The following is a 72,089-nucleotide window of genomic DNA, read 5'->3' as shown; positions in this document are numbered from 1 at the left end:
TGTGCTAAAGAATATAAACTCTTTTTTTTTTCACAAATAGTGATTAGGTTGGCCAATTTATATAGATGTGATAACAAACAAACATCATTGTTGGGCCCACTATGGTTTCAATGATGGAAATCATTATGCCCACTGTTTCCCGTGATATGATCCACTTGATCATTTGATATACTTCAATTTGGGGCTAAATCGCTAAAAGTAGATGGAAGAATGGATGGACGGCGTGGATATACTGCATACATGATGTTTTATTTGTAATACATTTGAGTTTACGTAGTACACTGGGAGCGTACTGACTAACTCAATACGCAATCTGATTACGCTTGCTACGCCCCATAATGATGTTTTATTTATAATACATCATGTTCATCGGATTATGCATACATCAAAACCCCATATGTGGGAGGGAACCTAAACATTGAGGGAGTGAACATAGATATTGAATGGGGTAAACATGAAATTCAGCGGGGGAAATAGAAAATTCAACAGGAAAAACTAAAAAATGAGCGGGGCAAACATGAAATTCAGCGGGGCAAACTATGAATTCAGCGGGGCAAACTAAAAAATCAGCGGGGTAACCTAGAAAATCAGCAGGGGAACACATGAAATTGAGTGGGGCAAACTAGAAATTCTACAGGGGAAACATTAAATTGAGCGGGGCAAACTAGAAATTCAACGTGACAAACTAGAAATTAAGCGGGGCAAACATGAAATTGAGCAGGGCAAACATTTCGATTGAGCGGGGAAAACTACAAATTGAGCGGGGCAAACTGGAAATTGAGCATGGTAAACATGAAATTCAGCGGGGCAAGCATGAAATTGAGTGGGGCAAACATGAAATTCAACGGGGCAAACATGAAATTGAGCGGGGGAAACATGAAATTGAGTGGGGCAAACACGGAAATGAGCAGGGCAAGCATGAAATTGAGCAGGGCAAGCATGAAATTAAGCGGGACAACTGGAAAATCTGCGAGGCAAACATGAAATTGAGCGAGGAAAACATGAAATCAGCGGGGCAAACTAGAAAAATCATTATGCCCACTGTTTCCCGTGGTATATTTCACTTGATATTTTGATATGCTTCAATTTGGGGCTCAACCGCTAAAATTAGATGGACGGCGTGGATATACTACATACATTCAATATGGGCCCATCTAAGTGTAGGTTATAGGTTTAGGTTATAAGTGCAGGTTATAGGTTTAGGTTTAAGTTTGGTTTAAGTTAGGTTATAGGTTAAGGTTTAGGGAACTGAGAATAGGTTAAGGTTTAGGTTTGGGAAATCGGGTTCGGGATTGGGTTTAGGTTTGGATTTTCATGTTTAGGTTTATGTTAAGGAGTTGAGATTAGGATTAGGTGTAGGTTTGGGTTTAAGGATTTGAAAATACATTTAAGTTATAGGTTTAGGTTTAGGTTATAAGTGTCGGTTATATGTTTAGGTTTAAGTTAGGTTATAGGTTAAGGTTTAAGGAACTGAGAATAGGTTAAGGTTTAGGTTTAGGAAATCGGGTTCGGGACCGGGTTTATGTTTGGATTTTCAAGTTTAGGTTTATGTTAAGGAGTCGAGATTAGGATTAGGTGTAGGTTTAGGTTTAGGGATTTGAGAATACATTTAGGTTATAGGTTTAGGTTTAGGTTATAAGTGTCAATTATAGGTTTAGGTTTAAGTTAGGTTATAGGTTAAGGTTTAGAGAACTGAGAATAGGTTAAGGTTTAGGTTTAGAAAATCGGGTTCGGGACCGGGTTTAGGTTTGGGTTTTCAAGTTTAGGTTTAGGTTAAAAAGTTGAGATTAAGATTAGGTGTAGGTTTAAGTTTAGGGATTTGAGAATACATTTAGGTTATAGGTTATAAGTGTCGATTATAGGTTTAGGTTTAAGTTAGGTTATAGGTTCAGGTTTAGGGAATTGAGAATAGGTTAAGGTTTACGTTTAGGAAATCGGGTTCAGGACTGGGTGTAGGTTTGGGTTTTCAAGTTTAGGTTTAGGTTAAGAAGTTGAGATTAGGATTAGGTATAGGTTTAGGTTTAGGGATTTGAGAATACATTTAGGTTATAGGTTTAGGTTTAGGTTATAAGTGTCGGTTATAGGTTTAGGATTAAGTTAGGTTATGGGTTAAGGTTTAGGGAACTGAGAATAGGTTAAGGTTTAGGTTTAGGAAATCGGTTCCGAGACCGGGTTTAGGTTTGGGTTTCCAAGTTTAGGTTTAGGTTAAGGAGTTGAGATTAGGATTAGGTGTAGGCTTAGGTTTAGGGATTTGAGAATACATTTAGGTTATAGGTTTAGGTTATAAGTGCCGGTTATAGGTTTAGGTTTAAGTTAGGTTATAGGTTAAGGTTTAGGGAACTGAGAATAGGTTAAGGTCTAGGTTTAGGAAATCGGGTTCGAGACTGGGTTTAGGTTTGAGTTTTCAAGTTTAGGTTTAGGTTAAGGAGTTGAGATTAGGATTAGGTGTAGGTTTAGGTTTAGGGATTTGAGAATACATTTAGGTTATAGGTTTAGGTTTAGGTTATAAGTGTCGGTTATAGGTTTAGGTTTAAGTTAGGTTATAGGTTAAGGTTTAGGGAACTGAGAATAGGTTAAGGTTTAGGTTTAGGAAATCGAGTTTGAGATCGGGTTTAGGTTTGGGTTTTCAAGTTTAGGTTTAGGTTAAGGAGTTGAGATTAGGATTAGGTGTAGGTTTAGGTTTAGGAATTTGAGAATACATTTAGGTTTTAGGTTTAGGTTACAGGTTTAGGTTTAGGCTATAAGTGCCGGTTATAGGTTTAGGTTTAAGTTAGGTTATAGGTTAAGGTTTAGGTTTAGGAAATTGGGTTTGGGACCAGGTTTAGGTTTGGATTTTCATGTTTAGGTTTAAGTTAAAGAGTTGAGATTAGGATTAGATGTAGGTTTACGTTTAGGGATTTGAGAATATATTTAGGTTATATGTTTAGGTTTAGGTTATAATTGTCGGTTATAGGTTTAGGTTTAAGTTAGGTTATAGGTTAAGGTTTAGGGAACTGAGAATAGGTTTAGGTTTAGGAAATCGGGTTCAGGACCGGGTTTAGGTTTGGATTTTCAAGTTTAGGTTTAAGTTAAGGAGTTGATATTAGGATTAGGTGTAGGTTTAAGTTTAGGGATTTCAGAATACATTTAGGTTTTAGGTTATAAGTGTAGGTTATAGGTTTAGGTTTAAATTATGTTATAAGTTAAGGTTTAGGAAATTGAGAATAGGTTAAGGTTTAGGTTTAGGGATTTGAGAATGCATTTAGGTTTTAGGTTACAAGTGTACGATATAGGTTTTGGTTTAAGTTAGATTATAGGTTAAGGTTTAGGGAATTGAGAATAAGTTAAGGTTTAGGTTTAGAGATTTGAGAATACATTTAGGTTTTAGGTTTAGTTTTTGAGCAGGGGCAAACTAGAAAATCAGTGGGGCAAACATGAAATTGAGCGGGGCAAACTAGGAAATGAGCGGGGCAAGCATGAAATTGAGCGGGGCAAACTAGGAAATGAGCAGGGCAAGCATGAAATTGAGTGGGGCAAACTAGAAAATGAGCGGGGCAAGCATGAAATTGAGCGGGGCAAACTAGGAAATGAGTGGGGCGGGCATGAAATTGAGCAGGGCAAATATGAAATTGAGGGGGGCAAACTAGGAATTGAGTGGTGCAAGCATGAAATTGAGCGGGGGAAACATGAAATTGAGCGGGGGCAAACACGGAAATGAGTAGGGCGAGCATGTAATTGAGTGGGGCAAACATGAAATTGAGCAGGACAAACTGAAAAATCAGTGGGGCAAACATGAAATTGAGCGGGGGAAACATGAAATCAGCGGGGGAAACTATAAAATCAGCAAGGCAAACATGAAATTGAGCAGGAAAAACATGAAATCAGAGGGGCAAACTAGAAAATCATTATGCCCACTGTTTCCCGTGGTATGATTCACTTGATATTGATATGCTTCAATTTGGGGCTCAACCCCTTAAATTAGATGGAAAAACGGATGGACTACGTGGATATACTATAGGAAATGGATTGACTACTCCCCCTACCACCAGCCAATGGCTGGTGTTCGGTGCTCTGTGGGCCCCATCATGATGTATGTGTTTCATCCATGTCGTCCATCTATTTTTATAGATCATTTTATCATATTATACAAAAATTGAGGTATATCCTGATCTCAATTGGACCACATTACAGGAAACAGTGTTTAATGAACATCGACCATTCAAAACTTTTTGGGGGCCATAAAAGTATTGGGTCAGGATGATCTTTGTTTTTAGCCTTCATCTGGGTCTTTATCACCTCTAAAACAGATTAGATTTTAGACAAACAGTATAGTGGACCTCAGGAGGATTTAAATGATGGATATCCAATCACCATTATTTTCCTCTAGTGAGCCACCAGCCAAATTTCCACCTAATTTGGGGCTCAACCCCTTAAATTAGATGGAAATTGAGCGGACAAAATGGATGAACGGAATGGATGAAACACATACACTATGGTGGGGCCAATGGAGCACCGACCACCAGCCACGTACACCATGGTGGGACCCACAGAGCAACGACCACCAGTCACGTACACCATGGTGGGGCCAAAGAGCACCGACCACCAGCCACGTACACCATGGTGGGGCCCACAGAGCACCGACCACCAGCCACGTAGATCATGGTGGGGCCCACAGAGCACCGGAGGAGTAGCCAATCTGTTTCCTATACCTATACATTCAATGTGGGCCCAACTGAGTTTAAAATATACCTGTGCTGCGTGCTTTCTTTGCTGGATCGACCATTTTCAAAAGAAGACAAATGTTGATAAGGGGGGCCCACAAAAAGGGTTTTTTTTGTCTTTCTAACCGGGCAAAGAAAAGGGGTGAAAGCAATGGCAGTGAAGTAACAGTGGAAAGGGAAAGGAAAAGGAAACAGTTGAAAGGGAGAAGAAAAGCAGCAGTGAAAAGGAGGTGTATTTTCGTCCTGAAATTCGTAATCTGCACATGCAGGTCTAAGTTGCAAAACAAAGTTTGTATTCCTCCATAAAAACAGCTGGATAAAAGGTGGGGTCCACAGTCCTAAATTTCTCTTAAATTAAATAGTAGGGGCACCGATTGGCTACTGAACCAGACGGTAACTATTCTTGCTACGGATGTCATGTCACCACGTTCTTTGGGCCCACTATGATGTATGTGTTGTATCCACACCATCCATCCATTTGAAGAGATCATTTTTGGGGAGTGAGCAAAAGAATTAGGCAGTTCCAAAGTTCAAGTGGACCCCACCATAGGAAATAGTAGGAGGTGACTGCTACCGTTGAAACCTTCTTGGGGCTGACCATGATGTTTATTTGAGATCCAACCTTTTTATAAGCTAGAAAAGACGTGGAATAAGGTAAAGCATAAACATTAGCTTGATCGAAAGCTTTTGTGGCCCAAAGCGGTTTTAATGGTAGGCATTCAATTTCTATTGTTTTCTATGGTGGGGTGCACTTGAAATTTGGATCTTTCTCACTCTTTGCATTATGCCTTAAAATGATATCAAGAAATGGATGGATGGCATGGATACAATACATACATCATGGTGGCACCCATGGAAAGTGGTGATGCCATTTCATCAGGGGAGCGAAGAAAAGAAATGAGTTGAAAATAACGTTTACCCCTTATTTGGTCGCGTACGCCGGCAAACGGAGAGAGCCGTCTAATGGAACTCCAAAGAAAAGAGCATTCATTGTGAGAGAACACGCTCATGGCATTCAACCAACTGAATTTCACCACGCTGCTTCAGTAGCGTTTTGGCTACTGAAGTCGTTCAGTATCCAATCCGCTCCTGGAAGTGAGGTCACCACGTTATGTGGGCCCACCATGGATATACTGTCCATATATCAAATATCATTTTAGGGCATGAACCAAAGAACATTCACAATTGAAACTTTCCTGGACCTGCCATAATATTTCAGACGCGGATTAGCTATGACAGGTTGAGTAGCCAAACTCCCTACTGAAGTGATGTCACCAAGTTATGTGGGACCCACCATGATGTATGTGTTCTATCCACACTGTCCATCCATTTGAAGATATCAATTTAGTATATGAGCCAAAGAATAAGTTAGATCCAAAGCTCGAGTGGACCCCACCACAGAAAACACTGGAGAGAATGATGCCCACCATTAAAAATCTTTAAGGGCTACAAAAGTTTTCAATCAAGCTAAAATTTGTGTTTTCCCTTCTTTCATGTCTGTCTTAACCTATGAACACGTTGGATCACATATAAACATCATAGTGAACGTTAGGAAGGTTTCAATGGTGGGTGTCACTCTTCCCACTGTTTTCTGTGGTGGGGTCCACTCCAGATTTGGATCTGACTCATTCTTTGTCTTATGCTCTAAAATGATCTCTCCAAATGGATGGATGGTGTGGATACAACACATACATCATGATGAGTCCCACATAACTTGGTGACATCACTTCGGCAGCCTGTCTCCCTACTAAACCTGTCAGTATCTAATCGGCGTCCTTTGAGATCCAACCTATTTATAAATTAACACGGACACGGGACAAGGGAAAACATAAATATCAGCTTGATCGAAAAAACACTCATGTGGCCCTTAGATGTTTTTAAGGGTAGTCATTCAATCACTTAATCTTTGGATGTGCCTTATTCTTTATCTTATTCCCTAAAATGATCTCTCTCAATGAATGAATGGTGTAGATGTAACAATTTATTATAGTGGCCTACAAAACGTGGTGATGCCACTTCAGTAGCCAGTATCGCCACTGTCAGGTTCAGTAGCTGATCCACATCCCAAGCAGTGGTATGGTGATGTGTTGAGCGCCATGGGACCTACTTTAATGTGTGCTTTTATATTCACTCTGTCCATTCTTCCTTCTTAAACTCATTTAGGGCATGATTTAAAAAACAAAACACACACGATGCTCAAGTGTACTACGCCAATGGAAACAATGGTGATAATAATACCCACCATTGAAACCTTCCTAAGGTGAGGAAACAGTGGGGATAATAATACCCACTATCGAAACCTTACTAAAGCTCACCACAATGTTTATTTGCAATCTAAAAGGTTGATAAGGTCACACAGACTTGAATGAAGGGAAAAGACGAACATCAGCTTAATTCAAAACTTTTGTGGTGCCTATTAAGTGTATTCAAGCTTCCTGTGGTGTGGTCCACTTAAGCTTTGGATTTACTTTATTATTATTATTATTATTTTGTGTATACCCTATAACACATACATTGTGGTGGGCCCTGCATCACCACACCATCACTGGGGTGGTATCGGCAGGATGCCAATTGGGCACGATGACCCAATACCACCTATGTGGTATCAGCACTTGTGACACCCTTTGTGACGTGTGTTCTACATTGTTCTTCCATTTTGTGGATTTAGGGCAAGAGCTCAAAATAAAAGTATATCCAAAGCTCAAGTGGACCACACAATAAGAAATAGCTCAAGTGGATCACTAAGAATGGTAGAGATCAAACACTAACCATTGAGAACTTCTTGGGAGCATGCATGGAAATTTGGATCAAGCTGATATTTGTGTTTTCCCTTCATCCCGATGTGCAATCTAATGAAAAAGTTGGATGGCAAATAAACATCACAATGACCCTATGATCCAAAAAAAAAAACATATGAATTGTATGGATAAAACGCATACATCGGGGTGGGCTCTATAGAACCCATACAAGACCGATTCCATCTATGCGAGGGTAGGATGCAATCCACCTCCTGGATATATGTTCAAGCTTTGTGGAGCCCATCATGACAATGTGATATTATCTAAACTGTACATAAGATGGCCCCTCAACGCTAGGCTTATAACCCAAAATCCATCCCAATTTGTACCCCAGGTGAGCCAAAGGGACCAAATAAGAAGGGAAAGGGACACCCATTGTAGAAATTACAGGTGGACTGTAAGGCCCACAATGTTATGTATATGTTATCAAAACCAATCTTATGTGTGAAACACCAAAATCAAAAGACAAACCGAAAATCAAGCCATTCAAAAATTTGGGTGGCCACAACAAATGAATTTATCAATAGTTACAAATGTGTCCGTATAATGTCCTACTCAAGCTTTTATTAGACCTGATTCTTAGAAGATATATATATATATATATATATATATATACAGTGATAATGAGGGCGTAGACCGTATACATGGTTTCACGTGCACATCACAAGTGGTCCCCACACAACTTGAATGAACAATACCCTATATTTGAGTGCATGTGATCACTGGCCTTTAATTTCTCAACGATTGCTAATACCACATGTTTGTAGATCTATGTACATCTACAGGCAAGAACATGTACATATATTAAACATGCGCATAATCAACGAAATTTGAAACGAAGCTTAGATCTAGCACTACCAAATTACCTACCTAGAAATTAAAATAAATTATGTTACAAACTATCTAAACTGGGACCCCACAAAATTTTGATAGGTAAGTTACTAATAAGTCCACTTAAATCAAAGTCTGCTACTAATTAAGCCCACTTAGAAATTCAAATCAAAATAATCTTGTGTTACAAACTATCTAAACTGGGACCCACAAAAATTTCCACAAGTTACATGTAAGCCACTTGTGCAAATGGACCATGCACATTAACCATCGTACTCTCTTCTTGATATAAGAGAGCATATCCCAAGATATTAACTGTTAGGTCATGTTTGGTAGATATATTAAAAAAATGAGTTCATCCCATTTTAGCCTGTAGTAATCACATAGATCTCAATAAATAATTATTGTTAACTAAAATGAGATGAATTTATTGTATTTTATTGATCAAGATCTCTGATATATGATTACTATGCATAAAACGAAATGAAATTATTTTAGGCATCTACCAAGCAGGGCTTTAGTCATTATAGATATCTTGACAAGAAATGGTAAGGTATTTTTGTCTATTCTCGAGAAAGGCTTCACCAATACTCAAAAGCGACTTTAAGGGCATGTTTATATTGCAGTGGAAATGGAAAGAAAAAGGAAATTTAATTATTGTCTTTAAAGTACCATTTTCCTTCGAATTGCAACATTAGGGCTTGTTAGACTTTCAAATCTTCTGTAAATATATCATAGATAAAAATTATTATTATTCTTTCACCTTGTTTGAAAATATACTAGTGTTTTTGCTTTGAAAATTGGTCCAAAAGGACTAGATAAAATTTGTGGTCCCATCATGATGTATATAATGTATCCACGCAGTTCATCCATTTTACCAGAACATTTTGAGGCATGAGTCAAAAAATGAGGCAGATCCAACGCTCAAATTGGTGTGGTCCACTCGAGCTTTAGATCTGCCTCATTTTTTAGATCATGCCCTAAATTCAACTGGCATAACTGATGGGCAATGTGGATAAGGGCGTGTTTGGACATGCGAGGAGCAATGGAGTAGGGTAGAGTAGGTGGGATAGGGTTTCAAAATCCCATGCCCGGCCGTATGAGTCTCTGTTTGGGCGGCGCGGGATTGAAAATATGCTGCAGATCACGCTGGATTCGAACGGCTTTCTCTGGGATTGCGAAATCCCGCGCTGGATAGATCGGTGGATTACAATCCCTTCTCGATCCCATCCCAATCCCGTCGACAGTACATCGTACCGGCTGAAGATGGGATTTCTCGGGGTATGCATTTGTGGCGGGAGATGTGGTAGATGGAGGGATTTTTTACCGCGAAATCGCCTTATAAAGGCTGCCTTCAGGTCACAATGGCTGTTTTCAGATGGTCGGGTCTGCCATCGCGAGCTGAAAGGAGTGGTCGAGCTAAGGTAGGTTGTTTTCCTCGCCCCTGAGCATGAAACGCCCTTGTGTCATGTGCATATGTCTTGCATGTTCCAGGAATTGTTGATTTCTCTAACATCTGAGAGGGGCATGAATGATTTTCATTTTTTGTGATGTATCCCTCTCATCAACCTGTGAAATAGGCCCAAATGTCATGTATTTGAGCCTGTCAAGTGGCTGTCATGGCATCGTTTGAAGTTCAGATATATATGTGCTATTGGATTTATTCTTCATAGGTCTTAGAATGATGTTTTGTTATTCCTAATGCTTTAATCTGATGTATACACATGTGATGTGTTTCTTGTTAGACAACTCACATACATTGTATAATTAGTATACACTGTATAGTTTATTTCCATAGGTAAAGGATTCTGAGTTTATTGTTTTCCTTGTATAGATGGTTGTAATCTCTATATATTCAACCCCATTGGGTTGTCTCAAATACAAAAAAGCTTTCAGCTCCTCTTGGTTTTCATGGTATTAGAACTTCACTGATCCAAAACCGACACCACTTGTCAGATCTGACCGCCTCTGCTCGTCCGACCCCTCTATCCCTCTGCTCCCCTGCGTCTTCCAGCCCCTGCTCATCCAGATCCAGTGCTCCTGACCCTCTGCTCATCCAGAACCGGCGCACCTGAGCTCGTCCGGCCCCTCTATTCGTCCGATCCAATGCACCGGCCCCTCTGGTCGTCCGATCCGGCGCACATGCGCTCGTCCGGCCCCTCTGCTCGTCTGATCCAGTGCTCCTGCCCTTCTGCTCTTCTGCTCGTCCAGATCAGTGCCCCTCTGTTCCAGATCTAGATTCAGCACTCTCTGTTCCACATCCAATGCCCCTCTGTTCCGATCTATCTTTTCCCGATCCAAAGCCCCTGTTGCTGTTGCTATTCCACCAAATTCAGAAACTGCAATCCCTTGGGTATCTCCTACTGTACGGTACATTTAAGACATTCTTCTGTGCTTTCCATTACTTCAGATCAATGGAAAAATCTCATACAAAGGCCCCACGTTGTAATTTTAATAGACCAACTATTCTTTGTGGGTCATCCATTTTAAGAATTTCCTCAAGGGTCGTGGTTTGTGGGGACTACTAAATGGATCTGTTACTATCCCCACTTCCACAGAGGCCAACAAATTAGCTGATTGGGAAATGAACAATAGATGGATTATTACTTGGATTCTCAATTTGGTCGATCGCTCCATTGTTGTTGACCTTACACCTCATCGCACTGTTAAGGCGATGTGGGAACATCTCCAGACGATTTATCAACAGAGTAATGCGGCCCGGTTATACTGCCTGGAATAGGATCTCGTTAACCTTACTCAGGGTGACGATAGTATTCAATCATTCTACTCCAAAATTGTCACAATTTAGATAGAGATGGCTATGATGGATCCAACATTTCCTCATGACTTTAAAATATTCCAAACTATGCGTGAGAATGCGCAAGTTCATCAATTCCTTATGAAGCTATGTCCGGAATTTGAGCATTGTCGGGCTACTCTCTTGAATCGTAGCCCTACTCCTTCATTGAATTCGGTTATTAATGATTTATTGGCTGAGGAACAATGACTAAAAGTTCTCTCTCTTCATTTATCAACTCCGGGCTCATCTGATATGGTGCTTGCTGTGTCCACCACTCCACCAACACGTGGTTCTGGTTCCTTTCCTTTGACTTATCACGGGTGTAACAAGGTGAGTCATGTTGTCACTCAATGCAAGGAATGGTGCGCTTATTATCGATGGACTGGTCATGGTATTCAGGGCTGCAGTACATGTACCTATGCATCTTCTTTCGGCCGTGGACGTGGTGGTCGTGGTCGTGGTCATGGTCGTGGTAGTGCTCTTTCTGCTACTGCTGCCACTATTTCTTTCGAGCCGTCTGTTAGTGATTCTGCATCTACTGTTTCTACTGAAGGTCTTGCATCTCCGTTGACTCCTGCGATGCTCCATCAAATCATATAGGCCCTTTTTGCGGCCGATATGTCAAGTATATCCCCATATTCTGCATGGTTCATCGATTCGGGTGCTTGCAATCATATGACCGGTGATGTATCCCATCTTCGCGACATTTGTCTCTACACCAGTAATCAGGCTATTTCTACCGCGGATGACACTAGACTACCTATTTGGTCCGTTGAATCATTGACTTTCTCTCCTTTTACTCATCGCCAGTTCACCCTTCGTGATGTGTGTCATGTCTCTAACCTCTCCTTTAATATAATTTCAGTTGGTCAACTCACATCCAATAACTTCTTAGTCATATTTCTTCCACACTATTGTTTTGTGTAGGATCTGGCAATGGGGAAGGTACTTGGGACGGGTAGGCGGCATGGTCATCGGTACATGTTGAACTTTGATTCATCTGTCACTCCGGCTCGTTGTTTCTTTTCTCCATCTTTATTAGATATTTGTTCGGTAAATAAATTGTGAAAACTGTGGCACTTTCGCCTGAGTCATCCACATTCCGATCGGCTACTTCAATTACTTTCGTCTGGCATGTTAGGGAATACTTCTCTTAATAAAAAATTATTTGGATTATTCTTGTTCTTCCTATTGTCTTTCAAAAAGTAAGTGTATTTTCTTTTCTCTAAGTACTACAAAATCATCTTCCATGTTTGAGCTTGTGTATACGGATGTCTAGGGTCTTTCACCAATTATGTCTCTCTCTGGGTTACGATACTATGTTATATTCATAGATGATTTCACACGTTACACTTGGATTTACTTTCTGCAATCGAAGTCATAAGTTTTTGAAAAATTCAAGTTATTTCACTCTATGGTGGAGACTCAATTTCGAGTTCCAGTTCAAACCCTCCGCTCTGACTCAGGAGGAGAATATCTCTCAACTGATTTTTGTACATTTCTTCAAGGTCATGGGATTATTTATCAGACCACCTGTTCTGATACTCCACAACAGAATGGGGTGGCTGAACGAAAAAATTGCTATATTACTGAAACTGTCAACACCCTGATGACAGCTATGAGTGTTTCTCGTTCTTTTTGTCCGGAAGCAATGTTACATTCCGTCTACTTCATTAACCGGATGCCAATCAAAGTTCTGAATAGTAAATCTCCCTACTTTGTTCTCACCGGCTTACTTCCTGTATATTCCACATTTCGTGTTTTTGGTTGTATTTGTTATGTTCACATGGCTTCACGTGAACGTAACAAACTATCTCCAAAACCGGTCAAATGTATGTACTTGGGATTTGGGAAAACTCAAAAGGGTTTTCAATGTTATGATCCGGTTTCTCGTCGTGTTTGAGTTTCACGACATGTTATTTTTCTTGAACACATTGCCTTTCATTCATCTCTTCCTCCTCTGCACACTCCAAACTCTCCTGGTCTAACCGCCTTTCCAGAAATTTCGTCTGTCTCAAGTACTCTCCCTCGTCCATTGCAGGTTTACCCACATCGACCACGTACAGATCCACCACCTATTACTTAACCTGAACCTACCGTACCTGTTATAGATCCCAAACCTACCTCGATACGTCTTCCGCTCATGAACATCGAGCGCCTGATCGCTTGATATGCTCTATGTCTGCCATGAATGCTACTCTAGATACTGTTTCTATTCCTACTTCATACTCTTAGGTAGCCACTCATGATTGTTGAAATAAGGCCATGACAGAAGAACTTGCGGCATTGGATAATAATCAAACGTGGGACATTGTCACTCGACCTGCTGACCAACAGCTAATTGGTAGCAAATAGATTTATTCTGTCAAGCTCAAGTCTGATGGATCATTGGATTAATACAAGGCTCGACTTATCGCTTAGGGATACAAACAGGAATATGGAATTGATTATAATGAGACTTTTGCTCCTGTGGCCAAGATGAAATTATTCATACTCTTTTGTCTATATCTTCTTTTCGCTCATAGCCACTCGCTTAGATGGATGTGAAAAATGCCTTTCTTCATAGAGACCTCCAAGAAACCGTATATTTGAAACCTCCCCCTGGCCCTTTAATCCCTGACAATAAGATATGTCGCCTAAAGAAAGACATGTACGGCCTCAAACAGGCACCTCGGGCATGGTTCCAACGCTTTCACGATGTTGTTACGGGTGCTGGCTTTATTCAAAGTGGTTATAACCCATCCTTATTTTTGTATACCACTGCTTACGGAATTGTCATTGTTTTGGTCTATGTTGATGACCTCCTCCTGACTGTTAGCGATGCTACTGGCATTTCGGCTTTCAAAGAAGTTTTGCAATCATCCTTCAAGATGAAAGACCTTAGCCATCTAACATACTTTCTTGGACTTAAATTTTCACGTTCCAACCATGGGATCCTGGTCAGCCAGTGTAAATATACAAAGGATCTTCTCGCCTTGGTATCATTGACGGATCAGAAGATAATTCAAACTCCCTTAGAACTTAACGTTCACTATAAGCGTGACGTGATTTACTTGCACAGCCCGACTTATACCGCCGTTTGGTTGGGAGTCTGGTTTACTTAATTATGACTCGCCCTGATATTGTCTACGCTGTCCAAGTCGTCAGTGAGTTTGTTTCTGCTCCTCAGACTCTTCATATGACTGCGGTGTTGCGTATCCTACAGTATCTTCGTGGAACTCTAGATCGATCCATGTTCTTCTCCTCCACGGCGAGTCTGGACCTTCGTGCTTATTCGGATGCTATTAGGCCGGTTGCGCTCTCACACGAAGATTTATCACTGGCTACTATGTCTTTCTAGACACTTCTCTCATCTCTTGGAAGTGTAAGAAGCAGGCCACTATTTCCAAATTGAGCATAGAAGCCGAGTATCAGGCGATGTCTGCTGCGTGTAGTGAGCTCGTCTGGTTACGTGGACTTCTTTCAGACATGGGCATTCCTCTACAGAATCCTACTCCACTCTATGTCGATAATCTCAGTGTCATTCAGATTACCTCTAACCCAGTTTTTCATGAACGGACGAAGCATATTGAAGTTGACTGTCACTTTATCCATGAGAAATTTTAGTCTGGGCTCATTTCTCTTCCACATGTTGCATCCCACGATCAGATTTCCAACATTCTCACCAAGTCTCTCACTTCTATATGTCACTCTTTTCTAGTTGGCAAACTATTACTTGTCGATGACCAGCATTAGTTTGAGGGAGGATGTTAGACAGCTCACATACCTTGTATAGTTTATTTCCATAGGTAGAGGATTTTGAGTTTATTATTTTCCTTGTATAGATGGTTGTAATCTCTATATATTCAACCCCATTGGGTTGTCTCAAATACAGAAAAGCTTTCAGCTCCTCTTGGTTTTCATTTCTCTGCATCGTTTCATTTTTCTTGAAGTTCTTAGAACTCGGACGGTGGATTTGTTGTTGGAGTATGGCCGTCTGAGTTTTCTTCTATACCGCTTCTCAGGTTTTGGCCTTTTGGGTTCTGATTGTAAAAGTCTTTGCAATATCATAATCTAGGGGGGTTTTGGGTTATCTGTATATATTTCTTAGATTTTGATTTTATATGGTTTTCTTCAGTTTGGTTGATCGTATATGTTAGATAATGTAGTCTTTTCTCTGACTTGGCGCCAATCCGTTGTTGTTCTTCATGAATTTCTCTTTACTTGTAGTGAAACATTGGTAGATCTCATATGTCTATCTATTGGACTTGAAAATCAATTTCTAAATTTCTTCTTACTAATGATCTTAGATGGATTTACTGTTGTTGGTATTCCTTGGAATCCAGTTATATTATCTTTATTTAAACTAAGTATATTAATCATTGTTTGACCACTGCTATCTTCATTTGCTGCGGAGGTCATGTGTATTTTTTGTTAAGTCAATTGAGATGAAATCTTCTTTTTGGTGGAATGTATTCTTAAAAATTTTTCTATATTCACTTTCCCACCCTTGAAAACTTATGACATGGCAAAATGCTTGCAAATTCATTTACTTGCATCTTTCGAGTGGTGTGTTTGTACAAAGATTATTAAGTATCCACTTCTGTCACATTCAGTTTAATCCATGGAATTTCTCTTAATATCTTTGTATACTTTGTCATCTGTTATTAAGTATCCTATTTTTTTACATCTGTCTATTTTGCTTTAATGTTTCTCAGTTATTATTTTAGCATATGGATTCTGTTTTCTATATTATGTGAATTTCATTTAATATCGACTTCACAGCATCTAACTATCTTAGCATATTTTGTCATATGGGTTTTCTTCAATATGCATAAAGTTGAAATTTGTCTTATATTCTACTAATATCATTTCAATTGATGTTGATTGTTCTTCATGAATTGTTGTTTACTCACAGTGGGCACTTAGTTCGATTGAATCTCAATGTGGAAGAAGATAGCCTGTCAAGTTCAGTCTGTTTTCCTTGTTACCACTTATCAGATTGTGGACTGACTGTTGTTGGATTTCCCTAGAATCTAGTTCTGAGATTTGATTTACACTACCAATAATAATCATGATTTGAATCACTCCCATTTTCATTTCCTGAAAGGAGTCCATGTGTATTTTCTGTCCAATTCTGGTGAGATGAAATCTTTGTTAACAGTAACATGTATTCTCAAAAAAAGGATGCTTCTCACTTTCCCATCCTTGAAAACTTAAGACATGGCAAATTGCTTGCAGATTCATTTTCTTGCATCTGTCAAGCGGTGTGTTTGTGCAAAGATTATTAAGTATCTTGTTTTTCACATTCCTTGTAGTCTGTGGAATTTCTCTGAATATCTTTGCATATTTTGTCATCTGATATTAAGTATCTTGTTGTTTCACATGGGTCTATTTTGTTTGACTGTTTCTCAGGTATTATTTAGCCATATGGATTCTGTTTCTCATATTGTGTGGAACTTCATTCAATATCAACTTCGATTCATCTGATGATCTTTGTATATTTTGTCATATGGATTTTCTTCAATATGCATACAATTGAAATTTGTCTTATACTCTACTAATTTCATTCCAATTGATGTTGATTGTTCTTCATGAATTGTTGTTTACTCACAGTGGGCAGTTACTTCGATTGAATCTCAATGTGGAATAAGATAGCCTGTCAAGTTCAGTCTGTTTTCCTTGTTACCACTTATTAGATTGTGGACTGACTGTTGTTGGATTTCCCTGGAATCCAGTTCTGAGATTTGATTTACACTACCAATAATAGTCATTGTTTAAATCACTCCCATTTTCATTTCCTGAAAGGAGTCCATGTGTATTTTCTGTCCAGTTCTGGTGAGATGAAATCTTTGTTAACAGTAACATGTATTCTCAAAAAAAGGATGCTTCTCACTTTCCCACCCTTGAAAACTTAAGACATGGTAAATTGCTTGCAGATTCATTTTCTTGCATCTGTTAAGCGATGTGTTTGTACAAAGATTATTACGTATCTTGTTTTTCATATTCCTTTTAGTCTGTGGAATTTCTCTGAATATCTTTGCATATTTTGTCATCTGATATTAAGTATGTTGTTGTTTCACATGGGTATATTTTGATTTACTGTTTCTCAGGTATTATTTGGGTATATGGATTCTGTTTCTCATATTGTGTGGAATTTCATTCAATATCAACTTCGACTTATCTGATGATCTTTGTATATTTTGTCATATGGGTTTTCTTTAATATGCATAAAGTTGAAATTTGTCTTATACACTACTAATTTCTCTGAAATTGATGTGGATTGTTCTACATGAATAGTTGTTTACTTCACAGTGGGTAGTTTAAGGTCAGTGTGTTTGATTGTTTTCTCAATGTGGAATAAGTTAGACTTCAAGTTCAGTGTGTTTTCCTTGTTACCAGTTTGTTTTCGATGGATTTATAGTTGTTGGTTATCCTTGGAATCCAGTTCTGAGATTTTATATACACTACCAATAATAAGTATTGTTTGATCACTTCAGTCTTCATTTGCTGAAAGGAGTCATGTGTACTTTCATTTCAGTTATTTTTGCTTATTTGCTTCCTTTAGTCATTTTTCTTGTTTCTCTAATTTTATGCTGATAAGCATAATGTTTTAGATGTTCTTTATTGTTACAATTTTCTTTCCTTTGTTTATTTTTTCCTGTAAGTCTTTTCCTTTTACTGTTTTAATTGAGTCTATGATATCTTCTTCTTTTCTGATCAAGTCCTAATTGATCAAGTCCTAACTTGTAGATACTCATTTATGTGGTTTCTTTCTTTCTTTCCTTTTTTTTTTCTCCTTCTTGTTTTAGACAAAGCATAATTATCATGATTTTAGCCTTCGTCGCTGTGTGGATGAACTTGAATTTTTTTCCTCCCCATTCTCATGTACTTGAAATGTATATTGGGTTTTTCAATCTCGGCCTTCGATTGTAATATAGAGATCTTTCACAAATACTTCTCTTGTATTTTGTCTTCATTGAAATTCTTTCCCTTTTTGCTATTTCCTGGAATCTATATGTTATGAATTTCTCATTTGGTTAATCACAGCATGGTTGCTTTTCCTTGAAGTTTATCTGGTATGGTTTCTCTAATCTCACTGTCATCTGTTATACATATGTAGTATGGTTTTGCAATGATCTGGTAGTTAATATTGCACACTCCATTCAATTTTCAAGTCAATAACGAATAACGTCTAATTTACATTCAATGGTGTATGATGGGACTTGCTTATTATGGTCGTTTGTTATTTTATCTGAACGAATATTTCCAATACATTTTGTTCTATTTTACAGGAAACAGTGTTGAGCACATTGTTGTTGTTCATTACAGAGACATTTAAAAGGTAAGCTTCTACTCTTCTGTTCATGAGGGAAAACAATGTTGCAGTCAATCAGATGATGTTTACGAAATTATGCCAGGATAACTGGTTGATATCATTCCAGAATATGCATGTCAACATGTGCATGTTTTCGATTCATAAGTTACAAGAAAAATATGCTTTCAGTTATCAGGACAACTGGCGTGTTCATTTGATATGAATTTTATATACATATTGGCCGGTTGAGAGGGTTTTGCTTTGGATGCGAGGGTCTTACACAACGCGTTGAGTCGATCAGATGATCCATTGGTTATCCCACATGGTATTGGTTATCTTTTAAGAGATTGCCAATCTATTTCATTTACTTGAATTATTTGATTGTTCATTCAATGGGACTTTGATTCATATGTGTAGAAAAATATTATGCTGTTGATACTGGATATGTACATTCACCCAGTTTTATGGCTCCATACTGGGGCGTTCGATACCACTTACAGGAGTATTGAACTGGGAGAGCATCTGCTAATATGAAGGAGCTGTTTAATTACCGATACACACAGTTGCGCAATGCAATTGAGCGTTGTTTTGGTGTTATGGAAGGCAGATTCCCCATCTTGAAGACCGCCATGCAGTATGAATTCTACACACAGGTCCAAATTGTGATAACCTGCTGTGTCCTACACAATTTCATATATACTAGACCAGAATCTCAAGAAGAAATGGAATACGCTGGAATATTTATTGCTGATGGGGAGAGTAACCCAATGCCTCACGAGGTATCAACGAACAACGAGCGATAATAGTTACTGCGAGCATCTCAGCGTGAAAAAGATGCTTAGATTCGCGTGTGCGATGATATTGCAACCATATTGTGGGCGGATGCGCAACAAAATAGTAGGAGTAGATAATTGATCGTTATATGTTACAAATTTCATGACTTGCTGTTATTTACTTTCACAAAACATTATGTACCTGACAATAGATTCATCATATGGAGATATCAGATGATGATTTTGCTAATCGTTCTTTTGAAATAGTTGTCATTCTTATGATTATGGTTGACATTTATAAATTATCATATGTATTTGATATTCAGGTGGTATGGCAAACGGGATGTCTAATGATCCATCGACACTAACACATTCACTGGTCAAGACACCAGTGGTGCCCACGCACGAAGACGAGGAAATCTCTGGCTGAGCCTACGTCCCGAGCCTCAAAAATAAAATGGACTCTCGATATAGATCAGGTTATGATCGACATATTTCTGGAACAAGTGGCATTGGGACGCAAGGGCGATAATGGTTTCAAACGTGAGGCGTACCAAATTGTCACCGAAGCCATGACAAAGCATACCAATATAGTCCTCAAGTTACAGAATGTGTTAAACCGATTAAGGTATTACAAGAGGGAGTACACTGTACTGAAGGATATGCTGGCGGCTAGTGAGTTCAGATGAGATAGTGAGCGGATGGTGGTGACGGCTCCTGATGAAGTTTGGGAGGAATATCTTCAGGTATGATTTTTGAAATATAAAGTGGAGATATTCGCATTAGTATTTACTTCTTACCGTACTTATAAATGCTCAATGTACGGCTGCAGTCTCACCCGCATGCGGAAAGACTCCGCGAGAAACGGATTAAGAGAATGGATGATCTTACAGCTATCGTCAGTTCAGACCAGGCATCGGGACGTTATGTCCAAGGCAGTAGGAGTATAGCCACATCACCATCATCATCTCGTCTTCAACAAGAACTCAATGATGCATGGAGAGAGCTGAATGATGATATCAATAATACAATTGACCTGTCAAATGATTTTGTCACAAACTCCATAAGGATCATCCCATTTTCACTAGACAGTCCTTCGATGGGACAATGCGGCTCACGTAGCACTCCCACTCACACAGCTGATTCCAATGCTACTGGAAGTGGGAGCGCAGGAAGGAAACGATCGCGCCTTCCTCGTGCTTGTGAAGTACTCAGGGCCTCTCTGCAGACCGTTGCAGAGTCAATACTGAAATTTCGCCTCAGCAAGTCGGTGAATCGCACTTCCAAAGTATTTGATGTACTAGAAGAGGTCCAGCACCTGACCAACTTAGAGTTTTTTGAGGTTGGTCAGCTCTTGAGTAAGGACAAGGGACTGACATCGCTCTTTGTGAGTCTATGACCTGAGCGCCGCATTGAGTGGTTGAAGAAAACACTCCATGACCACTTTAGTGATCGAGGTGTTGGATCCATCTGAGGATTTAATATCTTTAGTTATGTTTTCTTGGTTGTTAGTTGTTGGTATGTAATAACTTTGATATACTTGATTTTCTTGGTTTTTTTAATTTTATATTTATTTTTTTGGACTGATAAATGTAGTGGTATATACGTAGTATATACCAATATGACTTATGTGATGGCGATAACTTTTATGTAATTAACATCTTTTATGTGGTTTCACATGCATACATTGGTAAGTTTATTTTCTTAAGATAGATAAGACCATTTAATCCGCTTGCTTCGAAGGATACGTAACAACTAGATTTTGTTTTCATTTAGTAAGTCTATTTGTACTTTACGATGCTACTCGATAGGACAATACTGCATGTAAACTTCGTTTGTGAATTTCTATTCCAACACATGAATCTCGTGCCAATTACGTACATGTCATTACAGATGAGAAATGATAAGTATTACTTCATCTTGGTGGGACATAGGCCTGGAATATACATGTGTTGGGACAATGCTCGGTTGGAGGTGGAGGGCTTTAGTGGAGCAAGACACTGCGCATTTAGGAACTGAAAAGAGGCAGTTGCATATTGGGACGGTGACTTCAGTAAAGCATGTGTACCATCGAAACCTTACACGAAATCTCATGCGGTTTAGGTCACCACATTTTCTGATGAGCTGGGCATCCGCTATTCTTCATCTTCGTCCATCCGACAGATGATGCAAACGGCACAGGCAACGTAGGCCATGGTTTTTAGGGCCGTGTCGACTGATGATCTTCCCCCATCAGCCTGATCAGATGGAGAGATGTTCTGTGCTCTTCTAGTTGGCGTCGATGTCCTTTTTCTTGCCATCCTTGTAATTTTTAAATTCTAACCCAACACGGATGACTGTAACTCTTTATATGTCACTTGTTTCTTTTCCTCTCTTTTTCCCGCACAACTTATGTTTGACATTGTCTTTTGTTTCTCATGTTTTCATACATCTCTTTTTTTTACTGCCATATATTTTTTGGGATCTATCTGTATCACACCACTGTCACATGATGTGGTCCATGCAGATACGTGGACATGTTTCTGGTGGTAGTGATATTGATTGAATAAACTGGATATTAACGGCATTGATGATACATACATCAGTGGGCCCCACACAATTTTATGACCCGAACAAGTTATGGGTATGTCAAGGTAAGCGATGGGACATGCTACTCCCACTGACACCAAGCAATGGTTGTTGGTCGGTGCTCTGTGGGCCCCACCACAATGTATGTGTTTCATCCATGACATCTGTCTTCATTTGCGCATTGTTATACGGTGTGATTTTAAAAATTACATATATCCAAAAATCATGTGGACCACATTACTAGAAACTGTGTTGAATGAGGGTCAACCTTTGAAAACACTAGTAGGGTCCACATGCAGTTAATATTCTTTGATATCTGTGTTTTATATCTCCATCTGGGCCTGCATGGCATTCATGAATAGATTTGATGTGAAATTTTCTGGTAAAATAATGGGCTTGTTGTTATATCTTAATGTGGTGTGGTCCACCTGAGATATATAGCCCTCTAATTTTTGGGACAACTGTGTAAGATGATATGTCAAAATGGATAAAGGGCATGGATGAAACATTTACATCATGGTGTGGCGCAGAAAGCATAAACAACCAACCACGGAGTTGATGGCAGGGGATGTATGCAATCCGTCCATTGGCTTGAAACGGTTATAACCGTCCTTTCCAAATAACGTTAGCACAAGTATATCAATCCCATGGATGGCATGCAATCCCATGCTTGACCAAACATTTTCTGTCCATGCATTCCCAAGAGCCGTCCGCCCGTCCAAACATGCCACTAGCTGGGCCGCTGGATATAGCAATCCAGTGGGATTGCATGTAATCCACTGACGCACTCATTTATGATCTTGAAAGTTGTGCAATCCACCCCAACACAACCCAATCCCATCTAATCTGCCTGGCCAAACAGGCCCTAAGCCACATGCATCATAGTGGGCCCCACATATATTTCACAGTGGTGTCAGTTTTAGCATTGAAAAAGTAGGCCGTCAAATCCAAATATCAAAACAATACGGTATTCACGTAAAGTAAAAAATTATTACTCATTGACAATGTATTTACAATTGAAATTGGTTGTATTACTCTGGTAAAGTACAATGATTGCTATGTTGAATTAGTCATTGTCTTTGTTGTGCAAACAGTGTCATGTCAATGGAATACATTTATTCCACGTATGGAGTCCCCAATAAAATATTGCCATAAAGAAGAATGTATTGTAATATATGAGATTTTCAAATCTTTTAGAAATTGTTTGGCGGTGAGGGATCTGGGTAGGCAATTGTGAGATTAATGGATTTTTTATGTCCTCTCATTATTTTTGTCTTTTTTAATTTATTTTATTTTTTGGCTGGAGATTTGTCAAATACTCTGTAAAGATTGAATTTGGTATATTTTGAATTAATTTCATTTACATTGAACAATAGTATTTATGGAATATAATAACAAAATCAAATCCCTGACATATGGGATTGACAAGAGGAAAAGAGGAAAAACGAATAATATAGTTTTAAAGATAGAGTTAGAGATAAAGTGAGGTAAACGTGGTCAATACTTATCTCTATACTCCCCCCCTCAAGTTAGAGCATGAATGTTATGAATGCCCAACTTGTGACCTAAGAAATATAATTGTTCAGCTTCTACGGCCTCTATAAAAATATCCGCATGTTGATTTGATGTATGAACATAACAAATTTTGATCAATCCATTTTGAATTTTCTCTTGAACAAGGTAGCAATCAAGTTCAATGTGTTTTGTTCTTTCATGAAAAAACTAAATTTGCAATGATAAGAAGAGCAGCTTGATTGTCGCAATGTAAAATCATTGGGTCTTTGTGAGGGATGCATAAATATGCTAGTAGATACTTGAGCCAAGTAAGTTCACAAGATGCAGTAGCCATTGAATGATATTCTACTTCAATGGATGATTGGTAAATGGTACTTTGTTTCTTCAATGGATGATCGGTAAATGGTACTTTGTTTCCTTGTTTTTTTAAAAATCATACTATTGCCTAGGAATGTGCAGCAACCAATAATTGAACATTAAGTTATAGGACAACTTGCCCACTAGAATCACAAAAGACAAATAATTGAAGCTGGCTTGTGGATGACATCAAGATCCATTGGTCGAGTGTTCCTTTGAGGTAGTGTAAAACTCTTAGAGCAACATTAAAATGTACTTTTCTCGATTAATGCATAAATTGACTCAAAATGTGGATAGATTAAACTATATCCGGCGGTGTGATAGTTAAGTAAATAAAACGTCTGAAAAGGCGATGATATGAAGTAGGATCAACTAATATGTCTCTATCTGTTGATGTCAATTCTAAGTATCGCTCAGTGGGAGAAGAATAAAATTTTGAGCCAAGCATACCCATGTCTTTAAGCATTTCCAAAACGTATTTGCGCTGAGATAGAAAAATCCCTTGAGATGATCGGGCAACCTCGATGCCGAGAAAGTATTTTAGAGTGCCTAGATCTTTGATGTGAAAACGGAATTGAAGGAATGTCTTGAGAGACTTAGTGGAAACGATATCATTTTTTTTTGTAATTATTATATCATTGACATACACAAGAACAAAGGTTTGGAAGCATCCATGAGTGCAAGTAAATAAGGAATCATCGATATTGGATTGAATAAATCCTGCATGGAATAGAGCTTCTGAAAACTTGCTAAACTAATTTCTGGAGGCTTGCTTAAGTCCATATAAGGACTTATTTAGTTTACAAACTCTATTCTCCCCTTGATGGGAAAAATCAGGAGGAATTTTCATGAAATTTTTTTTGTGTGGATCACCATGTAAGAATGCATTATTGGCATCGAGTTGATGAACATATCACCTTTGAATAACAACAATGGCGAGCAAACAATGAACAGTGACTAATTTAGCCACTGGTGCAAATGTTTCATTGTAATTAAAGCCTTCTGGCTGAGTAAAATCCTTGATTATTGGGTAGACTTTATATCGTTCAACTGTGCCATCTAACTTAAATTTGATTTTATATACCCACTTACAGCCAATGAGTTATTTGCAGGGTGGAAGAGAAGTTAATGGCTAGGTATTATTTTGTTCCCAGGTTGTAATCTTCTCGGACAGTGCCTCTCTCCAATGTGGGTGCTTCATGGCCTAGATAAAAATTTTAGGTTTAGGAATAAGGGATATAGCAGGGTATTAGTATAGGCAATGGTGCCATAGGTGATTATCCGTCGGGCACCTCAACCCTTTGATTACCATTGTGGGGCATAGGCGGTACGTAGGGTTGCCCCCCAGGCACCTCTGTCCTACGAGTTCATGGATACACCGAAACCTCTATCCTATGCAACTGGGGCACACCCATAGGTTGCCCCACAAACCCTTGCACCCTGCTTTGCCCTTGATAAAAGGCTTTGCATATCCTAGAATGATCCCTAGCGTTGCACGACCCTTTGTGCTTCATTGTAGGAGGTCGATCCATAATGAGGTTGCCCCCAAGATTGGTTGGTCGTTGGGCTATGCAATAATGGCACCTCGGTCGTCTGACCGACAGGGTTACTTGATCCGACTAGGGCATGATTCCCAAAAACATTGTAATTCTATCGGCCGAGACTCTCTGGATGGTTAAGGTCTCGATCATTTTTCTCTTCCTCTATCGCCATGGATGGTGGTAGAGGGCAATATTGTGGCTCATTTTGTCTAGATCTATTTGAGAACTTGGCTACTGGTTTTACCTTACGTCTATCGGAATGGAGAATGGGATAATATTTTTCAATCGCTTCGAGTCTCCAAAGATGGCTCTCGGCGTTTCTTTCGCTTCTTACTGCTCGTGGCTCGGCATCACTAGCCATTTATTGCATGCACTTCGTCATTTGTTCGAGAAATGCAACAAAATCTCATGGGTGTACTGGGAGGATGTTCCTGCATCAATATCAACCAAATACTCATAATGTTAAGTTAGGTCTTGCTATTCCTCTGCAGCCTCGCCCATGAAGCTAGTCGCTTTAGATTTTGGTGGCATCTCGTCTTGACTGAGAAATATTCACGCCACTGGATTCCACCAGGCATGCCAGAAAGGACGTGTTGCCCTCAATTCAGCCAGCCAAGGCCACTCATGCGACAAAGGGCCTTGATCTGAAGTATGTGTGAATGTATGATTGTGTGGGAGTGCCAAAGTCTACCGGACTCAAAGGTATTGATTGAATTAGTCGATGCCCCTATGTTGAGACAGACATATTGGAGACTAAATCGAAACCTAGATAGACATATTGGAGACTAAATCGAAACCTAAAGTCCTCTCGATCACCAACGATCTTAGAACTGCGCGCCATACTCAGGCAATTTGAGCAAAGGGGTTAAACCTTGCAGATGAGTTGTTTTTGCCTTATAGCAACGATTACAGAATTAGCCGGTGTAAAGACTTTTTTTTTAATCTCACTAGTACTTTAATGTGATATTTCTCAATCAACGTAAAAGACTTATGCATAACAGACTAAAGACTAACATAAACACAATCGATCTTAATTAATATACTAACACTCTTATAATCATTGTATCCTACACTCTCGATATTAAAAACGAAAAGAAAAGAAAAATAAATACTTGGCACGCCCATCGAAAAAGGCGATCGATGCGAGTGGTTAGCAGAATATAACCAGGGTGTTAACAAATGAATTGGAACTCAAGTGGACATAAGGATCTGCCAACTTAAGGTTGTAGATATTTAATCTACTCTTAATGTAAATATATTGCAGCAGAAGCCGTTGGGAAGTAGCGCAGTAGCAAACTAAGCTAGGAAAAGTAAAATAGACATGTAAATAGATGTGTTTAGTGTGGGGCCTCGAGCTCTTTTTTCTGATGTTCCTTTTATAGACTTCTCAAAGTAGTGGAATCCCGTCGCTGGGCTTTAGGATTCTTCCTGTGGGCTTTATGGGCACGCAATATCTCCCCTCATGGATCTGAAGGTTCTTAATTAGAAAATCTATGAAACGTTAGTAGCCGTTGGATCTTAGATTTCCACTCCTACACGTAAATGCTCCCCTATAAGACTCTCAGTTCAATCAATGGAGCATATTTCTCTTAATCATAGTCGTTTATTATGGCGATCTAATTAGATCACCTAGTCCTCGGCGGAAGTGGGATTTGAGACCCGATACAGATCTGTTATCGGACTAAGTTGGATCTCGTTCTCCCATTCTCTTGATCCTGATGGAGTCATGGTTGCGAACCCAATCTGAATGATGTTTCTGTTCCTCTTGATTGTGGCTCAATCCTAGGATGGGTTTGTACATAGATTGGTATGATATGTGGATCTTCAAAATCTTTTGGATTGTTATTAGTTCTCCTAACATCTTTGGGGAAAATCTCCCATTTTGGAAGGTTTGTAGGAAGTAACCTTGAGATGAGATCATATCCAGTGGTGAGATAAGATGTGCTCATTCAGTGAGTCTTTTATAGTCGTGCTAAACATGTCCCTTATTCAATGGGCACGTTTATCGTGACTTAGGGGTGCACATAGGTCGGTTCAGGGGTGAAACCGGAACCGAACCGTTCCTAACGGTTATAGGAGAATCGGAATCAGAACCAGACCGTTAGCACCCTATAATTGAACCGGAATCGGACCGTTAAAACTGGTTCGGTTCGGTTCTGGATTGGTTCCACAGTTCTAGGCATTTTATAAGCTATCCCAACTGCATTAAAAAAAATAAATCTACCCCATGTCCATTTGTGTTGTGATCCATTTGATGAATGGTTTAGATATTGTATAAGGTGTGCAAAAATACATTTATGAAAACAATTAAAAGGTGGAGAGAGATAGATGCCGATGGTGAATGGCGAGAGAGAGAGAGAGAGAGAGAGAGAGAGAGAGAGAGAGAGAGAGAGAGGGATCGTTGGCGGTGGCTGGTGGGCGGAAGGTGGTTGTTCGATGGGGGGTGTGTGTGTGTGTGTGTGTGTGTGTGTGTGTGTGAGAGAGAGAGAGAGAGAGAGAGAGAGAGAGAGAGAGAGAGAGAGAGAGAGAGGATTGGGGGCATCCGTAACAGGGCCGGCGTGAAGGGTTAAGTGAAGGGGATTATGGTTTTTTTTTTTTTTTTTTTGAAATATAGGTTCGGTTCCAGGTTCGGATCCACGGTTTGGTTCTATGGATCGATTCACAGTTTGATTCGGTTCTACATACCCCCAAACCGAGAACCGAACCGAACTAATCAATTCTTTGATTTTTGGAACTATAACTGGAACTGGTGCACTCTAGAACTGAACCAAACTGGTTCTGGTCTAGTTTCACAGTTCCACCGGTTTGATGTGCACCCATATCGTGACCACATGGCTTGCGACAATTCGTCCCCCTACAGGGCCTGGCATGAGTCTATGTCGTTGCAATAATGACAGAATGCGTAATGTTAAAAGAAAATCAGATGCAAATCTCCTTCAAGTACAAGTATGATTCTGGCTGTGCCAAACATGTAGTGTCTCCGCGTGGCGTATTCTTATTAGTCCATGTTATGCGTAAAAAATGGGTGTAAACACGGCCCAACCTCGCCCACAATGTTGTGGCTCTTACCGTGGGGCCCATTCTTGATGCATGTGTTTTATATTCATGTTGTTCATCCTGTTTTTTCATATCATTTCAGGTCATGAGCCCAAATATGAGAAGCACGGTAGACTGTGCCATAGTAAACCGTGGTGATCGAATGTCCCACTATTAAAAATAGCTTAGGGCCCCACTGTAACGTTTTCATAATGTTTATTTGCCATCTAACCTGTTGATGAGGTCAAATAAACTTAGCCGAAAGGAAAAGCAAATATCAACTTGATCTAAAACTTTATGGCCGATTATAAGTTGTTAATGGTCAATTACCATGATTTCTTATGGCATGGTTCCCCTGAGATTTGGATCTGCTTTATTTTTTGGCTTGTGTCCTAAAAATAGTATGCCAAAATGGATCAATAGTGTGGATGTAAAATCATGCATCAAGGTGCAACCCACAGTAAGGCCGCACCTAATCCACTCCCTCTGCATTAATGGGCCATTAGAATCTAGTGATGCGTTGCAAGCTCTAGATCATCCATCACACTATCAAAGCATTAACTTTTTTTCTCTTACTTCTTGTTTTTGAAGTAAAATCTTCTAAAAATATTGTTAGAAAAAATGTTTTTTTTTTTTTTTTCTTTACAACTCTTATACCCCTATTTGGATACCACTAAATAAATTACTTTTTAACTTATGTTAAGTAATTAAGTTACTTTTGTTACTTTTGTTAGCTAGGTAAGCATCAATGTAAAAGTAACTCCTGTGCTAAAATCTACTTATCTTAATAATAATTTTTTTTTTAGCTTTTTAACTTATGACTTTTCTACTTCTCTTATGGTACACGTCGAAGGAAGCTTTGTTTCACGGTCCATATCAAAGGAGGCCTCATGTGGTGGACTATCCACATTGAAGGTGGGCCCCACATGATAGATGACCCCATATTAATGCGGGCCCACATATAGATGGTCCACATCAAAAGTCGGCCCACGATGATAAAAAGTCCACATCCAAGGTAGGCTAGTATGATGGATGATCCACTCCAAAGGTGGGGTATACATGATGGATGGCCCACATCAAAGGTGGACTATACATGATGGGCAATGGAAATTGAAGTTGGGCCCCACATGATGGATGACCCATATTGAGGTGGCCCCACATGATGGATAGTTCACATCAAAGGTTGACCTCTAATGATGAATGACCCACGTCCAAGGAGAGCCCTGCATGATGGGTAACCCACATTGAAGGCGGGGCCCACATGATGATAGTCCACATCAAAGGTAGGCTCCACATGATGGGCAATTAATAATGCTGGCCCCACATGATGGACTATCCATATCAAAGGTTGGCCCTAATAATGAGTGGCCCATATCTAAGGTGGGCCATGCATGATGGATGACCCACATCAAGGTGGGCCCCACATGATGGACAATCCACATCAAAGGTTGGCCCTAATGATGAGTGGCCCATATCCAAGGTGGGCCCTACACAATGGACGATCTACATAAGATGTGGGGCCCACATTATAGACAATCCACATTAAAGGGAGGCTCCACATGATGGGCATTGGATATTGAAGCTGGGCCCCACTTGATGGATGACTAATATCAAAAGTGGGCCCTATACAATAAATGGTGCACATTAAAGGTTGGGTTATGATAATGACATTGATGGTGGCCCTACTTGATGGATGACCAACATCAAAAGTGGGCCTTATATAATGAATGGTGCATATTAAAGGTCGAGTCATAATAATGAATGTCCTACATCTAGGAGTGTACATTGAGTCGAGTTGACCTCAGCTTGACTCGGCTCGCCCACTAGCTGACCCTGGCTCGAACTCGAATCGGCTCAGTCTCTGAGCCTGACTGGCCAGCTCGACTCAGTTCAGTCAACAACTCGGGCCAGTTCGAGCCAAAATCAAGCCTTTGCGGCATTTTCACAAACACATGCTGTGCACTTTCAATTTCTCACCGTGTCTAAAACAACAATAGCTGTTTACAAGTATATTCATCAAACAACTTCTAGGCAACATCAAAATTAAGAAAAAAGATACTTGTTTCATATACATACCTTCCTTGCTACCAACCGACACTTCGTTGTGTCATTTCATCAAACACTTGGTGAGTAACATCAATAACAAAGTAACCAAGGCACCGAACTAGTTCGATCCGAGTTCGATTCGAGTTGGGGTTTGATCCAAGTTGAGTCAAGCTCGGGCTAGCTCGAATTCGGTTCAAAATTTTTACAGGCTCAAAAAAATCAGCTTGACTCGGCTCAAACTCAGCTTCGAACCGAGTCAAATTGAGCTTTTTCGAGTCGAGTCGAGCGAGCTAACTAAGCTAACTCGGTTTGTGTACACCCCTACCTACATCAAAGGTTGGCCTTATATGATGGATGACCCACATCAAAGGATTTGATGGGCCTCATACAATGAATAGTCCATGTCAAATATTAGTCTCATATGATGGATGGTAGATGTGAGGGGAACAAACAAACTTGATGAATAATTGCTTATAATGTTGGAAACCAAATATACCTTTCTACCTTTTTTTTTTATTGATAAGTATGCCACTGAATAAGTAGAAACTAAGATAGGCTACTTATAGTGTAAGTAGTCCAAAGCAACTTAGATCTCACGTGCAAATGTTATGCAACTGTTTAATAAGGTCTTTCCTGTTGCATGTATGCCACCTAACTATGCACCACAGTCTACCATAGTTAACCGGTGCCCAAAAATAAACCATACATGATCGATGAAAAATAATTCCACCTATAAACTTTTAAATTCACTTGGCAGCTAACATGATGATTGGATCAGCATTATTTTCACGCATCCAACTTTCATGGACTTGAATTACATATGCAAATCATGATAGGACCACAAGCATGGTTTTTGGATAAATTCGGATCCTCAGCGCTGGTTACAATCTGATTAGGCAACATCATCAGACACTGTGCATTTAGTGCTGACAACAACTTGGATCAATCCGGATGCAGGAAAACTGAATTTTCGGATAAGTTTACTCCACATAAGTTGATTAGCATACTGAGTACTCTGTGGGGCCACCATGGATGTGTGTATCTTATCCGCACCGTCCATCTGTTTTTCCTGGGCATCCTTCCAAAATAAAGTATATCCAGAACTCAGGTGAACTACACCAAAGGAAACAGTTTGAACTGAACACCTAGCGTTTAAAACTTCCCTCAAGGAAGGTTGTGTAGGATCCGGCTTCATCCAGTGACTACAATCTGATCAGTTCAATTTTAATTTGAATTACTTGCACTTTGTCCGAGTTCCAAGTACTGCATATCATCCACCAGACTCCGCCAGAGTATCAATGCTCTACCCCGTCTTCCTCTCCTCCTAATTAATTAAAACAAAAACATCTTCCTCCTCTCATTCTTTCTATGGAGCTTCCTACTTCCTCCTCGCTTCGTTTCCTAGTCCGACAGTCTCCTTCTTCTTCTACAACTCCCTCAAACCCTAATTCCCAAAAACCATCCTCTCTTCGCCTCTCCTCCCTTTCTCACTCTTCCAGTCTCTTAACGTCGTCTTCGTCGTCCTCGTCTTCCTCCCAATCACAATCTCCCTCTCTGGAAGGCGTCGTCGTGATAGGTTTCATCGGCCGCAGATCTGATGACACATCCCAGCTGATCAACCGCATCCTCGACGGCAATGTATTCGGCTCGGGCAATCTCGATAGGGATCTCGCTTCCGGTTTCCACAAACTCCAATTGGAAGAGGAGGAAACGGGCCCTCGGCTACGGCCGCATCCCAGGATCGGTTATTACTACGAAGAGGAGAAAGGGATTGTCTTCTTGCAGTTTGAGCCATCCTTCTCGCCCTCCACTTCGCTGTGCTCAATTACAGATGGCTCGTCGTCTTTAGCTGCTGACGGGAGGGAGGTGTGTTTATATTCGGTTTTGGAGGAGCAGGATTCAGACGATCTCCTCGGGATGCTAGTCATGTTCTCAGTAAGGTCCCCCCCCCCCCCCTCCCTTTTTTCTTCTTATTTTTCATCTGGTTCTTGTTTCTCATGTGTGTATTTATAATAGCTCATTTCTATGCTCTAATAGCTAGAGTCCCATGTGACTTGTTGGAATTGACTCAGACTCTGTCCATCTGATCGAGTTTGACACTGCAAGTTAGAATCATAGTTAGCGAAATGGCAAATGGAAAAAAAGGTACAGGAAATGGTTGTGTTTAAATCAGTTTCAATAATAAAAGATAACAAAAAATACTGTTAGAAAATGGGAATGCCAAAAATTTGGAGAATGAACAGTTAGGGTTTAATACAGTTCAGACTTTAAAAAAAAGGCTCTATATGTGCATATATGCGTGTGTATGATATATACAAGGTAGAAAACTTTAATTAAAACAATTAGAATATCTATATTTATGAAAAATAATGCATATATAGATAGTCAAATGGCATTCTTTGCCTCTCTCAAATCCTCTCTTTTCAAGTAATCCTCATATAAGTTAATTTGTCTCTATTAAGGGCATGTTTGAATGCATGTAAGTTCTTTAATTGTATGTAACTTATACAGGTGAAAGTAACTTACAGGTAATCCTGTTTAGATGTAAACTATAAGTTACTTATAGGTAAGTTGGTTTTTGTGTTTGGGTAACCTATAACTTAGTTACAGGTGAGAAACTATATATTCACACAAAGCAGAGCTTGGAATAGGGAATTATTCCAAAATCTGATTGATACATATGAAAGCTTGGCACAAAGAACCTACTCCAAACATAACGATGTTCAGATGATTCTATCCATTCAAGTGGTGACCATTAATCAGATAGTACAAATTTTACTAACAGCCCAAGCCACAGTTTCCAAGCCAATGAAAGAATCAGATGCATGAAACAACTCATCTTACAACACTAACACCATTTATCAAAATGAACAAAGAAAATGCCAAGTAAAACAAAAAATGGAATTTAAAGAAAAAAACTAGTTTGGATAGTCCAAACACTTTTTTAGTAGGGCATCCAGGCCACTGCTTGTCCAAATGCAATGGTAAGGAGACTCAATCTTGGGCCATGCCTCTGTGGGCCCCACCATGATTTATGTGTTTTTATCCATGCCGTCCATCCATTTTTTCTAGCTTATTTTAGTGTATGAGCCCAAAACTAAGGCACATCCAAATCTTAGGTGGACCACACCACATAAAACAATGGTGATTGAATGCCTACCATTGAAAAATTCTTGGGGGCCACAATTTTGGATCATGCTGATAATTATGTTTTCCCTTCATCCAAGTTTGTGTGACTTTATTGACAGGTTGGATGGCAAATAAACATTACAATGGGCCCAAGGAAGTTTTTAGTGGTAAGCATTAAATTATCACTATTTCATGTGGTGTGGTCCTCCTAAGTTCTGGATCATCCTCATTTTTGGGCTCATGCCCTAAAATAATAACCCAAAATGGATGGACAACATGGATAAAACACATACATCATGGTGGGTCCCACAATGCACCTTTGAGCAACACCTGTATGCAATCCGTGTTCATCGAATGGACCCTGAAGTAGAGAAAAAAAGAGGGTTTAGGTCCGATGAGGACATTCGAGCACCATACCAGAGGAGGGTTGAGCTAGTCTCCTTACGGCTAGATGACCATTACGTGGGGCCCACTTGGTCCAATTCACATTCCTAGCCATGTTGAAGACCCCATGTGCATGTTCGTGCACATGGGCTGCATATAGGAGCTTGATGGGCACATCAGCCGGTTGGATCGAGTAGACACGATAATCGGATTATTGGATCATCATCATCGGACTTCTTGATCATGGACTCCCATGGGCCATGAAATAGTTTAGTTGTTTAGTTTGTTTACGAGTTTCGTTATTTTTGGTATAACTCATATTTGTGTTGAGATTAGGGAGTTAGAAACAACTTTTAATTCATTAGGCATTTTTATGTTGGAATTCTTATCTAAGAGCGCATTTTTTGTAAAAGGTCTTTTATGAGACTATAAAGGGTTGGACGTCCCCACCCTAGCCATTATGTATGTTATGAATAAAAGAGATTTCTCTCCTTTCGCTTTGAGATCGAGCAAAATTTCATCTCGTGATTGTATTGGTGGTGCGAAGTCATGGGGTGCGATTCCCTGATTATCTTTTCTTAACAATGTATCATCTTTTCTTATTTTCTTCCTTCTTCATCTCTCTCTCTCTCTCTCTCTCTCTCTCTCTCTCTCTCTCTCTCTTTCCTTCTTTGTTACCATCCAAAGCCTAAATCGGCCACAGCCGACCATCCCTTACTATTCATATGAACGTACGGACGCAGATACATATGGTTGTCCATGTGGACAACATTGTATAGTGGTCCCCTCGTCTCGTTACGAATATTCTTCCCTTCCCTCTTCAAATCCCTAAACTACTTTCACCAAATCCTAACCCTAAAATTTTCAAATTCCAAAATTCCTAATTTTTCCAACCCAAATTCCCAAAATATGAAAATCCCTCGGCCAAATCATAAATCCCTAATTCCCATAACCTGAAACCCACATTCCCAATTCGAGAAACTCTAAATCCTAAATCCCTTAAACGCAAAATCTGAAATCCTAACCTGAGACCTCCCAAAACCTCAACCCTAATTCCTCTAAATGGCCATTTGGATGGGAGTAATTGGAGGTAAAGAAGGGGAATTGGGAGTAAATTGAGGTAAATGACATTTGAAGTGTGTTTGGATGGGAGTAAATGTATAGAAATGAAATGAAATAGGAGTAAATGAACTTGCAAATGAAATCCTCTCTACAGGAGAGGATTTGGAAGTAAATGGGGCGAAATGCCTTTTCGAGCTCCTTGGATAGTCTCATGAGCAAACAAAAGTACCGCTACATACATGTCCGCCATACATGTAGATCTAATTATTGGCTACATCACTAAAATCACACTAATAAAATGATCCAAATTGTCTAAAGGCTGACAATTTAAATGGACGGTTAAAAAACGTTGGCAAGTTACTTGTTTGTGATTCTTACAGTTTTGGCCTACTTGAGGCTCAAAATTTCCTCTTTTTTGGCTAAAGTATATATTTCAATGGGCTTGTTATAAATATTTTGGTAAATATCACATATGTACACTGATTTGAGATATTAAAGCTGATTTGGGATATCATATACGTTCCTGTGAATATATTGAAAAATTCCAATTCCTACCATTTACTTCCATCAAAACATAATATTTGGATTTCAAATGCAATTTCATTTACTCCCATCCAAACACAACTGAGTAAGACATTTACTCTCAATTCATTTACCTCCAATTCCACTTCCCATTTACCTCCATTTACAAGCTCCTAATCAAGCCCTAAGGCTAGATACCCCAAACCCTTTCCCCACATTCCTTAGCCTTTAAACAGTCCTAACACGTTAGAACTCATAAAAGATACATGATTTCCATTGAATTCAGATTTAACCCTATGCTAAGATGGGGGTTCTATCTCCCGTAGGTCCTGGTTAATTAGTAATTTATGAGATTTGCATTGCGGGACTGCCGTAGGCTTGAATTTAGACATGTCATGAATCTGAAAATTTTGAATTTATGGTAAATTAGCTTTATTTTGTCGTTCCATTGCTCTAGTTAATTTGTTTTTTTTTTTTTTAAAAATTCATGGCATTATGTTAGGTTAGATTATTCCGTCCTGCATCAAATTTTGGTATCAGAGCTTAGGTTAGAATAGGGTTTAGTGCGTCCATTGCATTTAGAGTTTAGGGTTACGTTTGCATCGCATTAGAGTGAAGGGTTTACATATTGTCGTGTTTCGAGTTAGCGGCCTTCCATTCTCATCATTTTGTATTTAGGAGTTTAGTGGTTAGTTCTCTCCAATTAGCGTGCCTAGTGTATGCCCACCCTTAGTGGGCGTGGTTTTGGTCTACACCCCACAATGAACTTGGAACACCTTATTGAGGCCCTCAACATCATCAACCACCGTCTTGTGGCCATCGGGGGCCCAAAGTAGAACCATAGTCACCAATTGGCAGCCCTCAGGAATGAGATCAACACTCGCATAAACCAGTTGGAAGCTTCCCTCCAGGCAAAACCCGACAATGGGGAAGATGACCAATCTCAAGTGGGAAGTGAAGTTGAAGAAGTTGAGATTGCGCCACTTGTCGTCATTAGACGCGCCATAGGCCAAACTATAGAAAGTGATGATTGGCGCAGGAATTCAATTTTACACATTCATGCCAAGTGCGTGACAAAAACTGCAAGGCGATTATTGATAGTGGCAATTGCACCAATGTGGTCTCTACTAGCATTGTGGATCTCTTAGGTTTGATAGTCATTCCTCACCATCAACCCTATCGAGTCTCATGGGTTAATGCGTCTTCAATTCCAATTTCTCAATCTTGTCCCATTCCCATCCCACTTTGACTCCTATACGAACACGCTATGGTGTGATGTTTTGCTTATGGATGTAGGCCACATCATTTTGGGCAGACCCAGGTTATATGATCACGATGTGACACTACTCGTCGCTCAAATATGTGTTCATTTATGCATGAGGGTAAGAGGATAAAGTTGGATCCTCTTCCTCCTAAAAGTACCCTAGAAAAGGAGGACGTTAAGAAACATGATCCAGAAGATGTGAGGAAATTCCAACTTGAGTCTCTCCCTATAATAAATGGCAAACAGTTTGAAAGGAAAACTAAAGCTGATTTGACGATGTATGCCACGTGGAAGGTGAGGTCATACCTAAGGTTAGTATGGAGACGCCACTTGAGGTTACACCCAGTGTTCAAAGTATCGGTATTGCTACAAGTTTCGCTGGCCAAGGATACGGAAACAATATCGATATCGTCGATAATATCACTGATAACAGGAAATGTGGGGAAATACGGGGAAAACTGTGGAATTTTCAGTGAAACTTTAGGAGATGTTAAAATGTACATATTTGTATATTTAGAAATAAAAAAATTGTAAAAAGAATGCATACATAACAAGTTCCATTTAATGGGGCCTTGAAAGCATGTGTTGTTGTAAGAAATCAGTCCAACCATCCCATCCGGCCTATTTAACCATTTAACCTTCCATCCAAACATCCATCGGTATTGTGAAATATCAACAACACATGATATTTCACCAAGAAATCATCAACAATTGGAAAGGAAACGAAAGATTGTGCTCTCAATATCGTGCATGTTGCGATATCGATAATATTGAGATATTATCGTTATTATCAATGGCAAATTGAACACTACATACAACCATGTGCTCTTGAACTTTTTTGGAAATAAATAAAATTTTGATGATATCAATATGTTAGCGATATTATTGAAATATTGTTGATACACTTATGATACAAGCATTACCTAGAATTTATATAGTCGAAAATATTAGCGATACATTAGCAATATTGATGCATTGACACTACAAGCGACACCTAGAATTTATATAGTTGAAAATATTGGCGATTATATTAGCGATATTGATACGTTGGTGATACTTAGCGATGCATTGCTAATACCTGGAATTTTTTATACTACCGGCATTATCAGTATCGCTACCAGTGTTATCGATATTGCTGAGCTGGAGATAAATATAATATCGGAGATATTTTGATAATATCAGAGATAATTCGAACGCTGGTTACATCCAAGGGTAGTGTAGAGTTACCACCTGAGGTGAGTCCGGTATTGGAGGAATGTAGTGATGTTATCTTGGAGGACATAACGGATGAGCTTGCACCCGTGCGGGACATTCACCATGCCCTAGATCTTGTCCTCGGGTTGACTCTACCGAATCTTCCTCACAAACAAATGAGTCCCGCAGAAGAAGCGGATCTGGAAAGGGAAGTATATGAGCCTTATAGATCTTATTCCCACGTTAGTCTCACATAGGTCGTCAGAGTTCGCAGATGCATTTACACGTCATATCCATGATTCACATGTTGACATTAGCAAGCGGATTAGCATGAGCAATGAAACGTACAAGATACTTGCCGACTCTCATTACATATTCAGAAAGTTTCAGGTAGGTGACCGTGATGATTCATATACGGCTTGAACGGTGTCCGCAAGGGACAATTAAGAAACTACAAGCCCATAGTGCAGAACCTTATAAGATATTGAATAATTTGGGACATGATGCATATGTTGTAGATCTTCCACCTGACATGGGTATTGAATCTACATTTAATGTGGAAGATCTTGTATCTTTTAAGGGTCCAGCATCTGCACCTACTAGCCTTTATTCAAACCATTACCTTGAACTTGATGATATCCCTCCTGACCTTTTCTATGACCCTTGGCCTATACTCGACTATTCTTCCCAGCATTTACCTCTTTTGCCATACACATGTACCAAAAGAGAAAAGATAGAGGATACCTGGGATGAGCAAGTGGTTTCCACATGACATGGAGGTTACTAGGAGTACCTCGTTAAGTGGAAGGGCATACCAAAGTTAGATAGTATGCTCAGTTGAAGGGAATTGATGAGGACATGCAAGCACCATATTAGAGCAGGAGAGCTGAGCCAGTTTCCTTATGGCTAGACGACCATTACATGGGGCCCACTTAGTCCAATTCACATTTTTAGCCACGTTGAAGACCCCATGTGCATGTTCGTGCATGTGGGTTGCATATAGGAGCTTGATGGACACATTAGACCGTTGGATTGAGTGGACACGATGATCGGATTGTTGGATCATCATCATCAGACACCTTGATCGTGGACCCCCATGGGCCACAAAATAGTTTAGTTGTTTATTATGTTTACATGTTTTGTTATTTTTAGTATAACTCATATTCGTGTTGAGATTAGAGAGTTAGGAATAACTTTTTAATTCATTAAGCGTCTTTATGTTGAGAATCTTATCTGAGAGCGCCTTTTTGTAAAAAGTCTTTTCTTAGACTATAAAGGGTTGGACATCCCCACCCTAGCCATTATGCATGTTATGAATGAAGGGGATTTCTCTCATTTTTCTTTGAGATTGAGCAAAATTTTATCCTGTAATTGGATTGGTGGTGCGAAGCCACGGGGAGCAATTCCCTAGATATCTTTTCTACCTTTTTATCTTGTCAATGAGGTATCATCTTTTCTTCTTCTTCTTATTATTATTTTTTCTCTCTCTCTCTTCCCTTCTTTATTACCATCCAAAACCTAAACCGACCACAACCGGCCATCCCTTGTTATTCATATGGACATACGGACACACGTATGGCTGTCCGTATAGACAACCTTGTACAGTGGCCCCTTTGTTTCATTACGAATACTCTTCCCTTCCCTTTGTCTCCCTTTTCAAAACTCAAAACTAATTTCACCAAATCCTAACCCTAAAATTTCCAAATTTCAAAATCCCAAAATTTTCCAGACCCAAATCCCCAAAATCTGAAAATCCCTTGGCCAAATCATAAATCCCTGATTCTCATAACCTGAAACCCATATTCCCAATTCTAGAAACCCTAAACCCTAAACCCCTTAAGCCCAAAATATGAAATCCTAACCTGAAACCTCCCAAAACCTCAACCCTAATGTTCCAAACCCTAAATCCTCTAAGCCTAGATACCTCAAACACTTTTCCTACATTCCCCAGCCTTTGAACAGCCTGAACACGTCAAAACTCTTACAAGACACAGGATTTCCATTGAATGAAGATTTAACCCTATGCTAGGATGGGGGTTCTATCTTCCATGGGTTCAGGTTAATCAGTAATTTATGAGATTCACATTGTGGGACTGTCGTAGGCTTGAATTTGGACATGCAATGAATCTGAAATTTCTGAATTTATGGTAAATTAGCTTTATTTTGTCGTTTCATTGCTCTAGTTATTATGTCTTTTAAATTCATGGCATCATATTAGGTTAGATCATTCTGTCCTACATCAATGTCACATACCTCTTTGCTGGAGAGAGAGAGAGCATCAAGGAGCCTTCATTGCTTTTCTAACCTTGTAGGTCCTCCTTCAATAGGTGCAGCTTCGTTTCTTTCTTTTTCCAAATTCAAAACAAGATCTGTTGGCCCATAAGAAAGTCCCCTATAAGTGAAAATATAGTTATTTGCCCTGTAACTTTTCTTGCAGATTTGCCAAAGACTTAGTTACAGGTTGAATTTTCACCTTCCACTCATTATCAACAGGTGAAGATCACCGGTCTCTCTTTTTAGATTGTCCCATTTTTATTTTTTTATTTTTCCAAATGAAACGTGTTTTATTGAAAAAACGTGTTTAAGCTGGTTTACCCAAAAAAAGGAGCTCTTTTATTCTTCTTATCTATGGAGTTTTAAATGTTTGATCAATTTTTATATATATATATATATATATATATATATATATATATATATATATATATATATATATATATATTCTTTAAATTCGGATTTTAAAATGGAGTTTTGCTAAGTAGGGTTAGAATTGAAAATAAGGGGCGACTCAGCTTGACTTGGCTGAGTTGCCCAACTCTACCTAGTCTTGACTACACTTGGGGTTGAATCACCGAGCCTTAAAACCATGTATACTTTTAGGAGTCCCCGGCCATGCGGGGGATGGGAAAGAGAGCTAAAATAGATTGATGGGGGAAAAAATCCTGGAAGTGAACTCTTCTAGAGCACCATTTGTGTGACTCCTGTATTTCAAATCTTGTGGTGAGAATCCACAAATTGTGTCCCCTGTTTTCTCTATATACTCGTAATTTCTTCCCCATTCTCTATTGTTCCTTGCTGAAAATCTATTTGCGTGTCTGGATTGATTGGATTGAAGTGCTTAAAGAGAGTATAAACTGTCCATACATCTAGGAGTAGGAAAACTATCGAAGGTATGTTCCCTGCATTGTTTGGACTGAAAATTGTAACTGGATCAACTGCCTGGACTCCTGTCATCACCAGTTCAGCCGAAGCTTCTTAAGACGCAACTTAAAGATGAACTGTGGCATCTGTACAAATCCGAGGATGTTTCAAGCTGGGGGAATGGATTCAGGGCCAACCTATCATCAAAGCAAGGGTCAGATTGAACATCAGACAAATTCAAGGGTCAGATATGGACCAAATCAAGGGTTTCAATGGGAGATCTGGACCAGATTAAGGGTCCGGATTGGACTGCAGGACGCACTGATCCAGTTGGATGGTGAGATTTACCAACTGGTTGGACTGTGGTGCTCACGGGTCCAATTAAGTATCTTCTTAGGGACTTTTAGACAAACCATGGCGCTTATTTGCGTGGTTTTGTACAACTGTACAACTTGTAGAAACCCTATGGTTGGACAGGGTTAATTATTTACATAGTTTTGGAATTTCAGTGTCTTTGTTTACCTGGATAGTAACAGTAGGTAGTTTCCATTTTTCTATAACTTGCTATGCAATTGAGAGTCATGTTTAATTAGGTGAAGTAAGAAACTAGAGGATTTCAGCGAAGGCATTTTACCATCAATTGGGTTTGCAAAAGAAGAGAAGAAAATGAAATATATATAGCCATATGTTTAAGACTTTGAGCAGGAAAAAAAAAGACCAAAAAAAAGAAAAAAAAAGAAAAAGGAAAAAAGAAAAAAGAAAAAAGAAAAGAAAAGAAAAGACATGATATACACTATTTGATCGAATCAAAGTTGTTTCTTATGATTCTTGAGATGGGAAAACTCTTTGGAAGTGAGACTCTTTTATAGAACTAGTGTTGATTCTCTTTATGTTCTCTTAGTTTCTTCTCCATTCTCTGTTGTCCTTGCTGCAAATCTATTTATGTGAATTGGTTGGATTGAAGAGCTTAAAGAGAGAGAATAATTGTCCAGATTTCTAGGAGTCGGAAAAACTATTGAAAGGTATGTTCTTGAGCTACTTTAGGCTGAAATTTGATGCAGGACATGAAATTCAAGTACGATGTGAAAGATTCTTAGGCTTTAGATTACACTAGTTCGGAAATAATTACACAAAATTTCACATCCCACACAAAAGTTCAAACACTCAATCAAGGGGAATCTTATGCGGATCCAGGCCTACACATGTTAGGGCCGGATCAATCAAAATTATAGACCAAATAAGAATCAAAAGAGGGTAAATTCATCCACACATGCACAAAAATAATTCCCCCAATCCAAGGGATTTGGAAATTTCAATTCGGGGAACCCTAAGGTTGAAGAAAGGGCACAAAATTGAGGATTCGAGTAATTTATGATTAGGTTTAGGGATTTTGGGTGAAAGAGGAGTGAAAGAGAGGAGAGAGACGAAGCAGAGAAGTACCGCACGCGTGGATAGTAGCAATGGCCCAGACGCACGTACGTGTGATCCCAGCCGCACATGTGTGGGGCCCACTATTTAGAAAAAGGCCACCTTGGCCTTGGTTGGCTAGGGATGGACTCCAAGACCCCCAAATCTCAGCTCGATCCGATGCACGGTTTGTGTGTGGTGCTCCGCCGAAGTTTCAGCCCTCCTGCAGGGCCAGATTCTGAAAATCTGCTGTAGAGAGAAAAACAGCTGCAATAGAGGATGAATTTGAAGCGTATATGATTGTAGGAGAAGAGAAATATGGATGGAAGAAGGTGGGGGTAAATCGGGATGGGTGTGGCTTCGCACTACGGTAGTCAGCCCTTCGAAGAAGGGAGAGTTTCACACCCAATTGAATCTCCACAACTCAGGAATTTAGAGGAGTAGAAAAACGTAAAAAATTTATTAATCTTCATTGAATAAAAAAGACTACAAGGGGTGCCTATTTATAATAAAACCCTATACCCTAAAACTCGCATAATGTGCACAACCTATTACTTAGCGACGAAGTAATAAAAAATAACAACTAATCAAAGCAATATAAACCGTCCATGATACTCCTAATAACAATAATAAGCAAAATCCAAAGTACTAGATTAATTAGAATAGTGGGCTACGATCATGAGAACTCATGGTGGGATTTATATGACTATTGGGTCCACTCCAACGAACCAAAACGTAGTCCTCTAACTAGGAGGCCCTCCTTGGACGTCGTCATTAATCTGGATCAATGGTGGGGCCCTCCTTGCGTACGAGTGTTTGTGTGCGCGTGCGCGCGTGATGTCCCCATCAACAATGCATTCCCCTACAAGAACCCTAAGCTCTGATACTAAATTTGATGCAAGACATGAAAATTAGATATGATATGCAAGATTTCAGGCTTTAGATCATACTAATTTAGAAACAATCACAATAATTCCACATCCCACATAAGATCAAACATGCAACAAGGGGAATCTACGAGGGTCCAAACCTACACATGTTAGGGCTGAATCAGTTAAAAATTATAGACCAAACAATTCTCAAAGGATAGTAGATTCATACACATGCAAAAGATTATTTCCCAATTCAAGGGATTCTCACGTTTCAATTCGGGAAAATGTAGGGTTTCAAAAGTGGAATAGAACTTAAAGATTTGAGATGATCTAGGGTTAAGGTTATGGAAATAAGGCGAAAGAGGAGTGAAATTGAGACGAGAGGGAACCTGTGATCAGCCCGCACATGTGGATAGTAAATCGGCCTGATGCACGTGCATGGATGGCGACCCGCACGTGTGTAGGGCCCACGATTCTGGAATCGGTCAGCTAGGGCCTGGTCGGCTAGGGTTGGGCCACCTTCCCTCCAAATTTTAGGCCAAACGGATGATCGGTTTGAACGGGGTGCAGGACATGAAAATTAACTATGATATGCAAATTCTCTTCTAATGTCAGGGCGGAGGCCCTTTTTAAAACGAGCAAGGGTGAGTACGGGGTCCTCATCAACCTCGCAGCGGGTTAAGTACTCTTTGAACTTCTCAATGTAGTCAGCAACACTCATGGAACCCTGTCAAAGAGATTGCTACTCCTCAACCAACCGCAAGTGATAAGAGAAAGGGAGGTACTTCTCTTTAAGTGTTTCTTTCATTTCTCCCCAATGGACTATTGGGAGTTCCCTCGCTCTTTTTTTCTTTCGCTCTACCGTCGCCCAAAACCTCTTTGCTTATCCCACAAGCTTCATCTTGGCGAACCGGACTCGTCGAACATCCGACATGTCATACCACTCAAAATAGTGGTCCGTATCCGCCAACCAATTAAAAAAGGCTTTAGGGTCCAAGTGACCATCAAACGTAGGGGCATCTACTCTAACTCCTTTGAGGAGTTGTGCGTTTGGGTCATATTGGTCATGATGTCCTTCGCGGGGTGGGTGCACAGGTGCACGCTCATGACCAACTCCTTGTCCGCCTCCATTCCTTGGTCTAACCTCCTAATCACCTTCCTGAGATTGGACATCTTCTTTGATGGTGGGGTTTGTCCCGAGGGAAGCCTCTAGTTGGGTAACGCGATCATTAAATTGGTCATGGCGTTGATCTATGCGTTCTTCCAAGCGCGTACTCAAAGAATCAACCTGCTGGGTTAACTTGTTCACTGATTCTTGCAATTGCTTCATGTTTAATGTAGGGTGCAAACTAAAACCACGACCCTTACGTGTGGGCATACAATTGCTAACTCCACCTAAGGACTTTCTACTACGACCATATGCAATTAAATGGGACTAAATGATCTTATGAGACTCTATATGAGGGAACTACGCAGTGCTACTAAAATCCAGCAATATAGTTGTCAAAATAAGGGAATAACAAAAAGTTACAACAATGTGAATTGCTAGCTTCTTGATAACAGAAATTTCAGCAACTAATATTAGTAACTACAAACTTCTAAACAGCTTTATATGATGAAACTGGATGCATGATGGACTTAAACAAACTACCCTAAACATGTAATGCATTCTCCTATACGAAAACTTGGCTCTGATACCAAATTTGATGTAGAACATGAAAATTAAATATGGTATGCAAGATCTCAGGCTTTAGATTATACTAATTCAGAAACAATCACATAAAATTCTACATTCCACACAAAAGTTCAAACATTCAAGCAAGGGGAATTTATGCGGGTCCAAGCCTATACAGGCTAAGACTGGATCAGTAAAATTATGGATCAAACGATACTCAAAGGGAAGTAAAAATCATCCACACATGCATAGCAATCAGTCCCTAATCCAAGGGATTCACCAATTCTAATTCAGAGAACCCTAGGGTAAAAAAAGAGGCAAATAAATTGAAAGTAATGCAATCTAGGGTTAGGGTTAGGGAGAATAAGTATGAGAGGAGTAAAATAGGCAGAAATCTGAACCTGGAGATAGTCCCCTCGCACGGACAGCGGGCCAGGCCTGTCGCACGTGCGCACGTGCGAGGGGGCGCTGAACGTGGAAAGCGCCTCCTTGGCTCTGGTCGGCCAGGGGAGGGCTTCAAAACTCTCAAGTTTCGTGTTGATCGGATGCACGGTCTGTGCGTGGTGCTCTGCCGAAGTTTCAGCCCTCCTGCAGGGCCAGAATCTGGAATTCTGTTGTAAAGAGGAAAACTGTTGCAATAAAAGAAAGATTTGAAGTGCGGATGGTGGTAGGAGATGAGAAATAAAGATTGTAGAGGATGGGGGCAAATCGGGATTGATGTGGCTTCGCACCACGGTAGTTAGCCCTTCGATGAAGGGAGAGCTTCGCACCCAATTGGATTTCCACAACTCGAGAACTTAGAGGAGTAGAAAAACGCAAATTTTTTATTAAGGTTCAATGAGGAAAAAAACCTACAAGGGGTGCCTATGTATGGGAAAACCCTATACCCCAAAACTCATGCCATGTGCGCAACCTATTACTTGGTGATGAAGTAAATAAAAATAAAAACTAATCAAAGAAATCTAAACCGTACATGATGCTCTAAATAACATTAATAAGCAAAATCTAAAATATGAGATTAATCAGACTGGTGGGCCACGATCATGAGATCCTATGATGGGCTTTACTTGACTATCGGGCCCACTCTAACGAATTAAAACTCCGTCTTCTAGTTAGGAGGCCCTCCCTGGATGTCGTCATCAATCCAGATCAATGGTGGGGCCCTCCTTGCGTACGTGCGTGGGGGGGGGGGGGGGGGGGGGTGGCGTGTGTGTGCGTGTGATGTCCCCATCACCTAGATTTGAAAATCTGCATCACCCAGATTTTCTCATATTGGAACCCTAGACCAACTATTGCATGCACACCAGAAGGGGGAGCTGAGCAAAGTAGGGACATGGTAGGGTTGTTGCCAAACAAACCACTTAGCACAAAATTTCCTTTTCCATATAATTTATTTATTTACCAGGGAGTTATTTGATCCCCTGGCAGCCTATGATGCTTTATACACAGGCACCTAGAAATGTACATGTGGCATACATTAAATCGAATTAAACCAACCAAATTTTAGCCCAATTTCACTAAGTAACCGCCCCAAAATCAGATTGGTTGAACAATCTTAACCTCTAATTCTTGGAGATATGTTTGTCGAAATTGAACCATTGGATATTTTTCAGTTTTAACTGGCCAATAAATGACTAATCAAAAAAAAAAAAAACACACATTCCAATAAATGTCCACTGATCCAATAGCCAGACAATCGAATAATCTTAATTTTTGGTTCATGATATTTGAATTACTCGTATGCCAAGTATCCAATTTCTAAAGTAATTCTAAGTTCCTGATGTTCCTGTGTATCGTTCATCATATACTGCTAGAATATTGAAGTCTCTCTCTCTCTCTCTCTCTCTTTCTCTCTCTCTGTACAAAAGCAATCAGCTGTAGTAATGAGAGCCAAATACTGGGAACAAGATGAACCAAAAGAATGATATCCTCTTAACAGAGGTAGAAAGTTTATACATAAAAAGAACTTTCATGTGTTCTTGATTTTGACGTGCGCTTTTATAATATCAGCGGTTTTAAATCATTGAAAAAAGCTAGTGGTTTGAACTAAATATTTTGACTTTCGAGACAAGTGAATAATTCAACAAGGAATGCAGGTTTGCCATGCAATCATATATCTTACTGAGGGCTTGCGCTTCGATACCCAAATCTTGAAGAAGTTTCGAATGTTACAAGCTGCAAAGCATACTATGGCTCCATTTGTGAAATCCCATATTGCACCGATGTTGACCTCCAAGGCTACTTCTCTATCCTCGCAAACATCTGTTCAAACAAGCTCTTCCAACAGTTCTCCTCCTGCAAGAGGTGGTGGCATCATGGGTCGTCATGCTTCAGCCATTTCACTCATGTCAGGTTCAGGTTCATATCCCTCTTTGTTTCCAGGCCAGTGTTCACCTGCGGTTCTTTTTGTTTTTCTAGATGACTTCTCAGATGGCCCGATCCCTGGGCACCATGGGATGGATTCGGCAGATGCCTCTTCAGTGGATCAATCTTCTGCTGTGAGTGGCTTACCTAGGCCAGGTTTGCCTGCAAATGGTTCTAGTTCTGTCGTAATGTTAGCTCGCTCGATGAGTAAAGCTGAAGGTAGTTTCAGGAAGAAACTACAGTCATCTCTTGAGGCACAGATCCGGTTTTTGATTAAGAAATGCCGTACGCTAGCAGGCAGTGAGGTCAGCCATTCTGTGTCTAGAGGTGGGACCAATATGAGTTCCTCACCTTTGTTCTCCCTTGACGCTTCACGGGCTGTTGTGCTGCTGGACAGGGCAGCAAACCGCAAAGGTGAATCTCTGGATATTGCTATGGGTATTGTTGAGGAGGTTTTCAGTGGGAATGTAGCCTCGGATATTCTGTTGCTTGAAAATCATTGCCAGAGCTCAAATAAAGAGGATATTCAATCTATAAAGGAGTTCATTCATAGGCAGTCCGACACCCTAAGAGGGAGAGGAGGTTTGGCAACTAATTCCAATAGCAGTCCGGCTTCTGGTGTCGGTATGGTAGCTGTTGCTGCCGCTGCTGCCGCAGCATCAGCTGCATCGGGAAAGACATTTAGTACTCCTGAACTTCCAAGTTTTGAGAACTGGTTGTCTTCCAGTCAACTTATTCTCAAGGCGTTGCTCTCTGCAAGAAGGTTTGTAAGTGAAAAAGGAAGTGGTGGAGAAGCATGTCTTCGACGAAATGCTACTTCGATTCAGTTTGAAGGGATTGCTCCGATAGGAACTGATACTATAGAAGCTGCTATATCTTGTTTGGAAAGTGGTAGAGGCCTGAACATGAAATTTTCAATGTCATGGTGCGAGAGAGCACTGCCAGATGCTAAGGAGATTTACCTGAAAGATTTGCCTGCCTGTTATCCCACCAGCCATCATGAGGCACAATTAGGCAAGGCTTTACGTGCTTTCAAATCAATGGTCAAGGGACCAGCTTTGCAAGCATTTGCGAAAAGGTTGGAAGATGAGTGCACTTCAATTTGGAAATCTGGGAGGCAGCTCTGTGATGTTGTTAGTCTTACGGGGAAGCCTTGTGTGCACCAAAGACATAACAGTGAAACCAGCAATCTGCACTTACAGGATGTCATTAAGCCACATTCCAGTGGATTTGTTTTCCTTCATGCGTGTGCTTGTGGTCGTTCAAGGCGGCTTCGAGAAGATCCGTTTGATTTTGAGAGTGCCAATATCAAGTTCAATTCATTTCCCAACTGTGATGAATTCCTTCCCACACTACGACTACCAAAAGCCGTCTCCAATGCAGGACCTCTTCCGGCTTCATCATGGAGTCTGGTTCGTGTGGGAGGTGCAAGGTATTATGATTCTTCTAAAGGCATGCTTCAGAGTGGGTTCTGCTCCACTGAGAAATTTCTGTTTAGGTGGATGATTCCTCTCAAACGGGACGAAATGAATAGTTCGCAGATAGGCATAACCCAGAAGGAAATTTTAATGAGGTCAACTGCAGATCCAAAGGTGGCGCATGTTACAGATGAAATGAAGAACATTGATACTTCTCAATTATTTTCAGGGCAAGCCTGCAATGGAGGATCAGAGAATCAAAGAAAACCGCCAGAGAACGTTTCCTCCAATGACCCAAAGATAAGTTTTGGTAGAGGCCTTCCACCTTTTGCCATGAAAAGACCTTTTTCTGAGGTTGTAGCTGGATCGGTTTCTGTTGATTCAGCATTCCCTCCTCTACAGCAGAAACAACAACCAGCAACAGGTTTAGAGAAGGGTCCTAAGCAAAGGGGAAGAGATCGAATCGAAGATCAAATTTATTCTAGGGGTGACTACCAAGATTCTTCAAAATCTGATGGAACTCCTTGCCCGGAAAGCTCAGATGGAGTTGTGAATACCCGCAATCCAGATGGTGACCCTTTTCTACAGATAGGAAGCAATGTAGTGCCTGTAAACGTGAATGGGGGTGTAAAGATAAAACCAAATACCTCTTTAAAACATGCTGTAGTCTATGTGGGTTTTGAGCATGAGTGCTCGTACGGACACCGTTTTCTGTTGTCACCGAAGCATCTCAATGAGCTTGGCTCTTTATATTCCTTGCCTGAAGAATCTCATAGCCTTTCTTTGGAGGATTCCGACAAAAAAATTGAAGATTCGTTAAACCTTAGTAAGAATCGCATACATGGAAAAGTGAGAATGAGTAAGCTGAATGAGAAAATGACCAACACTAAGCAGCATAGGGATGGAGACATATTGTTCTCTAGATCAGAAGAGCAGAACCACTCTTCTACATGTTTTGAAGGCGGCCTTAATTTTGCTACACTTGATGATGGTGGATGTGCATATTCCCTTTTGAATAGGAACTTACCAATATACATGAACTGCCCACACTGCAAAATCTCTAAGAGCAAGGAGGGCCCCCATAAGTTCAGGTTTGCAAGTACAATATCACAGCTTCAAAGAATTTTTCTGGTATGGAATCTTTTTTTGCTTCAGTATCCTCACATTTATTATGCTTCTTGAATGGATATTAATTGCTAATAACATAACGAGTGCTTGTACGGATGCTGAGACTTCAAATTTATTATGAGGTCTTGACTTATTCAGTTTTCTTGAACATAAATTCCAGATCAACCCTTGGTGGTTTTATATCATCACTTTGTCTAGGATGGTAGTTTATATCTCTGGCAGAAATTCATAAGTATTTCCGAGTACTTTAAATGACCATTATTTAATTAGAAATACTATGTTATTCCTAGGATATCTGATTTGCTCGCAGTCTCTGCTAGAATGATTGAGTTATAAAACAGGAAAATTATAGCAGAGTAAAATTGGCAAAGCACATGCTGAACAACTTTTCTATTCCAATTATTGAAATGTATTTAACCCATTGCATTTCTAAAATTCTATACCTGATATACTCAAATTAAGCTCCCATATTGACTCCAAAATGAAATTAATCCCTTTTGTATTATATTTTCCGTTGTCATCAAGGAGGGTATTCAAGTACCGTAGGCTCCAAATTTCTCATGATCATAGTATCAGGCCAGATTCGGCTGGTGTCCAGTCAGATTAACTTCGGTTTTGTTCTTCCCTCCTGGGTATGAGGTATCTCTACTCATGTACTTCGTTCGAACATTGGTAAAGGATGATTCCATCATGCTTATTTTAGAGGGCATTAAGTTTAATGGGTATCTGAATGTTTTTCTTCACTTTAAAGAAGCGGGCTACTTTATAGGTAAGCTAGACTTGAACTTGAGACCCCAATGTTGAACCACACTGAGCTATGGGCTTGATCCCTGGTTGATAGGAAGAGTGGTACTTTTGGAACCTTTTATCTTCATTTTTTTCCAGGTCTTTCTCGTATGGCTAAGTGAAGTGCTGTTTTCATTCTGTGGTGTGTGGATAGGTGGTTGCTTCAGGTTGTTGGATGTGTTTTGTGGTCCATGGTTTCTCATCTTTTGTACAATTTGGATGGGGCCTGTTTATTCTGGCGACATGATTATTCTTTAAGATGATTGACGGCATTCCTACAAATATTATGTTTATTTTAGGTCTAGGCTGTCATCTACTACTGTCCTATGTTTGTGTTGTGCTATGATATCATTGCGTTGGAAAAGGATGCTATCCACAAATTATCTGGTGGTTGTCCTATTAATCTTATTGGGAGTGTGACATGTGCAATGCATGTGAAGAGTGGGAAGGAGGAGAGAAATTGGGAGGGAAAAAATGGCTAGACTTTGGGGAGAGAGAAAGTTGGCAGTTGTGGGTAAAATATAAGCTGTTCATTGGCTTTTGTGGGTGAAATCTGAGCCACCCGACGGACAACAGCTGCATTTTCAAGTTTCAAAAAATACCCATTAACTTCAATTAAAATGTCTTACCATGCCCTTAAAATATTGAAGGTTACCATGCCCTTAAAATATCGAAGGTTCTCCGTCCAGATAAATAAATTGTAGGGGCAATAATTTCTAAGACCTCTTGTTATATACAGAGAGAGATCAGAAACATAATAATTTAATTAAGATCTATCTATTTTATTCAGTTTTTCATTTTGATAATTTGAGGATATGTGCTACAAGAATTGCTTTTTGATTGATAGATGGATTGAGCACATGCCAGATCAAGCTTTCTAACATGGTTCCTCGAATTGTTGGAATTGGTATGTTAATTTGCAGTGGTTAAGTTATCACATTAATGCATGAAGAGGGAAACTGAGGATTACACTAGAAGATATCTTTACTGCATGTAGCATTCATGGACAGTATAGCAGATGTATTTACAAAAAAGATACTTTAGATTGGTAGATTTCATTCTCAGCTTATGGTCTTGATTATTATATTGTGTTTTATATGAATTTCTAAGGACATTTTTGTTAGGTTATACTGTGATGAATTGGTGTGAAAGCATATCCTCAAGGACATTATTTTCAGTCCATGTTCTATTTTGTTATGAATCATTTCTTATTATTCCCCATTTGTTGCTGTTTTTCATTCCAATTACAGTTTGGTCAAACAGTGTCTAGTGCTTTAGTAGTGAAGAATTTCTTTTCCTTATCAGGTGAATATACCATATTAATGAATTGCTCCACTGCAACTAAGTTATTGAGGAACGGTTATGTAACAGCCATTACCAAGGTATTCAATAATGGTAATGGTGGCCATAACGGCTGCCACCATTACTATTATGTTGTGGGCCATAATGGCCGTTTTTTCTGTAATGCCCGTTACGACCATTATGAGCCCGTAACACATTACGGTTCCCACTGTTACTGTTATGTAACCATTTTTGAATAACTTGGTTGTTAGTACAGAAAAATGGAGTGTAATGGTCCATTAAGGGGCTGATAAGGTGTTTTATGTTATTTTGCTTTATTTTTAAAGAAGACCGTAATGACTGTTATGGCCCGTTTCATAACAGTAATGGGGGCGGCTGTTATGGCCGGCGATACTGTTATTGCCTACAACCAAGTATGAAATGGGGGTTGGAATAGTGGATAATCCATGTTTCTGACGAATGATTCAAGTTTCATGCTGGGTACTCTGCCAGGGAATACCGATTAGATAGTGAATATGGCTGTAAGGTGCTGCTGCCTTGTTTCCCTGTCCAATGTCACATCCTCAGCTGATTTTATTGATGACTTAGCTCAAAGAAGGCATCACTTCTATTCTTCAATGATCTTTTTCACGATTAAAAATGAAATGCCTGATGTGGTCATTATCTGAATGCCTCACCTATGTTAAAACATAGTTATTAACATTGGGTTGTTTAGTAAACTCGGAAATGTGTACATGGTCTCCTGTCTCGACTCTCAAGTTAAAATATGCTGTGCTATGTGGATACCATATGCTAAGATTCTTTTATTAAATTCTCTTCATGCTGTGCTGCATTATATGTATACCATATGCTTATTTCTTTTATTAAATTTCCTTCGTGCCCTTAACTTCATGTACTGTTGTATTCTGCTGTTAGGTGACACCTCCATTTCCCATTGTTTTAGCAACATCCCCAGTTGTACAGTTCGAGGTATGTTTTGTTAATTGCCCAATGGTGACACCTCTCATTCTTCTATGACAAACAGTTGATTACTTTCCTATCATTTTTGAACCACTTTCTGTCTTTCTATCATTGTCGCAGCTTTGCTAACCTCTTTCTCACTTCATTGTTGAATTAGCCTTACATAATTGATCATTCTTTGAAATGTACTATTATTATCATCAAGATAAACTCTGCAATTATTTGTTCGTGTTTTGTTATCTTCTTTCAGTTACACACCTCAAGAGCTTTGCTAAGCCCACATGGGTGTGCAATAAAGCTCGTGTAGACATCACACAGGTGCCAGCATGGTACGATATGTCGAGATCCAATCCATCGCTCAGAAAGGAACCACTTTTTTGATGCCCTAGCGCAAGAATCAGGTTGATCCACTGGTCATGGGGGCCTCAGTTTGCAAAAAAATTGCATGACTTTGAAAACCTTGGCTGAAGTTTTCTAGCCCTTCTTTCTGTTTCTAATATTGGGGCCGACATGCTGAGTGGATCAGATTTTTTTTTTTTGGGAAAACATCTCGAAGGTTGGACCAACCTGATGGATGGATTGGGTCTTGCACCTATGTGCCATGCTGGCGTGTTTGGTGTTTACATGAGCTTTATTGCACACGTTCATGTGCTTAGTAAATCTCCTTGCCTTGATGCTCTTGTTTGACTTTCTTACTGGAGCTCATCTATGAAAAATGTAGATTACAATAAACTATCTCAGAGTAGGAGTATCCATGGAATTCGTATTTTAATGATCCCTCATGCTGAGAAGTTTCGTTGTTTGTGTGTATACTTGTAGGCCTCATGCCTACCTCCATCTGTTCCTGATTGTGAGCGACAATCACAGTTCAGCCTTGGCTATCGAGTGATCTTACCGCCGGAGAGCTTCTTGACATTTAAACTTCCGTTTGTCTATGGTGTGCAATTGGCGGATAAAAGTCTGCATCCACTTAACCATTTTGAACATCAACCGGAACTAACTGCCTGGATTACCAAAGGAACAACATTGCAGGTTATATCAATGGGGAGCAATATTGATGAAGAATTTCACATGTAGATGAAAGAGAAACATCTGAAACATTGTACTTAAGTCAGTAACACTTGTGGAGCAGAGCAAGCAGACTAGCGACAGCTCCATTCAGCCTCAGGTGAGGGCTTAAGTCCACTCATTTTTCTGTTCTACCCTGTTTTCCTATCACAATAACATTATGAGCACCTTTTTTATGTTGATAAGTTGACAAAATGCAAATGATATCTCAGATCTTTCAACTGTATTTGTTTGTTGAAGTTCATTTAGCAGCCCTCTCCCAACTATGGTTATCCATTTCATTCTACATCCCTGGGGGAAAGAAGAAAAAGCAAACCATTCTACTCCCCCAACACGCACACACCCACACCCACTCATCATGAACTGGTTAGCGAATTCAAGCTATTTTGTCTCTCCTTATTTAACTGAATGCGTGGCTGGGTAGGAAACCATTTATTGTAGTTTAAAGGGCCTAATGTGTGATTTTGAGAATCAGAAACCTGGCTTGGGTTGGCATAAAGTGTTGGCTATTTTCACATGTTTTCTCTTTGGCATGTTGGCTCATTTAAACTAAGATGAAGGAATTTATACATCATATGATACGAGTATGCCATCAGACTACTCTCTGTCGACAATGTTACTTATTACCATTACATTCATATTTGATCTATACATTTGTCAACTCTTAGCACCTTTCCTCACCACATAGGTTGCTGGTGAGAGAAAACAGTTCCAAAATTTCTCAACTCTTAGCTCCTTTCCCTATTTTGCTGGTCTCCACCAGTGTTTGTAGTTTCAGTATTGTTACATGTATTGCTGGCCAGGGATATGGAAACATGTACTGATATCGCCAATACCCAGAAACGCATTGCTGACTGAGGAAAATGGTGGAATTTCTCAATGAAACTTAAGGAAATGTTAAAATACACATTTGCATATTTAGGAATCAAATAATTGCAAAAAAGAAGATACATAATAAGTTCCATTTTAATGGGTGTCTAAAAGCATGTAATGCCTTCTCAGGGAAACATTGGAGAAACATGGGGAAAATGGTGGAATTTTTTAACGATACCTCAGGAGACACTAAAATACACATATTTAGGAATCAAATAATAATGAAAAAGACGCATATTTGCATATTTGGGAATCAAATAATAAGTTTCCCTTAATGGGGGGCTAAAAGCATGTATCGTTGACCAGGGAAACATTGAGAAAACATGGGGGAAATGGTGGATCCATTCATGCATGCATATATACATACATACATACAAACACAGATGCATGATCCATCCATCCATGCATGCACACACACACATATACATCCATCAACCATTCATCCAACCAACCATGTAACCATCATCCATGCATGCATAGATATACATACAAACATGCATTTCATCATACAACTATGCACCCATAGATTTTTTTTTTTTTCCGAAGGATCACTCTAAAAAACTGAAATGGAATATTTTAAAAAAAATTTTAATAAATAGATTTTTGGTGATATTGATGTATTGGCGATACATTGATGATATTATTGAAATATCGCCGATACATTGGCGATACAAGCAACACTTGGAATTTACACAGGCGAAAATATTGGCGATATTGATACTTTGGCGATATAATATCGATACTTGGAATTTCCGATATTACTAGTGTTATTGGTATCACCGAGTTGGAGATACCGATGATATCGGGGATATTATCGATAGTATCGGCGATACTTGGAAATGGTCTCCACTCTCCACAGAAAACCGTCATCAAGAGTAGGTAAATGGTGCAAGCCATTGTCACGTAAGTTCTCTAACTCGTGAGAAGCTCAAACAAAGTTTTAGATACCAGTAAGAAGAAACAAAGGATAAGGAAAATCAACAATAGGTCGTAGCGGTGGCCATAAGAGCCACCTTTGTTACCATTATGATATGGCTGTTATGGCCCTCAAAAAAATGTATCGGCCATTTTTCCATAATGGACGTTACGGCCTTGTAATGCATAATGGTGGCCACTGTTACCGTTATTTAATGACTGTAACGGCTAATACGTAACCGTTTTAGGTCGTTCGACAATAGGATTGTGATAAACTTGGAACTTTGTGAAAATCTTCAAATTTCAACGACAATATAGAAAAAAAGCACTCCCCAAACAAATATCCATAAAGAATATTTAAAGCCCTAAACATAGCCCGAAAAACCCTACTAAAACTTAACCTTTCATATCTTAGCCATCTATGAGTTTTAGATGGTTTGGAACTTGCATTTCATAAGAAGATTGTGGGATCATGAAATCCAATTAGTCGAAGAACTTTGGAAACACTCGGCATCTTTTTCTATGAACATGACTGACAAGCGTGGTTGGCCCTATTTTCTAGTGGAGTCTTCCCATCAAATGAGTTTTTCAAAGCAATGTGCGAACCCACGTAGCGAAAATGTGGGGCTCGTTAGCTCCACCTACAGTTGAAGCTTTTGTTAGACTGCATCATGCTTGCATGTGTCTATATATATATATATATATTATACAACACAAATGAAGAATAGGCGAATCAAATTATAAATTGAAAAGATTGCGTAAAAAGTCAAATTATAAAGTTTAGGTTACATAGACTAAGATTTAGAAGAGCCTCTTGTTTGGACTTATTTTTCCAGATGAGTGAGATACGATATCTTTTTATAGGCCATGAAGTCCAGATTTTACACATTCTTAATTACGCTATTGTAACTTGCAGACACTATAGTGACTAGCCGACACCACAATAACTGACAAAAGACAAACTGCTACAGTGTTACTATTCTACTGACACTACAATGACTTGCTGACAAAACAATGGTTTGCAAAAGACAAACTGCTATAGTGACACTACAATATATGCTATAGTGACTAACAAACTGCTGTCTATGTCGAGGAATGTGCAGTTGCGGCTTGTATTTTCCATTGACTATGTGCATGCCGAGGAAATCAATTGTAGTTTGGGCAAGGACTATCTTCTTTTCTGAGAGCATGATGCCATATTTGGAGACTATCTCGTAAAACTATTGCAGGAGTTGGAGATGTTCATTCATGGAGGCTGAGAACAACAAAATATCATCTATGTAGACTACTGCATGCGGAAGGATTGGTTGGAAGATGCTGATCATTGCTTTCTGGAAGACGGATGGAGCTGTCTACAATCTGAAAGGGAGAACTTTCCATTGATAATGGGGCATCTGGGATGGTGAATGCAATCTTGTGTTGATCTTCCAGATGAATGCCTAGTTGCCAAAATCCTATCTTATGATCAAATATAGAGAAAACACATGCATTATCAATTGTTGAAACAGTGATGTGCAGTGTAGTAGGGGGAATTTGTCATCTGCCAGGAAGGAATTAAGCAGTTGGTAGTTTATAATCTATCGTAATTTTCCTCTAGTCTTTTCAATGCACTTGTTTACATAGAAAGCCTCACAAGCCCATTGTGAAGATGTGCGCTCAGTAAGGTCTTGGGCTAGGAGATCATTCAATTCTTTTATTGTTGGGTGAAGGTGCTTAGGGGACATGTCTTGGTGAGACGTTTTTGTTGGATTTATATCCTCATTTTGTTTGAAAGGGAGATGGACAAAAACTCATGATTTTGCCACAAAGGAGTGGTCTTTGGAAAGGAAGGTGGAATGTGAGGTGACACAACAATCAATCTCTAATTGTTCCTTGAGTTGGTCGAGTGTGAGACTGAATATATATATGTTTGGAATTGTGGACCATGGAATGGAGTATTGCTTGTGTGTGAGGCCATTTTCAGTCCATCGAAGATGGTTGATCTTGTGAAGGATGTCGAACCCAATGTTGAGGTCTTTGCCCGATAAGCAGGAACCAAGGAAGCGATGGCGGATGCAGAAGTGAGGAAAAGGTTTTAGAGTGATGGGTGGACTGATCAAGCTGGTATGGAAAACTTTTCCATTTGCTGCTCGAAATGCTTGAGTGTGTGGTTTCCAAAGGGAGGATGGAAGGATGTTAGGATCAAGAATGGATGTGGAGGCACCAACATTATGTAAAGCGATAACTGGGATGTGATGTGCCAATGGTTCTGTCAGGAGCTGGACTTGGACCATAGGGACTGGCTAAAGGAATAATACAAAATCACTAGGCATGGAGAAAATTCCATTAATTCCTTGAATTTCATATTGCTCATCAGAGTCATCATCAGAGTTGTGATGACTATGCCAGATAGCCAAAACAGACTCTGGGTTATACTTGTCATCGGGCGAGAACATTGATTCGAGGTCGGAGAAATCTGTGTCTGCCAGGGTTGTTGCTTTCTGAAGAAGAGCTACATTGTGTTGCTTTGTATGCTTGGGGCAAGTTTTAAAGAAGTGTCCTTTTTGGCCACATAGATAACACTTATCTGAAGTGTTTCTTTTGAATTTCTCAAGAAGAAATGCCTTTTTTTGCCGCACCTTTTTTTAGTTGGAAAATGTTCTCGTTTGTCTCGCATGGGGGCATATTGTGGTAGCTTCTTAAAATGGTTCTTCTTTTTGTGAGAACAATCACAGTCTTTTGGATCTCGGCATCTGATGGAGAGGTTAGGTCAATCACATGCTGAACCAAGTTGTCTGCCAAGTTGTTCGACATGCCGTATGAATTTGTGCTGGTTGCACAACTTCTCGATTGCTTGGATGCTGAACTGATGGATGAGGCCATAGGAAATCTATTGCAAGTTGTGGCCTTTGAGAGTTATCAGCTTTTGAGTTTCATCACTAAGAGGTTCTGGGAGAGAGTGTAGATAATCTGCTTTAGATTAACATCATTGACACCATTGAGGATGTAAAATCTTCGTGACATGGTATCATAATGCTTTTCAATGTCCTTTCTGTTGAAAGAACACAGCTTGGCCTTGAGAAATTCATTTCGGGCAGTTTCTTGATAAGTTTGGATGGAGCCAATGAATTCATTATAGAAGAGATTCATGAATGCTTCAAAGGTTGGGGACTGGAGCCTGGAGTTGTCTCTATTCTCTAAGGCCATTCCACCATTCGCCAAAGCGTCTAGCAAGGCGATCAACAAACTTTCGAATCGTATGAGCAACAGTGGCATTGGGCATATGCATTTTGACGGTGCACTAATAGTACATTTCAAAAACACGAGTTTGCCATTGTGAAGGGCGAATATCATCAATGAATGTTTCTTGTCAGTCGTTTCAACATAATTGACTTTGGTGGGTATTCATCTGCCATGTGCTGGTGGAGGGTCGTCTGCTTCAGGTTCATCATTAGATGGGTCTTGCACAGTTCCAAGTTGCATGAGCTACTTTGGGTATTCTTTAGTGGAATCGGAGGAAGAGTCTGGATCTGGAATTTGAGTGTCGATCTTTATAGTAGGGGATAAAGGTGATTGGATAGATGTAGCACGAAGGAATGAAGTGTTTGGGTTGGGGTCTGTTGTGGAGACCGGAAGGGTGGTCACGTATGGGATGGAGGAAGCTGTAATGTTTTTAGGTAGATAGGAAGGAGGAGGTGTGTATAGTGCGGACTTATGAGGTTCGGGGTGGGAGGAACAGGGAGGCCGTTCTCGAAAGGTGGGTGGAAGTTGAGAGGAAGATGCTATAGCAGGGGTAGTAGGGGTTCGGCTTTGGAGATATTTTTGAAGAGATCCTGTAGCAGTTTGTTCATTACTATAGTGTTGGCAGAATAGTGACACTGTAACAGTTTGTCTTATGTCAACTATTGTAGCTAACAAGTTATTGTAGTGTTGGTAAGTTATTGTAGCGTAACGAAAAACGTGTAAAATCGGGACTCCCCGACCTATAAAAAGGGGTCACATCTCACTCATTTGGTAGAGTAGGTCTAGACGAGAGGCTCTTCTAAATCTATCTTTGTAACCTAGACTTTATAATTTGGGTTTTTACACAATCCTATCAATTTGTGGTTTGATTATTCTATTCTTTCATTTGTGCGATATCTTAATTTTCCAAACATGTTTTACCTGTCGGTTAGGGAAGTCAAAATCCTCAGGAGGGAAAGATGGATGGGATGTTTGTTGCTGTTGGACAGGTTGGGATTCGAGGAGACAAACTTTGAGAGGTGACCCAGAGACACTGGTGGCGCCTGACGAGTGGAACAATGGGCAGGAGCTTTTGAGGTGAGCATGGATAGGGCCTTTTGTTAATAATAAGATGCAAGAGTTGGCTTTGGTGGAGGAGGCTTGTGATGCTCAGGTTTTGAACATGGTTCTGGTGGAATGGGTGATTTGGACTTTCTGGTCTTAGGATAGAGAATATTGCAGTCAAATTTCCCAGATGGTTCATCGAATAATCCAACTTCTGAATCTCTCTATTTGCATATTGTTCTCTAAGTTCCTGCTGGAAAGAAGGCTTTCGCTTTTTCTTTTGGGATGTACTTCACCAGTTATTGTCATCATCGTCGAACACGTACTCATACAGTCTTCACAGTCACAGACGTCATACCAAATGTGTCCTGAGGGACTTTTGCCTTGATAGATAGGCAGACCATCGGAGTCCATTCTAACAATTGGGACTGCTAGAGGAGTGTTTATCTCCGGAAGGACTGTGAAGAAAACATTTGCTGCTGTGGTAGTAGCTCGAAAACTGGTTTCGACAGAGCCATCTTTCCGTTGTCGAAAAAGGGGTTGGTCATGTTGCACAATCTGTGGGCTAGAATGAAGCTGTTCATAGGCAGTGACCCAACTCGAGGGTTAGATGGCTTTGAGCTGCTCATTGATGAGCTGTTGTGGAAAAAAGGTGCAATGAGGCACACCTTTGTTTTCAACAGAGAACATAAGGGCTTCTTGTTCTTACTCAACCCAGGGACTGTAAGATTGAGTGAATGATTTTGGACTCGAAAAGCAATATGATAATGAAGAGTGGCGGCTATGGATCCTGGGGGCTGTTCTGCTCTAGTGAGCTGAATTTAGACCTTAAGGGCTTCAAGAAGATGCTCATCACGCACGAGAGTAATGAAAATAGTTCATGCGTTTAGGGTGGTTTCAACTGTACTAATCGTTGCTAGTTGATACTCTTTGAACCGTGAGTCTAGCAGAGTGATTCTGGAGGCAACGAGGAGACCTCGTCGACCATGAAAGTAAGAGCTAGTTTGACAGTACCGAAGTGAATATGGGTACATCCATTAGACAACCAACCTTGATGAAGTTCTTTGGGAGGGTTCAGAGTCACAAATGACTCCTCTTGATTTGCAAAAATTGGGTGCTGATCGAATTTAGAGGCGTAAGCATATTCATTGATGGAGCTGGGATTTTTCGATGGAGGGACAATCTGTTTGAGAATCTTTGTTGCAGTTTTGTCTTGGATATTACCATATATAGCGTATGGATTAACAACAACATATTGGGTTGTTGGGATTTTGGGATCAGGAAGGTATTCTATTTCATAAAGATAATCTAGTTTAGAAGCCATTAGAGTAATGTACTACTCTCTTTGTGGAAGTATACCCCGTTTGTCGAAGGGTTATATCATGAGCATTTAACAGGAAAAATTCTATAACGTAGACGCCTGAGACACGTCATACACTATAACAAAGGTATAGCTGAGCGGCATCACACACACACACACTATATATATATATATATATATATATATATATATCCTAACTCTAGACTCAGGCCTTCCCAAATACGTCTATTCTATGCAGAAATGAAGAGGAATAAGTTAATCATCTTTCCTTCACTGAGTGAGATGGCTCGTAGCATTTGCCATTCATTTTTAGATTTTGTTTTAGGTTATTGGAAAGTTAAATCCTCTTTCAGTGAATGGCTCATCAAATCAGTTATATTTGTTTGTTGGTGCTTCATGTTGTGTATTTCTTGGCAACTGCACCTTCATGACTCTAGATTGCTTGCTCACCTTTAGGGGGTTTGCACGTAATAGTTGGGCTATGGTGAATACTGAGTGGGACTTTGTTGACGTGTGATTGGTGTTGATGTGAGCCTCTATGCACTACAGGTTTGAAGAGCCTGGGTAAAATATGTATGTTAATGTCTGGTGGGCTGCTGATTGCATAACTTTTGCTGGTGTATCAATTATAAAAACTAACCCCAAATTTCTGGGAGAAAGGCTAAGATGATGATCTCAGTGAAAGCTCATTGTTATCTATCAGAACAAAAATCTATTTTTATATATAAAAACACAAAATAAACTACAAGTAACTGAAGTAGTATAGCATGTGTACTCAAGCTTTCTACTGGAGCAGACTGCTGCAGTGTGTATTGTCGCATTCATCTTTTTTGCAAAGATAGGTGGTGGATTTCCCCCATCACTCACGTGATTGGGTGGGGCACACCACATGTGTTGGAATATTTCTAGGGCTGCATCAATTTCCCCTGAGTTAGGAAAACTTATCCTTGAGTCTGTCAATCTCCAAAATAGCAATTATGTGCCACCACAAGTTTGCAAAATCTTTCATAAAATCGATGTTCAGTATCTGTGCTGAGCTATTGCAATCTTCCCATCCATGTTCATGCCATTCCTTTTCTTGACAGTCTTTTCCCTTTGCTTGTCTAAGGAGGAAACTAAGCCCCCCAATGTTGGGAAAGAAAGCTTCAATAGTATGGACAAAAGCAACATCTGGTGAATTATCTGTAAAATCCTTTTATTCCTTCATCTTGGGGGTTTCATTGTCATATCGCTTTCTTATGGCGCAACAAGCAGCCCCCCCCACCAAAGTGATAGCTTTGGCTTGGTTAGTGGGAAGGAAAAATGCGTTAAACATTGACAATCTTCGAAAGAGAGGGATGGTGTTGCTGAATCTATGCTTATTGTGTATGCAAAATGAAGAGTTAGTCGATCATCTCTTCATCCATTGTTCGTTTGCAAAACAGGTTTGGGATAGTTTCTTTGAAGCTTATGGAGTTTCTTGGGTCATGTCGGGCGGCATTGAAGAATTTTTTGGGGCTTGGCATGGGGGAGGAATTGGGAAGGAAGGGAAGGTAAGGTAAAATGGGAAATATCTATGTTGGATGGAATTTGGTCTCTATGAGAAGAAATGAACAATAGATGCTTTAGGAATCAAAGAAGGCTGCAAGGGGATGTTTTCAAGAGGGCTAAAGCATTTGTAATGGAATGGGCGAATGCTTTTTGAAGCTGGCTGGTTGTATTCCTTTTGCTTTATATTTGTAAATTGTATTCTTTATGGCTTTGACCTTTTATATTAAAATCATCGCCTATCCATTAGAAAAAAAGGAAAAAACTGTTTGCAGCTATTTTGTTTATCTCCATAGTTCGACAAATATGGATGGAAAGAAATCACACTAAATTCCACAACCGTCAGCTGAATGTGGATGGGATTCTCAAGAAAATATAATGCTTTCTTGGTAGCTGTGGTGAATTTTGGGAAAAGTGAAGTTCGAAAAAATCTGTGTTGTCCATCCATATTTGAAGCCCTAGAGTGTTCCCTTCACATCAAACTTCGGTGACCAACAGGGCCATGTATTATTTTCTCCACCAGTTGATATGTTAAACTTGAATTCAGAAGGTCAGTGACTGGAAATCCAGGTCTGGGAGCTACAGGTGGGATTCTTAGAGATCATACAGCGTACTTCATCTTTCACTTCAGCAGTCCTCTAGGTACTCAATCCATTTCTTTTGCAGAACTGTATTTAATTTTGCCAAGGCCTATCCATTGCGACATAAAAACATCGATTGGATTGTTTGCACTACCTGGTGGGGTTGGCAATTTCCTCAGATTCTAGAATATTCCCTTCATAAGGGTAGAATGTGACTCTGCTGACCCTGATTGGTCGGGATAAGGCTTAGATGATGACGATGATGATGGGTAGTATGTGTTTCTATGCTTGCTGCTATGGCTTTCTGAAATGGATTTTTGATGCTTAGTTCTTTGGCAAATTTGAAAAAAGCCTACTCCAAAACAATAACTGGACAACCACCCATATTTTCACTGAATGAAATCGGCAGCAGATTTAATGTGACCAGAGATGCAACATGGAAGGTCCCCCACTAGCTAAAGTGCTAGCGATCACAAACCTCTCTTCTACCGAATCAAACCAAAAAGAATCAAAATCTTAATTTTTTTTTCCCCCTTTCTTTTCTCGAATTCAAAATGTCATCATAGGCTGTTCCAGTCAATATAGACTTCTGACAACTAAAGAGAACCCTAAGGGGTTGTTGGCAGCATGATTTAAGTGCATTTGGAATCCAAAAGTGGTTTGGCAGCATGGATTCGGATGTATTTGAAATACACAGTTTTGCCAGTACCAGGGATTGAACCTTGGATCACTCAGGCACACTACACTGTCTCTCCCAGCCCACCTAACAACTGGGAGACTTGAAATATCTCTCTTTTGCTGTGATTTGGAGTGAAATGCCTTTTTTTTTTTTTGGCTCCTTTTTAAATGCAGGAGAGTTGCATGTGTAACGAAGGTGTCGCTGTGCTACTAATCCATTGTACATGTGTCATGCTGATGAAACCCAAAATAATCAAATTATCAGTAGCATCACTAAAATTACATCAATAGAATGATTTGAGAAGTCCAAACATTGGCCATTTAAATTGACGGTTAAAAAATGTTGGCGAGTCACTCATTTGTGATCCTATGCTTGTGGCCTGCCTGATGCTCATAATTTCATCAATTTTGGCCAAAGTATTTCAATGGGCTTATTACAATCATTTTGTCAAATATCATATATGTATACCAATTCAGGATATTAAGGTTGATTTAGTAATCAAATTCAAATTCTTATAAATATACTACATAATTTCATTGTATTCCTATTTTTGAATTCTAGTGCATTCCAATTACAAGCTACCAAACATAGCCATGGATTCGGAATCACCTTGATTTATGACTTGGATTTCAATGGATTCCAAATAGAGGCTCCCAAACAAGCCCTATTACAATAGAAAATTATCAAAATGCCCTTGAATCCCATCACAACCATATAGGCCTTTTGTAAATTGGCCATAACTCAATTGGCATCGGAATTGGATGATATTGTGCTTGTTTGAAAGCTTACTCAATAGGCTATCAAATGGGTTTAATTTCCCATCATTCTAACATTGTTTGATGCCCAAAGTGTGGCACACCAAAAAAACGACAAAAATACAATAGGGAGACTTGACTCAATCCAATCCAAAAACTAATTAAAACAAGTCCTATAAATTTGATGACCAATTGATTGATTCCATGGGCTCTATAGTGTAAGCTGACCATTGATCTCATCAGATTTATCACCTGACCATGGTTCTGGTTCATATATTCAGTTGAGACAATCTGAATAGTTGGATTGTTCGGATCTTCGATTGGCCAATTTGTGCAGCCTTTTGGTTGCATCAGGATTGGCTTGCTGAATCTGATTTGCAATTCAGTGCTGAAGATATATTCAACTTTCCTCGTAAAATCTCTGAAATTTATTTGAAGATGCTTCTAATATGCCTAATAAAAAATTCCGATTGTGAGGTTGAGTTTTTCTTTGGGTCTTGTATCTTTATCCTGTCTGTTGCATTTTTTGATCCTGGGTTGCAGGATGCATGGTTTTAAATTGGCGTATCAGGTATCATATTCTTCTCCACTGATATGGCCCTGTATTGCCCCTGTATTGGGCTGTTTTGTGTCAATATGGCCGATACAGCCGTGACGTTCATTGGTGATGCATGTATTACCTGATACATATCAGTTTCCTACAATACTTTAAACCTTGTCTGGATGTGGTCTTATCTTCTCGTACCGATTTCTCTCTTCATAAATGCTTTGGCATTAATTCTTCATTTCAATTTTCTTTCTCCTCCCTCTTCTTTTTAACAGGTAAGCTGGATTTGAACCTGGGACCTTGGTGTTGAAACGCAGGCTGTCTACCTGTGACCTCAGAGATGCTTAGGCGCTGATTCCGCATTTCAATGTAAGATCCACTACTGATTAATAGCCCATGCACTCTGCAGCCTTCTCCCTGGCCTTGTTGCTGTGCACGAAGCTGGCTTTTTGGGCCTATTTTAGCCTCAGCACCTGTATGCAGTTGCTTCTATTGGATACATGGTGGAGCTAGTAGGCCTTTATTTCTAGCCTACACAAGCTGGCCTTTGTCTTTGGTGCCCCTTTCTAGCAATACTGCCATCCTGAACACATCCTTGGCAGCATCTCATCAACCTTTGGGTTTAAACTGCATGCGAGCCTACTGGTTGCAGTTTCAGCCCCCAGCTCCTTTATATCTCTGTAGAAGGAAATTTTGGAGACCCAGGGAATGCAATCAGACTGCGGATTTGCGTATAATATTTTTTTAAAACTTGTTTCAGGTCCAGATCCATCTGTCTTCTTACTCAACAAGGTGTTCTGTATCCGTTACGATATGCCAGTAAATGCCATGACCGTTACACGATACGGGGGTAATATGGGGCAGTTAGTTTTTTAGAACCGTATTGGCCGTTACGGTGGCCATAAAGGCCGTTATATGGCATAATGACCGTTACCCCCATAACGGTTGAAAAATGGCCATTTTTTTCTATTTAAATCTATTTTTCTCCCCCCTCCCCGCCCTTTTTAAAAAAAATTATTTTTTATTATACTTTTCTCATTTTAAAAACTCCTAGATCATTTTACAATAGATTTCGACCACTCTTACTATAGTTTCTTATATTAAAATTGTAGATTGAAGTGATTTGAGTGAATAGAAGCTCCGATGACCGTTTTTTTTTTTCAAAAAATTAAAAAAGTAGTGTTTATGCATTTTTTCTTATTTATAGTTTGAATGCTTGATTGTGATGTGTAAACATTAGATACATATAATCATGTTCACAAGTTCACTAGACAGCCCGATACAACACTCTCACCAAAGAGTGGGCCTGTTACACTACCATAAACATGTTCAAAACAAAAAAATGAATACATATTTGGAATACATTATTCTTGATTTTCTAAATATTTTTTCAAGATTTTTTGGGCAAAAGAAAATTTTAAACTGTAACAGTGGTCGTAACAGTTGTTACGCCCCCGTATTGGCCGTTACAGCAGATACCCATATCGATAATGGTGGTGACTGTTACGGCCACCGTTACCGATACAGAATACCTTGTTACTCAATGCAGCTCTTGATCTGGTTTTCATATGCTGCTGCTTGAATAGTTGCATGTGGGTCATAGGTGAGCAGCTACCGCAGATATAGATGCTGTTTCTCATGCAGCGTTTTGCAGATGTTTATTCATGCTATCAGCTGATATTTCTCCGGACAAGATGGCCTCATTTTTGGATGAAGATTTGAGTTGCATTCTGGTTGTGGAGGGAAGCTTTTCAGATATCAGTTCTCAACATGGACTTGGTCTGCAATAGTTTCCTGTTGCATTGCATTGGAACTGTTTCAGTTAGTGGGGATGGCATTTTTTTACACCATTTAATCTTCATGACATACTATACTCTAGAGGAATTGCTGAATTGGGCCATTCTCATTATGGGCTGGGCTGCACTGTCTAGCTTCGTCAGGTTGGTTATGTCGCTCGTGTCCCACTCACATCAGATCCAAATGGTGCCGGTGGATGATGTCTAGATTTGGGGCCTTAAAACCACTGATTCTCCTGCTCTTCAGTGCATGTAATGCTAGCTGGACAATCCTTCCATGGTGTCTGATGTCTCTCGAAAGCCTTGGACGTGTAGGAGCTCGTGCCTGTTTTGGAGCAGATTGGACATCCATCAAAGTAAGTTTCTGATCTGTTATTCACGGCTTTAGTGTTGGTTTCTCAGTATATAACTTGTGTATCTCTTTAGAGGCTACTTGAGGAAATAAGTTAAAAGAGTTTATGGATCTTGTTCCTGTTGGGTAGGAGTCTTTGCCTCTTGTTCTTCAGTTCTCATTTTTGGTCCCTTGGTTATTGGACCTTATCATAAAAGCAACCTTCTCCTATGGTCCATTTGCTTTGTGTTCTCTCTTCTTCTTCTTCTTCTTCTTTTAGGTTGGTACCCAACAAACCAACTTCAAGGGGGCCCAACCTGCAACCCGACCTGACCCGAATTTCAATCTCCAGATTCCAATCCGAACCCAACCTGAAGTCCTCTATACCCGAGCGAACCCGACCCAAATACATTTGATAATTCCCAAAACTATCCAACCCGAACCCAACCTGAATTCAAATTGGGTTGGTGCTTTTCAAGCAGAACACAACTTGATGACATTGCCAATCCGATGAGTTTCGTGTCAATCAGATTTTGCTTGATCATTACCCAAGCTAGAAAGTAGCCACCAGTTGGTTTGTCTTCTTAACTACAGACGTGCTGTCTCAGCATGAGATGGGTGAGGTGGCTTCACAGCACACCTGCCAACATGGCTCGTGTTACCAATCTGATCCATTCATAATGTCTATAACACTTCCATGTGTACTCCAGATTGTTCATCTAGACATTCCCACGGTAAATGGTCCATATGTGAAAAATGTCACGTGTATAAGAGATACTCATCTTATGAAAATGTTGTTCCTAACTGCCTCCTGATCCATGAACATGTTCCTAAATGTTGTACAGTTAAGGGAAAGAAGGTATAGGTGAAAGGAGGATGTTGAGATGGATAAGTGGCGATACAAGTATGGTATTGGAAATGAATGCATTCAAGGGAACTAAGGTGCGGCATGCATAAGAAGGAAAGTAGATAGATGAATCATGTGCAATAGAGACTTAAGGGCCCTTTTGGCATCTCTACTAAATAAGAGCGTATTTGCTTATTATTATTAATATTATTATTTTTTAAATGTCTTTTTTGGAAAATAAAAATAGATTGTTTGGTAGCGTTGCATTTATTTATTTTAGCGATGAGAGGTTTTATCTGTTAATTCAGGGATGGAGAGTTTACCTTATTATTGTTATTGTTATTCTTACATCATTGTCATTATCGTTATTTTTATTATTTTTAAGAGCTTATTTGCTGAATTGGGTATACATTTTTTTGGCTAATTTTGGGACAAGTTGGTTCCTAAACTTTTTGAGTAACTCTGATCTTGCCCTCCTCTTTTCTTTACAATCTCTCACAGGTGGGCCCACATGATGGATGACCCATATTGATGTAGGCCCCGCATGATGAATGGTCTACATTAAGGTGGGCACACATAATGCATGTTCACATCAATGTGGGCCTCACATGATTGACGATCCATAACAAGTGGGCCTGCCCTGATGGATGGTCCACATCAAAGATGGGGCCCACATGATGGATGGTGGACATTGAAGGTGGGCCAACACGATGGACGACCCATATTGATGGTTAGGCCCCACATAATGAATGGTCCACATCAAGGTAGGCCCACATAATGGATGGAGTGGGCTGCACATGATGGATGACCCTCATCAAAGTGTGGCCTTGCATGATGGATGGTCCACGCCACGGGCCCTACCTGATGGACAATCAACATCCAAGGCCTTGCATGATGGATCGCCCATATCCAAAATGGCCATCATGATGGATGATCCCCATAGGTGTGCCCCACATGATGCAGGTGGACATCAAAAGTGGGCCCCATATGATGATGGCCCACATCAAAGGTGGGTTCCACGTGATGGATATCCCACATAAGAGAGTGGCGTCGCATGATGGACGACCATAATGAAGTGGGCCTCGCCTGATGGATGACCCATATCAAGGTGGGCTTGACATAATGGACAATCCACATCAAACGTTGACCCCTGATGATGGACAGTGGACATCAAAAGTGGGGCTCACATGATGGATGACCCACATCAAGGTAGGCTTGACATAATGGATAGTTTACATTAGAGGTTAATCTCTAATCATGAATGACCCACATCAAGGTAGGCTTGACATAATGGGCAGTTTACATTAGAGGTTAATCCCTAATCATGAATGACCCATATCCAAGGTGGTCCCCATGTAATGGATAACCCACTTTGAAGGTGGGGCTCATGTGATGGATGCATCAAATGTGTGGTCCACATGATGGGTAGTGTGCACCGAAGGGCCGACACATGAAGGATAATTAACATTGATGGTGCGCCGCACATGATGGATTACCTCCATCAAGGTGAGCTCCACATAATGGAGGGTCCACATTAAAGGTCAACCTCTAATGATGAATGGTCCATGTCCAAGGCGGCCTGCATGATGGATGACCCACTTCGAATATTGGGCCCACATGGGGCATGGTCCACATCAAAGGTGGGCTCCACATAATGGACAATCCATCTCCAATGTTTGACATGATGGACAACCTACATTCAAAGTGAGAGGCATGAAGGGGCATACTTGTTTGAAATGTTAGGTTTTTTTTTTTTTCAAAATAAAGAAATAAAAAAAAGTTGGTTGTTTTCAATATATATAAACAAAAGGGAGAAGAAGGTGAAGTGGCTTTTGATGAATCTTGGTGACTCTAGTCTTGGATTGTGAGTCATGATGACTCTTAGTGAACCGAGTATGATGCTTTTTTATAATTTTAAATTAAAAATTCATGGTGGAGGGATGCCATTGTTGAAAAGACACCATGGAAGAATATATATATATATATAAAAAATGAAAAACCAACATTAAGCGCAAATCTTATAGCTCTATAAAAATTTATTTTCGAGTCATTCCAAATCACAACAACTCAAGTAATCTTCTCTCATTCTTCTCTATTTTCTATTTTGTGGTTTTCTTTGAATAGTTAAAGATTTTTCAAGGGGTAAATTGCAAACAGTTAAAACAGTTAGGGGCTAAACTATAACAGCATAGAAATAAGGGGTGTATGCTGCAAAAGTGTGTTTGGGGTGTGGTTTTTCAATTTTGCATGCCAAAGCCCACATTTCTCTAGTATTAGAAAAGATGCTTATTGTATCCTTGAGGCAAATTTGTTGTAACCCTCTTACAAAACTAGTTTAGTCATTGGTAAAGTGCAAATATCGTCTTAAAGATAGTGACATCGTAACGTGACTCAAGCCTATCTTTAAGTTAGTATTTTCTTTTACGTTCACCTCTAATCTTACATGAAATGGGGTTGTTACAATTTTTAAAAATGACAACTATTCTTAAAACAAAAGCTTTTATTTAAATGTTTTATCAAATGTACTTATTTTAAATTTTAAATAAATTTTTTTACCCAATTTTGAAAAAATAATTTTACCAAAAGAGTTTGTTGTAAAACAAGAGCCAAAACAAAAAGTCTTAATACTTTAGCTCTCAGTAGAGTAGCTTGTATTAGATTAGATAAAAGATATCCTATGTTACTTGGGAGTGAATTGATACAAGTTGTAGTATCTAAAAGAGGGAGGCTCCGAAGGACATGGTTATAGTTAGTAAGAAAAGGCTTAATGACTTGTATGGTTTAACTAAACGTCCAACCTTTTATAGAATAGAAAGGCAAAAGAGGATTCATGTAACCTACTACAATTAAATGGAATGAGGATTAGATGACTACGATGATTTCTCAATCATCATCCATCCAAAGTGGCTCGAAACCATGTACCGTACAATCAGTGTCTAAAACAGATCACTTGGTCATACAAGATCAAACAATGGGGAAAGGAATTCCTCCTGTTGAAATCTTTCTAAGCTCCACCTTGATGTTTATATGCCATCCAAACTGTTTATAAGGTCATTTTCACTAGGATGAAGTGAAAGCACCCAAAACTTAGACCCATATAAAACTTTTGTGGCCATATAAATATTTCAACAGTGGTCACTAAATCCCCACTATTTCTTCTCGTGTGGCCCATTTGAGCTTTGGATCCACCTTATTTTTGGTCAAATGTCTAAAATGAGCTCAAAAAACGTATGAACCGGTTAGATTGCTCACAAACATTGCAGTGGGCCCCATCTAGAATCCATGCGCAGGAACTTCCTGCCAAAGCCTTTACCAGGAAATCCGCGTCCACTAATCCGTCTATGAGGGACGCGGATTAGACACTGATAGGTTAGTAGCGAGACTAGCTACTAAAGTGACGTCACCAAATTATGTGTACCCGCCATGATGGATGTGTTGTATCTATACCGTCCATCCATCTAGAGAAATCATTTTAAGGCATGAGCCAAAGAATAAGGCAGATCCAAAGCTTTAGTGGACCTACCACAGAAAACAGCGGGAAGATTTATGCCCACCGTTGAAATCTTCCTAAGGACCATCATGATGTTTTTTCAAAATCCAACCTATTCAAAGTTAACAAAGACATTAAAGAAATGGAAAACACAAATATCAGCTTGAACGAAAACTCTTGTGGCCTTTAGAAGTTTTTAAAGGTGGCGTCATTCTCCCCTCTGCTT

At 39.7% G+C, this 72,089-nt stretch overlaps 1 protein-coding gene across 10 annotated transcripts; it reads left to right on the top strand.

Moving 5' to 3' along the window:
• The first annotated feature begins 31,457 nt into the window (after positions 1 to 31,457).
• On the top strand, positions 31,458 to 68,757 carry LOC131251562 (uncharacterized). 10 transcript variants are annotated; one of them, XM_058252329.1, is made up of 9 exons: positions 31,459 to 32,197; positions 47,006 to 49,822; positions 52,823 to 52,876; positions 53,687 to 54,035; positions 62,419 to 62,483; positions 63,393 to 63,479; positions 65,675 to 65,768; positions 67,054 to 67,551; positions 68,372 to 68,757. In XM_058252329.1, the coding sequence occupies exons 1-4, from the start codon at positions 31,631 to 31,633 to the stop codon at positions 53,942 to 53,944; spliced, it is 3,696 nt and encodes a 1,231-aa protein (XP_058108312.1). In that variant the 5' UTR covers positions 31,459 to 31,630; the 3' UTR covers positions 53,945 to 54,035; positions 62,419 to 62,483; positions 63,393 to 63,479; positions 65,675 to 65,768; positions 67,054 to 67,551; positions 68,372 to 68,757. The 10 variants fall into 10 exon arrangements, with proteins under 10 accessions (XP_058108313.1, XP_058108312.1, XP_058108307.1 ...); XM_058252324.1 differs by having other exon boundaries at positions 65,675 to 67,551; XM_058252328.1 differs by lacking the exons at positions 62,419 to 62,483; positions 63,393 to 63,479 and adding an exon at positions 59,935 to 60,022.
• The last annotated feature ends 3,332 nt before the right edge of the window (positions 68,758 to 72,089 follow it).

Source organism: Magnolia sinica, chromosome 7 (genome assembly GCF_029962835.1).
Source record: "Magnolia sinica isolate HGM2019 chromosome 7, MsV1, whole genome shotgun sequence".
In the NCBI taxonomy this organism is placed as follows: Eukaryota; Viridiplantae; Streptophyta; class Magnoliopsida; order Magnoliales; family Magnoliaceae; genus Magnolia; species Magnolia sinica.
Note: the sequence above shows the minus strand (reverse complement) of the source record. Positions and strands in the feature narration are given on the sequence as shown.

What these genes read in the sequence shown, in the direction of transcription:
- LOC131251562 (XM_058252326.1), top strand. Translation starts at nt 31,631, where the DNA reads ATGGAGCTTCCTACTTCCTCCTCGCTTCGTTTCCTAGTCCGACAGTCT. An exon ending in GGATGCTAGTCATGTTCTCA is followed by an intron (nt 32,198 to 47,005) that starts GTAAGGTCCCCC and finishes CAAGGAATGCAG; the next exon opens with GTTTGCCATGCAATCATATA. An exon ending in AGCTTCAAAGAATTTTTCTG is followed by an intron (nt 49,823 to 52,822) that starts GTATGGAATCTT and finishes TTCTGCTGTTAG; the next exon opens with GTGACACCTCCATTTCCCAT.